The sequence below is a fragment of the Miscanthus floridulus genome, chromosome 6 (genome assembly GCF_019320115.1).
Source record: "Miscanthus floridulus cultivar M001 chromosome 6, ASM1932011v1, whole genome shotgun sequence".
Classification (NCBI taxonomy): Eukaryota; Viridiplantae; Streptophyta; class Magnoliopsida; order Poales; family Poaceae; genus Miscanthus; species Miscanthus floridulus.
This window is the reverse complement of record NC_089585.1, coordinates 102975505-103046122: the sequence shown is the minus strand read 5'-3', so window position 1 is coordinate 103046122 and position 70618 is coordinate 102975505. Positions and strand designations below refer to the sequence as shown.

The window sequence follows — 70618 nt, the reverse complement described above, 5'->3', positions numbered from 1 at the left end:
TTTATGATGTTTAATGAAAAGGTTAACGTAGTTAGGTCCATATCTCCTCTTCCATGTAATTACTTGCCTTCCCTTCAGTTCATCCAAGAACTTAGCTTGATTATCATAACATTCCCACCTGCATTTCCTAGTGCTCTGTTCAAACGAAAAATTATATCATATATGTCTTAGCAAAAGAAACAAAATACGATTTCATGGTTACCACAAAAATAACCAACCTCATCATAGTCAATCATATGGCTGCAATAATGGCCTATTCCAAGCTCCGAAAAGACTAGCCCATAGTTGGATTTAACACAACATTCGCACTTGACTGGCGGTGCTCTATAAATTAACCTTTCTTTCTTCTTTTGCTTTGTCTTTGGCGGTTCTTCAGGCTATTTGTTCTTAGGACCATAGAACCACTCTTTGAAATGACACTTTGTCATTGAATACACCTAAATAATGTGACATTAGTACATGAACACATATAGCTCAATATTTCAACACATACACTTTGTACTTACTTAATGCTTGTTTAGACACACAAACTCCAACGTATTATCAGGATTTATCACAACTCGGTCTCTGCAATCATATAGAGGAGGTTCCTTGAGTCGTCTAACTGCGGCTAAGTGCTTCTCCTTAGCCGTCATTGGAGGGGGTTAGGGGGAGGTGGAACCCACCGCTCGAAGTGCTCTCGTGGATGTCGCCCTCTCCACCAATCGTCGAAAAGGAGGTACCTAGGGTCAAACTTGTCTGCACTGTCGATCCACTGAAAGAAAAAACACCTCTCATGGGCCTACACAATAAAAATTCAACAAAATATTATTAACCTAATAATACAAATGAAGAAAAACATACGAAAACAATTACTTACATTAAAACGACTGCACGTGTAGAAGCAACGAACCGCTGTATCCGGATGTCTCGATTGAAACACGTCGGTCGGATGTCCATAGTCATAGTTAGGGATATAGAATTCAGGAGGAACGGGGCATCTTTGCTAGACTTGTCGGTGTACAATTCTTTAGGACGACCCCGTTTTCGCCATAACGGCTCCCGAAACATGTCTTCCATCTAATAAAACGGTTCAAATTAAACATCAATCAAAACAACGCAAATTAATATAAAATATAATCATTTGCATTGCAACTAAAATACTGTAACCAACACTTATAGCAACAAAAATATACATGGTAAACATACTTCTAACTAAATAATTAACCTTAACATTGACAAAATCAAACAAATATCTTCCTTCAAATCGTACCCATAGTTCCCAAACATAATTTTCCTCCTAACCTTAACTCTCATTCATAAAATCCTATCCACCATTCAAACGAAAATAAAATGTGCGTCATTACCTTAAACGAGGACGAGAAGGGAGGGAGGCGGCCGGGGAATTGAAGGAAATGGAGGGAGGCGGCAACGGAGGGCCGGGCGGGGGGCGGGCGCGGCGGCCAGGCGCGTGCAGGCGGGGTTTGCTGCTCGGGCAGGCGGAACTGGTCGCGGGGGTTATATTTGGCTCTGCCGCGCCACAAATCAGGGCGCGGCACTGCCGCGCCAAGATCGGTGGCGCGGCAGGCCCCGCCATGTCAGCAGTCAGCAAATCCGATCGTCGCCACGTCAGCCTACTGCCGTGCCACTATGCATGGCGCAGCACAAGCATTTGACCGTGTCAGGGCAATAAGCGCGGCCAAAAGTGTTAGTTTAAAAAAACCAACATTGTTAGATTTAAAATTAGTTTTCAAAATATGTTAAAATTAAAAAAAAATCCATGACTGCGAGGTGGTCGAGGAGGTAGCTGGTGCACTCACCAGCAGGTTCCGGCTGTGATAGCACGAAGGGATCCAGTCCTCGTTGATGGGTCTCACGGTCACGAGGCAGTTCAGGCAGCGCTCCGCGTCGGAGTCGGCATAGCACATGGCGAGGCCAGACGCCTGATCGGCCCTGTGCCGACGGTGAGAAAGAGAGTGAGAGAGATAAAAAAATTTATATGTTTTTTTTTACTAAAACACATATGGTTATATAACATTTATGTTATAAATAGCCCCGCACTACAGCCAGTAGAGCCCCCTCTCTCTTCTCCTCCCTCCCTCCTGCTCCTGGTCCTAGGTCCTGGCCCCCCTCCCCTCCAAGCTTCAAGGAAACACCCAAGCGCTTCCTTCTTCCTAGTGAGGAGACTAAACGCGATTAGGAGCAGCGAATCATATACTAGTAGCCAGCCTAGTAAGAGTTGGATCTGAGCAATGAGGGAGGAGCAGGCGGCGCCAAAGCCGGAGGCCGCGGCCACGGCGCTGGAGCTGACGGGGTTCGTCATGAGCGCAGAGGAGGCCGAGCGCAAGGCGGCGGCCGCCGGCGTGGCGACCGTGCAGGACCTGCTGCCGCTTCTGGTCCCGTCCGCGAGGAAGCGCGCGCGCGTCCCGATCTCGCACTTCCAAGTGGGCGCCGTGGGGCTGGGCGCCAGTGGCCGCGTCTACGCCGGCGTCAACCTCGAGTTCCGCGGCCTCCCGCTGTGCCACTCCGTCCACGCGGAGCAGTTCCTCGTGGCCAACGCCGCCGCCGCGGGGGAGTCCGCGCTGCGCGCCGTCGCCGTCTCCCACATGCCCTGCGGCCACTGCCGCCAGTTCCTCCAGGAGATCCGCGGCGCGGCGGGCATCCAGATCCTCGTGACCAGCGACGCCGAGCAGGGCTGCGCGCCCGAGTGGCGCACGGTGGCGTCCCTCCTCCTCCGCCCCTTCGGGCCCCACGATCTCCTCGACGAGAATGTGCCCCTCGTCCTCGAGGCGCACGACAACGCCCTGGGCGATCCCGTCGTCACCTCGGTCGCCAATGGCTTCGCCCCCGGCGACCTGGACGCGCGCCTGAAGGAGGCCGCGGAGGCGGCCGCGCGGGCGGCGCACGCGCCGTACAGCCAGTGTCCCGTCGGGCTTCGCGGTGGCGGACGGCGACGGCAGGATCTACGCCGGTGGCTGCCTGGAGTCCGCCGCCTACAACCCGACGCTGGGCCCCGTCCAGGCGGCCATCATTGCCATGGTGGCGGCCGGAGGCGGCCCCGCCGGGGACGTGGTCGCGGCGGCGCTCGTGGAGAAGGAGCAGGCGGCGGTGGCCCAGGAGGCGACGACCAGGATCTTCCTCGACGCCGTGGCCCCACATGCCAGCTTCCACGTCTACAAGTACAGGCCGTCCGATGCTTGATGAGCTTCTGTGGCGGTGGGATGGGCAGGAACGATAATGTTCATAAAAAAATAATTTAAGAATAAAATCTTGTGCAGTTGCTAGCAGGACTGTGATGTGGGGCCTACTTACTCAGCGTGATTATCGTTCTTCTATTGCCACTTGTGTTCACTCTACTGTGCTTATTCAGATTGTTATCTGATTTAATGGTTGGCCTGAGCCAGATTAGTTTTTCTTTGCCGCATTTGACAGAGAGTAACATCTATATTACCGGCTGCTACCACTTGCCAGCGTGTGTTCTATTCTTAGTTTCTCTAATCTGCTCCAAATTTCCTTCTTCCCGAAAGACCATAAAATAGTCATGTATGCTAAGTTATTTGGACTTGAGGCCTTTCACTGATGGATGTAGGCAAGGTTCCACAACTTGTTTTTTTTTTCTTTCTTTCATATGATTCATCCGACTTAGGTTTCTGTAGGTTGTTCTCTGCTCAGTTTCTGAAGTCTGAACCTGCCACAGTGCCTGTGTAGAATGAGCTTATGTGCATTGCCACACTCTACGCCTGAAAAATCAAGTGAGGTTCTTGCGCTCCCTTCCTTATCTCTGTTAAGTTAGCATTTCATTATTAATAGGTAACCGACATATAAGACAATTTTGTTGTCTATGTAATCCCACAGGATATGGAATTTAACGGGTTGATACTAAAATAACTTTTCTTCATGTGATTCTAGTATGCTTAGCTAAGGCGTGTCCTGCGTGGGTATATATGGATTTTAATAATTTAATTCAATTCACTATGACAGTTCCTCTGTTAGCCGTTCTGAACTGATGCCTTCCTTTTGTAAAACAGTTACCCTGTAAACTCTAAACAATTGATCTTTTGGACATAAATTCCTTTCATTTACTGTTGGCACTGTCCGTATGGCCGTATCTGATGCTTTACTTATAAAACAATTCCATAATTTACCAGCCATTTGCAAAGGATTTACATCTTAATGACGTGATGAAATGTCAAGAAATCATGTGGAAGAATGATGTACCTAGTTCGACTAACTGTACAACTGAAACGTGAGACATGTGCCATATACATCCAACTAGAACTAATCCTTCGGGTGGCCGATCTGAAATTTTACTCTAATTTGCACCTTTCAGTTCTCCAAAGCCCTTTTTTGAACGGTACGCTTGATTGCTAGGTCTGCGGACTGGCCCAAGCAACTTGCCTGTAGCAAATGTCACACGTGGCTCTGTCTCCATTGCGCATCGCTCTTCCCTCATAGCCTCATAGTCACAAGCTTCCAACCTCCCGTGTGCGGACCCACACTCAGAGGCCTCCCTCGCGGTCTTGCCTCCGGCAACAATGCCCGTTGCCACGCGCCAGCGTCCGCCCACCTCCTCCTACTTGTCCCACTTCCTTCTCCTCCCCGCACTGTGCTATCCGCCCACCGCGGTAGCTCCACTGAGCCGGCAAGCCTCCACCACGGATGCTCCAACAAGCAGGCGAGGGGAGGAGCTTCGAGTGATGCCGCCCCGCCGGCGAGTTGCCTACCTGTTGTCGCACCGGCGAGCTCCATGCGCCGTTGCCAACCTTCGCTCCGAGCCGCCGACGTTGAACTCCGCACCGATGAGCCTCTATTCCTCCAAGCACCAAGGTGATATTGCGCTGAAAGTGCATGTTGCAAGCGTATGTTTCAAGTGTTTTAGATGTATGTTGCAAGTGTTTTATATTGATGTTGCAAAAGTAGATCGAGATGTTGCATATGTTTCAAGTATATGTTCTAAATATTTTATCTATTTCAGACGTATGTTGCAAAATTAGATCGGGATGTTGCATATATATGCAAGTGTTTCAGGTGCTTTATACGTAGGTTGCAAGTATTTCATCTTGATGTTAACATATTTTTGCAATGGCTGCACACGTGTTTGAAGTTTTTTCTAATATTTTTGTAATTGTTTCAGACGTATGTTGCAAGTGTTTTATCTGGATGTTGTGAAAGGAGATCGAGTGTTACACATGCTGCAATGCGCGTGAGAAGCGGAGGGGCGTAAGCGGTCCCCACGCATGAGCCCCATCTGGACACGCGAAACGCAAGCGCAGGTGGGGTGTGCTGGCACGAGCGCGGGAAAACAGAGTGCAGTCGAGTATCCGGACACAGGCGTTCGGACATCTAAGCGCTAGCAGTGCCGTTTTTGGAACCCTAGCCCTACAGTCTTGTCAAACAACAAAAACACTCCTAGTCCTGTGTTCCAAAATTAGCTGCTATTGCTTTGCTTGGAAGAAATTTAAAAACTGAGGCTGTGTTTAGTTGGGGGGAAATTTGGGAATTTGGTTACTGTAGCACTTTCGTTTTTATTTGGTAATTAGTATTCAATCATGGACTAACTAGGCTCAAAACGTTCGTCTCGCGATTTCCAACTAAACTGTGCAATTAGTTTTTTTCGTCTATATTTAATGCTCCATACACATATCACAAGATTCGATGTGATGGCTACTGTAAAATTTTTTGGAAAAACTTTTTAGAACTAAACAAGGCCTGATTTGAAATTCACCTCATAAACTGACTTGCTGACGACTGACGTACCCAGCAGAGGGAGCTTTCTCGTACCGTCACTGCAATCTTGGACCCATGACAGAGAAATAGGGGCAACGTACCAAACTACCAACGAACCCAATCCCAATGCGAGATATGTCTGCGCTCCTGCGACGCGCGTGGCGCCACGACACCCCGTGGCCTTGGGCGGCGCTCGCACATGAGTACATGGCGCTCGGTGGCCTCGCGTCGCGCTACTCACTCACCGACCCACCGCCGCGTCGTCTCCACTGGAGTCTATGGCCACCCTCGCGCCACGGTCGCATCTCCTCCTCGGCCTGACAAGGCCGCCGCCGCAGCAGCCTACAGCGCTTCGTGCCTGCGCCGCCTTCTCCCGCTCTCGCCACGCGCCACTCTCACCGCGGGCCGCGCAGCCGCGGCGCGTCTTCCTCGGCCTCGGCGCCACCTTCATCGACCAGGTCACTCGCATGGCCTCCGGCGGCACCTCGTCCCGCTCTTTCGTTGCCGGAGCGAGGCCGAGGCAAGGGGTTTCCCCAGTCGAGCAGGTTTTTAGGCGCTACCTTTTTCGAAAATATTGCTACAAAGCTGTACTGGTTTTTGTACTCGGACCTGGTTAATGTAGATCTATTGTAGATTCTGAAGAATGTGGAGTGGCCTGATGAGTTCCCTTTCAAGCCTGAGGACTTCAGCCGCTTCGACGAGTAAGTAGCTTCTTCAGCCAATCAGCCAGCAGGCCTTGCTGCTGCCACTAGTAGTCACTATGTCTGACATAGTAACCTATGGAATAATTCAGCACTGGCAGATTGATTTTAGCGTACTTAACAACAATCTTGACATAATTTGAGCAGACGGGGTTTACATTTTGATTACTTGCAGATCATCAGATACTCTGTTCTACTCAGTTCCACGTTTTGTCACTCACATTGACGACGAAGCAATCCGAGCTCTCACAGATTACTACTCTGAAGTTCTTCCTCCAAGTAATACTCCTGGGGTGGCCATTCTGGACATGTGCAGCAGCTGGGTAGGATTTTTGCTAGTCACCACTTCTGTTCTTTTTTTTTTTTTTGGAAAGAAATCACCACTTCCGTTCTTATGTGTCACTACTATGAAGTTTCTTATGTACCGTATCCACATTATGCAGGTGAGCCACTATCCTCCCAGTTACAAACAGGAGAAGATCGTAGGGATGGGTATGAATGAAGATGAACTAAAAAGGAACTCGGTATTATCTATTACGTACTGACTAAATTAGCACACTTTTGTAAACGTGATGCATTCATAGCTTCCCATTATAGAAGTATTCATCAACATTCCCATTTCAAAAGGGCGCCTAGTCCTAACGGTTAGGTGGCCCAGCGGCACTCCTCAGGTCCTGAGTTTGACTTCCCGCGGGAGCGGATTTTAGGCTGAGGTTAAAAAAATCCCCTCGCCCGTCCCCATGTGCCAAAGCGCAGTGGTAGGCTCCGGTCCGGTTCTCACAGGGTTACGGCACCTCCTGCGTTAGGATGTGGGACGGGAGTTCGGGGGTTTTCTTGATCTATGTGAGAAGATCTTCTTTTTAAAGGGAAACCCAGGGGCCGTCATAACCCCGCAGATCGAGTTTTTTAGTTTGGTGTCGTGCTCGATTTATTCCACTTAAAATTTTCAGGATTGCTTCAGGAGAGCAGCCACATAATTTTTGGAGAGTAAGAGATGGTAGATTGGTAATTGATTATTTAATTATTTCAGCAAGTTAGGGCCTCATTTGGCGCAGCTCTAGCTCCGACATGGTGAATCTATAGTTTGTAATGTAAATTAAAGTAGTTTAAATATCTATATTTAATCTAAATTAAAAACGAAATGAGTCATGCAAATGCACTCAACATGCCTACAGCTCCAGATCAAAGATTTTGTAGAGCTACAAATACCCAGGTCTAAGAAATCCACAAATCTCCTGGATGCCAAACAGGGACTTAATCCTTATTAGTTGCTCCTGATAAGGAGAGCAAAAACCTGCTAACAGATCAGTCTTCCTATGACTACATGTGAGAGTAGGACTATCAACAAGTGCAATTTGCTCAGTTACTTTTCCTTTGATGATAGTTTTGGCTTACAAACGTTTATGTTAACCTGAGCTCTAGGATCTTTTTTTATTTTACAAACTGCAAACACGTATCTTATATGCAGTAATGTTGGAGTTTAGTCAGTAACTTTACATTGAGATCAGTTTAAATCATTACAGATAAGCGATATGACGCACCTTAACTAATATGAGTCAGCAAGTGGTACTTCCTTTGAGCTGCTTTGCTAAACCTATATGTTGACATAGCTTTTTGTTGTTTTTTTACGATAATAGGTATTCACTGAGTATGTTGTGCAAGACCTCAATGTGAACCCAAAGCTTCCTTTCGAAGATAACAGTTTCGATGTTATCACCAATGTGGTACTGTGTCCTCTATATTGTATTCTTGTTAAAAGAAGAGATTATACGTTGTAGTGCAAAGTGTTACTCCCTCCATTCCAAATTATAAGTTATATGATGTTTTGGCTTTTCTAGATGCATAGATTTTGCTATGCACTTAGATATAGGCCATGTCTACATACATATAGCAAAAATAATGTATCTAGAAAAGTCAAAACATCTTATAATTTGTAATGGAGGAAGTATTACTTTAATAGCATTGTGAATTGGAGCGCAAAGATTGTTTACATTATCTGATAGTAGCACTTATTTGCTAGTAGGTTAGTGTAGATTACCTGACAAAACCAATAGATGTTTTTAAGGAGATGCGACGAATACTCAAGCCAAGCGGCCTTGCCATAATGAGGTAACATCCTGTCCAGAATGACACGTGCCATTGACCAGAACTACTTTTGGATATCGTAGCATGCATTACCATATTTTGGTGGTAAGGATCTCAAATTCTAGCTCTAACTTTGGATATAGCTTTTCAAATCGGTGCTTTTGGACAAAAGCTATATCTATATGGACATCAAGTGGTGATGCCGATCATGCTTGGATAGTTGGAGCTTACTTCCATTATGCTGGAGGTTTTGAACCTCCCCAGGTATGTACTGTTGAATAGTTGGTGCATTCCCTAAAAAAGATAAAGAAGAACTAGGGCTTCCAAGGTTTTTAATTGCAAGCTAATAAGGCCTCCACTGGAAGCTATAAAAAACTACTACGGATATAATGACAGTTATTTCATTTAGCAGTTTTAACAAAAAAAAGATGAAATTTTCTATTAGGTATGCACAAAAACATGGAAAGGAAAATTCATGAACGCAAAGACTCAAACATATATTCAGGGCTCTAAGAAAACATGTCTCCTGGTCCATTACTTAACAATCATTCAATCAATCAACATACTCATAGCTATAATCAGTATTCATATTCATTCAACATTAAACAATCTAACAACTCAACAATTATACAATCGTTCAATTATTAATTAAAGCAAATATTAAATATTTGTCTCGGTCAAATATTAGCGACGGTAAAAAAAGTCGCAACTAAGCAAATATTGGTGTTCAGCAATTGACAATATCATATATATAACTTTAGGCCTCCTAAAAGGCTATAGCTTTGCTATTGCAGTGCTATTTAGAACCTTGGTGAATTCTAAAAATGATACTTTTGTCTATTTTCTCCTTTGTTTGCGTGAACATGTTTCTACCTATCAAGTTAATAGCCTTCTAGACATTTGTAGTGCGTTGGAATCAAAATCCAGCTACCCCTGTATATATTTATAGTGCTCTTTAATTAGTGTGTTCAAATCAATCCCATGATCAAATGTTTTTTCTTTAATTTCTGCAGGCAGTTGATATATCTCCTAATCCAGGACGAACTGACCCAATGTATGTTGTATGCTCAAGAAAGAAAATAGGGTAAACTAAATAATGTATTTTGCAAGGTTTGTCCCTCCTTCCTCTCTGTTGATTCTAGTGTTTGATGAGATTTCATTCAACAATCTCTCTAGTGTGCATGTATATTTGTAGTGCTATCAAGAAACAAATAAAGGGAAAAACAAGAAGAAGCAAGTTGCTTGGCCCTGATCGCCTGGACTTAGATGATTGGTGAGCTGATGCAGGTAGCGCGCGTGCATCATGTTTCCGTGAGCAATGCTACGATAGGAAAAGGAAGCAACACTACTGCACAGACTATTTATAGATGCGGTCAGATTCACTTTGTAGATTGTAGCAACCGTCTTTACTAAAGCTCTCTAGAAATGTTTTTTTTAAATAATAGTATTTTATAAAATAATTGCAGATATGGATGCTAGTTTCACGAAATTGCAAATCTAACACAAAACTGCAAACCTAGCGTCTAGTTAACAGTTCAGTGGCCGATAGGTACCTATCGTCAACTGGAGGGTTGATAGGCCTATATGGAATGTGATTGTGACTCGATCCTAGAGGCCCGAGACAACAAATAGGGTCCAACTTGGTTATTCTCGGCTTAGGGAGTCCTCAACAGCGATCCTAAATTGCCAGGTGATGTGGCAGTGAGAGACTAAAAAATTAAAGTTAAGAGTAATTCACGCATCATGAGGTGAAGCCAAGACACAGTGTTCATTGATATATAGCGAGACTATCACTTCGCACCTCGCCAATCTACTCCTTTTCTCATTCTCTCTCTTCCTCATTGGACAAAATCTGACACATGATAGTGACTTCGACCACCGTTGAGGCCACCCTTATGGATGGTCGATTAGGCTTGTCAGCCACTGGATTGTCGACTATCCAGTTGCCAGCAAGCCCTCTCTCTCTCTCTCTCTCTCTCTCTCTCTTGACTTTTTTTAACAATATAATATGTAATTTGAATTTCTGTTGTTGTACATTATAACAATTCCAAAAGATTGAACTGAGAGAACTGGCTTTGTGAATATGGAAAAACAGAGAAAACTAATTCATGTTATGGGGTTTTGGCAGCAATGTATTCACATAGGTGTAAAACTAAATATGTGGGATTGGATAGAGTGTGTTGCCTCAATTTCTAATCTCCACAAACCAAAGTGGTTTTATGAATTGAGTAATGAAATACCTCAACAAACCATAACTTAATGTTTATCTAGCGCATCTATATGAAATTAAGCATAACTTTGCAATGGTATGTGCCAAGCTCTACATTACTAGGATAAAGAACCCCACAGCTAAACCTAAGACACATTAGGAAATTTTAATTGTTGGGTCTATTACATTTCATTCTAATAGTTGAAACGGCGTATTTGTCCTTTTTGTCCCAACTTGAAGATGGCTCTGCAACATCCTTCTTCCAGCACATGAATGCCACCTCACGAGCCTTCTAATGCTTGATTGCTGCCTCGTATGCACCCAATTTCTCCCGCCTCCCCTTTGTAGTTTATCTTCCTTCCCCTTTAGGCGGATCTGTTCAGCTAGAACATGGCGCTCTTGCCATTAGCCGCTCTACTTTGCGTTGCTAATTCATGTTAACATAGTATTGGGCTTTGTTTTCCACGTCATGTGGAAATCCTGACCAATTTGGGGTCAACGTAACAACCCATTCAAAGAGACTGCTACCCTATGTTTAGAAAAGAGAGGTCACAATAGGATAGTTATGGAAAAATTATGTTCTTGCCCCCTGTTCAGGAGTACAATTGTGATGCAGTACCCGAGCTGGTACCAGCCGCTCCGTCCGGTTCTAGCTGGTTATAACTGCTACAGTACTCGAACTACAGTGCCGCATGAATTTCTAAAACTCAGAACACTAGGACACTAGCATCGTGTTGTTTCTGCTCATTCTGAGGAATAGTTCAAACAGCCAAAGACCGTTGAAAAGTGAACCAGACCACCAGATGAAAGGAACTGTTCGTAGTTCTGGGTCAGCACTAACAACAGGCCCAGTTTTTCAAGGCCCGTGGACGAGGCCGATCAGCTGAAGGCTTTACTGATACTCTGGTAGTAACTCTCTACCTGATGTTCGTCATTGTGACCTCGTCGGTGATGAGTACCTCAACCACTCACAACCACAGCTCAAGAATCGCTCTATTCTGCAGCACTACTTCAGCAGTACTTTTTAGCGAACGAACAGTATTTTTTCCTCACAACAAATCAGCATAAGCATCAATACTGAATTTGGAGACGGTCTCACTCTGTGTGTATCAGCACACACACTTTCTCTATTAATTTTATCTCATTCTTACAAAAGAGTTCTCCTAACATCAACTATTTACACCAACACTCCCCCTCAAGATGGGCTAAAGATATCTAACATACCCATTTTGTTACAACTCAACTCATTCTCACTAGGTCCTAGACCCTTTATGAAACAATCCGCTAGTTGACTACATGATTTTACATACTCTAGTCTTAGGATTCCACTAACAAGCTTCTCCTTGATGAAGAATCTATCAATTTCCACATGCTTAGTGCGGTCAAACTGAACCGGATTGTTTGCAATATTGATTGCAGCTATGTTGTCACAATGAAGCATCATGGTCTCATTTCTTAACAGCCGCAGCTTTTTCAATAAGCCTTTTAGCCACAACATCTCACACAGGCTCAATGCTATTGCCCTATATTTGGCCTATGTAGTAGACCGAGCCACGATCGCTTGCTTCCTGCTTCTCCATGAGACAAGATTGCCTCCCACAAACACACAATAACCAGAGGTAGACCTCCTATCATCCCTGCTACTTGCCCAATCCGCATCACAACATCCCTCCAAATTCAGGTGCTCATTCTTCTTGAACCATAACCCTCTCCCAGGGGTTCCTTTTAGGTACCTTAAAATTCTATAGACCACCTCCATATGCCTTGTTCTAGGGTCATGCATGTACCTGCTTACCACACTTACTGCATAGGAGATATCAGGCCTTGTATGACACAAGATATATCAATCTCCCGACCAATCTTTGATATTTTTCTCTATTAACTGGATCTCCGGATTGAGCAATGGTTTGATAATTTTTGTCAATAGGAGTACTACATGGTCGACATCCAAGCATTCTAGTTTCTGTCAATAGATCAAGGACATATTTCCTTTGAGAGAGAATAATCCCCTTAGGCAACCTAGCAATCTCAATTCCAAGGAAATACAGAAGTGGTCCTAGATCTTTTACCTCAAAAGCTCTTCCTAGATTCTCTTTCAAACATTTGATTTCCTCCACATCATCTCCAGTAATCACTATGTCATCCACATATACTGCCATAATAGTGATAAATGTCCCTCTATGTTTATAGAAGACTGTATGATCACCATTGCATTGAGTGTATCCCATATTACAAACTGCTCTCCTGAATCTGTCAAACCACGCCCGGGGTGACTGCTTTAGCCCATGTAGTGACTTCTTAAATCTACACACCTTTCCCATAATCTGACTATTTGCAAACCCCGGTGGGATTTCCATATAGACCTCCTGTAGGTCACCATGAAGAAATGCATTCTTCACATCCATCTGATGAAGAGGCCAACCAAAATTAACTGCACAAGAGATCAAGGTCCTAACAGTACCCATTTTCGCCATAGGAGCAAAGGTCTCATCATAATCAATCCCATATGTTTGACTATACCCTTTTGCAACCAATCTTGCTTTGTATCTATCCACCTCTCCTTTTGGGTTCTGCTTCACAGTAAAGACCCACTTACAACCCACTGCCTTCTTCCCTTTTGGAAGTTGGACCAATTCCTATGTCTTGTTTTTCTGAAGAGCATACATCTCTTCTTTCATTGCTGGATTCCACTTAGGATCCTGTTTTGCACACTTCTAGTCCTTTGGAATAGGCACTGTTTGTAAAGATGCAACAAATGCTCTATATGCAGGTGAAAGACGAGAATATGAAAGGAAATTGGCAATACCATGATCTGTACTAGGATGCTCAAAGCCATAACGAATAGGAGGTTTTCCAAAATTGGGTCTAGTATCTCTACGTTGTGCAAGAGGTAACTCTACATGTTTAGAGGAAGGAAAAACATTACCACTTGACCCAGATTGGGTCGAGGAGCTCGATGGAGAGAGATCCGAGGAGAGATTTGGGACTGGTGAATTAGGCTGCTATGGCTGTGGTGAACTGACTTGCTCCCCCTGACTTCTAAATCGCCTCCTTTGATACACTATTGGCTCTTTGGCAACGGTCTCCCCATTCTTTGTCCCCATTTCATTTGTAGAACACGGGTTTGTCCCACCAGTCACATCTTTACTCCTTTCACCAATCGTCTCCTCATTCCCATCAACAATCACCTCTGCATCCCATCGACATCACTCCTCATATCCCCAATAGTATCATGATCCACCACCTCCTGAGCCGCAGGCACATCCAAGGGCAAGGGATAGTCCCAACAATCACTTCTTCTTGAGTCCCCCCTTCATTCTGCACATAACCATTCTCCCCCTCTCTACTGTCACTCTCAGTGACTGAAGAGAATTCCTCAAAAAATGGATCAAGATCCCATGGTTTTGTATAACATGCTTCAAACTCACGAAACATCACATCCATACTCACAAACAATTTCTTTCCAATAGGGTCCCAACACTTGTATCCTTTTGTGTAGAAGAATATCCAACAAAGACACATTTCACCGCCTGAGGATCCAATTTTTCTACTAAAGGTCAATGGTCCCTAACAAAGCAAACACAACCAAATACCTTCGGAGGTACTTTAAACTCTCGTTGTCCCAATAAAAGCTCAGCAGGTGACTTCATACCAAGAATCCTGGACGGCATGCGATTGATTAAATATGCTGCTGTCAGCACAGCCTCACTCCAAAGATATTTAGGCACATTCATTTGAAACATAAGTGACCTTGCTACTTCCAACAAGTGTCGATTCTTCCTCTCAGCTACACCATTATGTGGTGGGGTATTAGGACAAGTAGTTTGATGTATAATTCCATGATTTGAAAGGTATGCCACAAAGTCATTGTTCACATACTCCTTCCCATTATCAGTGTGGATAATTCGAATCTTGGCATTAAATTGATTCGCAACCAACTTATGAAAATCTTGGAAGCATCGAAGAACTTCATGCTTACCCCTAAGCATATAAATCCATGTCATACGGGTATAGCAGTGAATAAAGGTGACAAAACCACTTAAATCCACTCAAAGATGTAACTGAGCAGGGACCCCAAACATCGGAGTGTATTAACATAAAAGGTTCACAACTACGAAGACCAATACTAGGATAAGTTGATCTTGTATGCTTCCCAAGTTCACAGGCATTACACACAAGTTTGGTTCTATCCACATCCTTAAAAACATCATGATACAATTTATTCAAGCTTTCAAAACGCACATGTCCTAACCGGCAATGAAGCAAGAAGACCTCCCTTTCCTATGCTCCAACAGCTGCTGCCAATGCTGACTCTGTCTGGTTGATGAACCACAACCCATTATGCCTGACTCTAGTCCCAATCACTCTCCCCGTCCTCTTCTCCTGAAAGATACAAAGATTTTCATCAAATGTAACAATGCATTTGAACTAATCAATAAGTGAACTAACAGAGAGGAGATTGACTGAGAAGGAAGGAACATGCAAAATAGGCGATAAGCAAAGGGATGGAGTACACTCTATAGATCCTACACCATGAATGGGTTGGGAGGTGCCATCAGCAGTTTGAATAGTTTTAGAGTAGGAATATGGAGTGTATGTTTTAAAGGAACTAGATATGCCGGTGACATGCTTGGAAGCTCCTGAATCAATGACCCATTCTATGTTATGCCTATATGTAGATGCAAGTGTATGTGCCTGAGTACCTTTGCCCAAGTGGGCATAGTTGGCAAAGTTACCAAAGTGACTGGTGGTGGCAATCACAGGACCAGCTGGATTAGTTTTGGAGATCTCAGATGATTTGATCTTCTGCCATTGCTCCCATTGCTTGACCTGCTCCCCAGTCAAGGTGAGAGATGGAACCTCCTCTGTGGTAGCAGCATTGACTTGAGGACCACTCCATGGTAGCAACATTGGCTTGAGAACCACCATGGCCTCTGCCATGACCTCCTGCACGACCTCCTCCACGGCCACCACAGCCACCTCCTTGATCACCACAAGCACCACCACGACCTCCACGAGTTCCACTCCTACCACCATAGTTTTTAGGTAGAGGACAATTGTAGCTCAAGTGTCCCTTCTCTCCATAGTTGAAGCACTCCCTCTCCGCCACTGTGCTATAGGCTGACTTTACAGGATTGTTACTACTCATCATCCGAAGTCTACTCTCCTCAATGACCATGGCCGACATAGCCTCCTCCATGGTAGGTAGACTATCCTGGTGACAAAAAGCAGCCCTCCTGCTCTCAAACTCAGGATCCAAGTTCCTCAGAAAGTGAGTCACACTCCTGTCCTCTACCCACTTCTGAACATCTTGGGCATCCTGTGGATCTCTTATATGAAGTGAAGCATAGTGGTCCAGCTCTCCCAACTCACTAGCATATTGCTCCACTGGTTGCCCTGCTTGTTTCACTGCATCAGCCTTGTTTTGAATTTCCATCATCACCATCACATTCCCTCGCTTGGAATACATGTTACTCAGGGCTTTCCATATTTGTGTTGCAGTGTGCATAGCTTCCACCATTTTACTGACAGACGATGACATGGATGCCAATAACCACGCCACTATGGTAGAGTTTGTCGTACGCCAAGCTCTCCACTCAGGGCTAAGCTTGTTAGCCGGCTCAACACAATCCTCCGCCAGATAGTGCTCTACCCCTTTTCCTCCTAGAAGCACCTGTACTCTTCTAGCCCAACTCAAATAATTTTGACTTCCCTCTAGCTTCACATCGTTTGGCATTAGTTCTAGCTTCAGCTCAGGTGTTTGGCATTAGTTCCAGCTTCAGCTCAGGTGACCTAGAACCAATCATGCCCATCTCCAGGAGCTCCAAAATCATAGACCTCATCTCACTTTTCATCTCACTCTTAGTAATTAATGGATCGCCTCCGCCATCACTACCACTGTTATGTTCACCTGATCCCTTCGTTGCCTCCTCTGCCGCTTTCCTCTTTGCTTGCTCCTCTAGATCCATCTCCTCTTTGGATCAGGCCTCTCCCCAAGCACCGAACAACACTAGCAACCAAATCCCCGCAGCGCACTCACAAGCAGCAAGACTTTCACCTTCACCAAATCGCCAAATCCTAGCTACACCTCAACAGCGGCACCAAGCAGCACTACTACAGAAATGAACTTGCGCAGCGTTGCATAATTGGCCTCCATGGCGGGCACTGTTTTTGCCCGCCACGGTAATTCGGTGGTCGGCCGGCCACTGAGACGCCCGCTGCGGTAAATGATTTGCCCGCTGCGGTAAATCCCCATTTACCGCAGCGGACATCTTAACGCGTCCGCCACGGTAAATCGATTTACCGTGGCGGGCACACTAAAAGGCCCACCACAGAAAAAGGCAAGGCCCAAATGGCCCAGCGCTGGCCCGATAGTTGTCTTCATATATAAGCCAGCACTTAGGGTTCCCTTTCACTCCTCTCACCCCCTCGCCCTCCCTCTCACTCTTCTCAGACGCGGCCGCCCTCCCTTCCCACGCGTTGCCCATCTCCCTCGACCCCCACCCCTACACCCCCATCCTCTATCTCTCCCGGCGGCGGCGGCGCTCTTCTCGGCCGTGGTGGCGCGGCTCGCGCGGGCGGAGGGCGGCGTGGTGACGCTGCTCACGCGGGCAAAGGGCGGTGCCGTGGCGCGGCTCGCGCGAAGGGAGGGCGGTGCAGTGGCGCTGCTCGCGCGGGTGGAGGGAGGCGCCGTGGCGTGGCTCGCGCGGAGGGAGGACGGCGCGTTGAGGCGGCTCGCGCGGGCGGAGGTTGTCGCCGCGGCCCGTCCTCCACCAGGCTATAGCGGCACGACGTCGTCTCGATCTGCCTCTAGCGACGGCCACGGCGGCGGATCTGCCCCGGCGAGGGCGTATCCAGCCCCGGCGAGGGTGGATCCGGACCCGACGGCTCCACGGCGTCGATCCGGCCACCAGCAGCTCCACGACGTCGATCCGGCCACCGGTGGCTCCACGGCGTGAATCCACATCTGGCGCCCCTCTCCCGACGGCTGGTGGGCCTGTCGACGGCGGATCCGGCGAGGTGGAGGTCAAGGCGAGCTCGCATCGGATCCCGACGGCGCTATGGTTTCGGACTATTGGGTTGGAAACAGGCTCGCCGGTGGGCTGAGAATGGGCTCGCTGGCGGGCTCCTGGGTTTTTTTTTGTTTTTTAAAAACATTAATCGTGGCGGGCAAAGCCGTCCGCCGCGGCTAAGCCACGATTTACCGTGGCCTCTAGGCCGCGGCGGACGGCTTTGCCCGCCGCGGGAAACAAAAAAACGTCCGCCTCCAGTAAAGTTTGTGTAGTAGTGCAGCAGCACTAACCACCTCAACGGCACCACCTCACTAGCAGCTCAACACAGACTTCTCACTCCCTTTCTCCTCTTCTTCCTTCTTCCTTTCCCTTTCTCTCTCTTCTCTTCTTCGTGGACGTCACCACGGCAGCACCACAGCTACTCCAGCACCAGCCAGCCCTCCTCCACGCGAGCTGGCGCTCGCATGCCTCCCGCGCGTGTCACCCCGCCGCGAGCCGCGCCGCCCGCGCTCGCGCGTGCCGGCCACCCGCGCGCCGCCCTGCACACGCTCTCGCCTCGCCGCCCGTGCTCGCGCCGTCCATGCCGCGCCGCCGTAACCCTAACCAAGGCCCTCGATACCATATTGACTTTGGGGAAAGTGTCACTGTGTGTATCTAGCACACACTCTCTCTCTATTTATTCACCTCATTCTTACAAAAGAGTCCTACAATCTACTATTTACACCAATAATTAAGATAAGCTAAATTTCAGCAAAACGAACAGGTAAGACTAAAATGTGGCTCGGAATTCAGAAAGAAGCGAGGGTGAGCTAAATATGTGCTTCGATCTGACATACTACTACAATGAGCAAAGACTGTGACCAAGTTTTTTTTTTCTATTTCGTACCTTTGTTGTTACAACGCGAGGTCAAGCAATTGCAGAAACAAGATTGTGAGGCCAATCAAGGCCGCCTCTAGCATGTCATGAACTAAATTGGCCTTGTTCGCTTGAACTACTTTAGCAGTTTTAGCGAACGAACAGTGTTTTCCTCTCACAACAAATCAGCATAAGCTAACTTTCAGCGAAACGAACAGGGCCAATTTATCTCGAGACCGCCTCTATAAGTCAAAATAAATAGAAAAACTTACACAGGTTTCTGAATCACTGAGGCTGAGGACATCAGTTATTTAATTGAATCTAGCACGGCGATTACATCCATAATTTGTAGACTGCAATGCATTAATGAGTGCTTTCAGTAATTCTTTTCCGGTCAACATATCAAACCCTTAACGCAGTATACTGTAAAAACAAACCACCCAATCAAAAGAACAGAGAATGCTGCCATCCCTACTAGGAAAGACCAGCCAGCCATAAAAATACCGATGCATGTCACAGTTAGGAAAGGTAAGAAAGACCGAACGAAAGACATTTTGTCCACCCATTGGCCATGAAACCAAACAAGGGCAGCCACATTCAAAACATTCCACTCCACAGAGCCATTGTAGGCAAGTCGGTTCAGGCAGTTTGCCACGAAGGAGTGGCAATTGCAGGTGAACAGATTGTAGTACTTGTGCTGGAAGCGTCTCATGCCCGATTGCATAGCATCATCCCATGATATCGCTGCTCCAACTTCTGAATGATTGTAGGACTGCTTGCATACATGTGCTGCAAGATTAATAGGAAGGCAGCACTGGACACGAAAGGAAAAAAGAGTTATTCAAGAGGAAATCAACAAGTTGAAAAGAACTACAGGAAAAGGTCTGCCCAGTGACAACAGGTTAAAAAAAAAAAACAAACCAAACAAGATTATGAAACTTCAGAATTAAACTTTAAAGTGTCATATATATTAAAACAGGAACACCTCTACTGAAATATGAAACCTACAAGTTCCCAAGAACAAAAATATATGGAATACAGGCTACTAAGAAAACAAAAGACAAAATTTGATCAAGACTTCCCAATATTGGTGAACCAATCTGTTTGGCTCTGTTCTGGTCCTGCTTTTCCTGTGATAGCTAGCTATTAGCTAGAACAATCACAGGACCAATTTCTAGATCATATATTAAATGAAACATCACATTTCTGGGCTCAACTTTTTACAAGTACCAGTTATGAAATACTTTACTGCTGAAAAGATACTAAAATAAGGGATAATATTGGAAAATAACAACTGTTTACTGATCATGTATGGAAATTAAATAATAACAAAGGTTCGTTGATTTCATGCAGCCCAGAAATAAATTCAGAAATTGATGACAATGGAAGCTGGAACTACCAGATAAAACAAAATACTATGATTGTGATATGTTGGCAGGCAAGCATGCTACTCAGGATTATAGGATTATTAGGCTTTCTACACTTGGAAAGTAAAATCCAGATTTATTTTTAGTTCCATAGACCCTAAACCTGTTGACATCTTAGTGATGATTTAGATAAAATAAAGTACAAGATGAGCATCTATGTTGAATTGCATAGTCCAGAAAATGGAATTATTTTGAATCATCCTAACCTTCTTTCTGTCAAGCTGGAGGTGTCTGGCAACTGAACCATAAGCAAAATTATCCACGCTCACCAAATTTGAACCAGCAAAATCCAAGATAGCCCCATCCTCCTGACAGATTCCAACATGCCCTATGTAAGGAGCAAGCCATGAAACTACAGGAAGAGGAGTCCAGACAATGCAGCACGGGAACCTTGCTCCCTTTGGATCTATCTCATCAAGTGACCACAGATCCTGTAATCCATTATTTGAACTGACATCTTCATCAGCAAAATCAGCTTCAAGCTCCATTGAGGAAAGCACTTTAGGTGATATTAATGTTCTTTGTACTTGAAGAAACTAAAACAGCGTCTAGCTTCTATCTCACAGTTTATCAACCTTTACTGAAAAGAAGGAGCTATCGGGTTAGGTTCTCAAACTTCATGATTAAAACAACTGGTGAAGAATTAAAAAGGTGCCCCTAGTTTAGTACACTACCTTTACAATTTCATATGGCAATATCACTATGTAATACATCGAATGTGGACATAAAAGTACAAGCAATGGGTCCTGAACCATATGAATATATTTACCACTAATACAATTTGTTCTCAAGTATAGTTCCTGCTCACTTCTCCCAACACAAGCCACCCAAAAAAATAGCATGTCCCCCATTTGTATTTTGGGCACAGTTGGACCAGGCGTTAATTTTGCTATATCCAAGGAGGCACCCATGCACAAATTGGAAAGCTATCATTACGTTCTTGTCAGCACCATATATTGGTAAAAGATTTACATAATTTGGACATTTGTTAATGTAGTTTTTTTTGTCTAACATATCAAGGGATCTCTTGAATACAATAGGTTCAGAAGATAGTTACGAATTGGTAAGGAATGGCAACTGAACATATTCCTATGTTTGAAACATACACACATTTGCACATCCAGGAGCTGCTGCTTCTCCCCGCCCCAATGGCCCAATCCAAACCTAGTGTACACCAGCGCGTCTTCCCGCATTTCAACGAAATGGTGAAATGGAATGCCGAGATCCGTTAAAAAAAGGGAAAATTGGTTGTGTAGCATCGAAAGATCACGATCTCCGTAAAATACCATCGAAAGTTTGTGTCCTTGTAAAATACCACCAAAATATTGAGCCGTGAACTGAAAATAGCATTCCGTTAAAATAAAGCGACAGAAGTGACGGAACTGAAAGTAGCCTCCGTCACGCCGTCATGCCCTTACGGGTAGTTCTCGTGCATGCTCGCCGTGAACAGGAACAGCTTCTGCGGCACCACGTGCCGCAGCGCCCGTTCTTGTGCACGTCCTTGCCGTCCCGGCTCTCGCGCCGCCCGGTCCTGCCCCGCGCCGACGCCTCTCCCCGATCCCAATCTGTGTGCTTGTAACCTGCGTGGGATGGAGGAGGAGGGCCCCTACAGCGGGACGTCCTCAACCGCATCAGCGACATCAAGGCGCTCGGTAGCTGCGCCCTTGTCTCTCGCCGCTTCCACGCGCTCGTGCTGCTCATCGACTCCGTCTTTGTCCGCGTTGACTGCGTCATCCCTGAAAGCATCTAGGCCCCTAGTTGGGTTTCGGTGATTAATGACAATATGTGATTACTGTGACTAACGTGTGTTTTACAGAGGCAATTAAGTTAGGTCACGGTAATGGAGATCGATTGGGCTATCATGGTGGTCATGCCCCTACGATGGAAATCGTTTCGGTTTAAAAAAAAAAGAAGACAAGGTTTATGATGGACTAGTTCTAAGTGTCGTTTGGTGTTGAGGAGACACTTAGAGTAGTTTAGGGCTTTGTTTTTCCTTTGGCCATACTATTAAGGGGGATATGGACGGGTACCTTGACATAGGTGAGTCTAGTGAGTTAGGTGTGGTGCACACTTGCTAAATCTAACACTAGGTAGCTCCTAAAAAGCCCTTAGATCCATTGGAGCAAACTTCATTCATGTATGATCGAGAGTTGGAAATGAATGGAGGGTGAAATGCTGACCGAAGGCTGGTTCTGGAGTGATTGGACGCTGGCGCAAAGTCCGGTCAGTTCATTTGATCAAGGTGATATCGTCTGGACGCGACCGGACGCTGAGAGGTGAGTGACCGGACGCTGGGTGCCAGTGTCCGATCGACTCCAGTAAGGTTCCAGAGAGGAAAAATCGTGACCGGACGCGTCCGGTCACAACTTAAACACTGGAGATCGGGGAGAACTGACCGGAGCGTTCGGTCAACATGACCGGAGCGTCCGATCACCCCGCAGAGGTACATAACGGTTCGTTTTTCAACCAAACTTATAAATACTTCCTCCATTCGTGTGAAGGGGTACTTTTACTCATTCCAACAGCTGAGAAACACATTCGAAAGTGCCAAGAAGAGCAAGGTCCTAGTGAGGTGATTGAGATATGAGAATCCCAAAGAGAGCCCTTATTAGTGAGATCAAGAGTAGCAAAATGTGCATCCACCCTTCTCATTAGGCTTGTCGTGGTCAAGTGAGAGTTCGTGCTTGTTACTCTTGGTGACCGCCATCACCTAGACGGCTTGGTGGTGATTGGGAGCTTGGTGATCATCCGGCGGAGCTTGTGGATGACCCATCTCAAGTTGTGAGCGGTTGTGGATGATTCACCGCGACGGAGTGTCGAAGAATCAACCTGTAGAGAGCATTTGATCTTTGTGTGGATCAAGGGGGAGCTATACCCTTGCGCGGGTGCTCCAACGAGGACTAGTGGGGAGTGACGACTCTCTGATACCTCGGCAAAACATCGCTACGTTACTTTTTCTCTCTTTACTTTGAGCATTTACTTTGAGCAATTCAATTCTTGTCATTTACATTCATACAATTGCCATGTTAGAGTAGGATTGGAACATAGGTTGCTAAACTTTTGTGCGGTAGACAATAGAAACACTTTCTAGGCATAAGGGGTTAATTGAGCTAACCGTAGGACTTAATTGTTGTAAAGAAATTTAGAATTAGCCCAATTCACCTCCCTTTTGGGTATCTTGATCCTTTCAATTGGTATCGGAGCCTCGTGCTCACGTATTTAGGCTTAACCACCTAGTGAAAGATGTCTCACGGGGATGGATCTCCTCCTATCTTTGATGGGATAAGTCTCTGTGTTGGCTGGTCTTTGTGGGGCTGCAGCATATGGTCCTTGTGGCTGCATGGTGGTCTTGCTGCCCATCAAGGATAGCATCCTTGACTGGCTAGGACAGCATCTTAGCATCTAGGACAGCATCTGTTTTAGGACAGCATATTAGCATCTTGGCATATGCTTGGCTGGTTAGCAGCCTATAAATATGTATCCCCAACCTCTCAGGTTGGCATGGCATTTGTGTGAGAAATAAACCAGAAAATTGCCCCAACTCCTAGTGTCATCCTCTCTCGATGAGAGTAAGAATTCTGCTACTACCAAGAGTAAAAATTCAGCGACTAACAAGTGGTATCAGAGCCGTACTATCCTATAGCCTGAGCATCTCCTGCCCATCTCCCTTCCCAGCCTCGCAACAGCCCTAGCTGGGAGCAGCAGCAGCTCCGGCCGCTCCTCCTCACTCCTCTCCCTCTGCGCAGAGTCTGAAGCAGCCCTCTCCCCACGCAACAGCCTCCCGGTAGCACGTCATGTCCGCAGGACAGTCTTAGCGCTCGGTTGCCTCGAGCATGCGGCGTCGGCCGGAGGCCGAACTTGCCGCGGTAGAGGAACGCGAGCGAGCGGCGGCAGAGACCGTTGCGGCGGCGACAAGGGCGTGCAGCAGCCAGAGCGAAGGCGGAAGCGGCGGCGACGGCGGATGTAGCGCGTGCGGCGGCAGCAGAGGTCGAGGTTATGCGCGGCAGCATCAGCAGCTCCATTTCTGTTGACGATAGCGCCGACACGGATCTCGAGCTGCTGGGGAGGGAGGCAGCGCGAGCACGGGTAGCGCGGTGGGCAGCCGCGCACGCCCACGAGCGCGGCGGCAGCCCAGACAGGCGCGGACGCACCGATGGCGCTCCTGGAGGAGGCGCACACGGCAGTGGCGCTCTTGGAGGAGGCGCGCACGGCAACGGTGGTGGACGGGTCGATGGAGAGTGCGGCCTTCACAGGCAGCGTGGCTCTCTCCCCCCGGATCGGTACCGTGGTTACCACGGGCTCCAGGCTGTTGTCAGGGATGTTGGCCCCGGTGGTGGGTGGCCTACCCTCACTAAGACCGACTACATCGAGTGGGCTACGGTGATGAGGGTAAAGCTCTAGGTGCGGCACATGTGGGAGGCAGTCTGGTATGGCGACGTCGACTACGACCAGGATCGACGGACGCTGAATGCCCTCATCGCTGCAGTCCCGTCCGAGATGCAGTTCTCGGTTACCAACAAGCGGACTGACAAGGAGGCTTGGGACGCCATTGCTGCGGCACGCATCGGCAGCGACCGCGCCCGCAAGTCCACACTGCAGGCACTTCGCAAGGAGCGGGAGAACCTGGCCTTCAAGCCAGGTGAGGATGTTGATGACTTTGCTCTCCATCTCAACACTCTGTTGCAGAAGATGGTGCAGTTCGGCGATGACACCTACAACGAGGAGAGAACTGTCGAAAAGCTCTTCCGCTGCGTCCCCGAGAAGTACAAGCAGATGGCTCGCTCGATCGAATCTCTGCTGGATCTCTCCACGATGTCGATCGAGGAGGCGATAGGTCGCCTCAAGGTCATCGACAGCAATGAGCCATAGTCTCTCTCGGGGCCCATCACCACTGGCGGGAAGCTCCTTCTCACTCGGAAGCAGTGGGTTGCCTGCCAAGTTAACCGGAAGAAGGGGGAGCCTTCTTCCGCGATAGGCGGCCGCAAGCGTGGCAAGGCGCGCAAGGCGTGCAGAGACGCCTAGGCCGGGGCGCGAGGACGTGTCGAGGGTGATGCCCGCGGAGGCGCCTAGGGCGGCGCCGTTGGTAAGCACAAGCTGGCACGAGACGACACCTGCCGCAACTGCGGCTAGCTTGGCCATTGGGCCAAGGACTGTTGACAGCCACGACACGGCCAGGCCCATGTCGCACAGGCGGAGGAAGAGGAGCCGACTCTGTTCATGGCACATGCAAGCATCGAGCTACCTCCAGCGGCTCTCCTCCACCTTGACGAGCCAAAAGCACACACCCCCCTCGGCGACGGCTCCGGCAACGACAAGACTGACGGGTGGTGCCTAGACACCGGTGCCACCCATCACATGACCGGTTGACGAGAGTTCTTCACCGAGCTTGACTCCAGCGTCCGAGGCTTCGTCAAGTTTGGGGATGCCTCCAGCGTGGAGATCAAGGGCGTCGGCTCCGTCACCTTCACCGTTGTGTCTGGTGAGCACAGGCTGCTCACCGGAGTCTATTACATCCCCACGTTGAGAAACTCTATCATCAGCTTGGGACAGCTGGATGAGAACGGTTCACGCATGGTGGTTGAGGATGGAGTCATGAGGATTTGGGATCGCCGTCGTCGCCTTCTTGCCAAGGTAACCAGAAGCGCAAATCGACTCTACGTCCTTAAAGTGCAGGTGGCACGACCCCTCTGTCTCGCTGCCCGTCGGGACGACGAGGCGTGGCAGTGGCACGAGCGCTTCGGGCATCTTCACTTTGAGGCCCTGAAGCGGCTCAGTGCCATGGAGATGGTGTGAGGCCTATCATGCCTCGATCATGTGGAGCAGCTCTGCGACGTCTGCGTGTTGACGAAGCAGAGGCGACTCCTCTTTCCCCAGCAGGCGAGCTTTCGAGCCAACGAGAGGCTCGAGCTTGTGCACGGGGACTTGTGTGGCCTGGTGACACCGGCCACGCCGGGAGGACGACGCTACTTCCTGCTGCTCGTCGTCAACCTTTCCTGCTACATGTGGGTGATGGTCCTCGGCAGCAAGAGAGAGGCTGCGGACACCATCAGGCGCGTGTAGGCTGCTGCGGAGGCGGAGTGCGGCTGCAAGCTACGCGCGTTGCGCACCGACAACGGCTGAATTCGGGTCGTACTGCGCTGATAAGGGCATTCAGCGCCACTTCTCCACGTCGTACAGCCCACAGCAGAACGGCGTCGTCGAGCGACGCAACCAGACGGTTGTGGGGATGGCTCGGGCCCTTCTCAAGCAGAGGGGGATGCCGGCAGTCTTCTAGGGAGAGGCGGTGGTGTCGGCCGTCTACATCCTCAACCGCTCGCCTCCCAAGGCGCTCGACGGCAGAACACCGTACGAGGCTTGGCATGGGCGCAAGTCGGCGGTCTCCCACTTGTGGGTCTTCGGCTGCGTCGCGTTCACCAAGGAGTTTGGCCACATCAGCAAGCTCGATGACAGGAGCACTCCGGGAGTGTTCAATGGCTACGCGGAGGGCTCGAAGGCCTACCGCATCCTCGACCCAAAGACATAGCGTATGCGCACGGCGTGCGACGTTGTGTTCAACGAAGGGCGAGGATGGTCGTGGGACAAGGCGGTGGACGACGGCTCGGCTCCGACGTACGACGACTTCACTATCGAGTACATTCACTTCGAGGGAGTGAAAGCTCTAGTTTGGTTTTGGATAATTGATGAAACCGTAAGTGCTAACCTAGTTTATCAAAGTGATCATAAGATAGGTAGCACTACTCCAAGTGATGAAGCAATGACGAAGATCATGACAATGATGATGGCATGGTTATGATAAAAGGCTTAAACTTGGAAAAGAAGAAAAACAAAAACAAAAGGCTCAAGGCAAAGGTATAAAATGTAGGAGCCATTTTGTTTTAGTAATCAAGACACTTAATGAGTGTGATCACATTTAGGATAGATAGCCGTACTATTAAGAGGAATAAAACTCGTATCGAAATGCGGTTATCAAAGTGCCACTAGGTGCTCTAATTCATTGCATATGCATTTAGGATCTAGTGGAGTGCTAACACCCTTGTAAGTATTTGTGAAAATATGCTAACACATGTGTAGAAGGTGATACACTTGGTGGTTGACACATTTGAGCAAGGGTGAAAGAAATAGAAAGAATAGAGGGTCAGTCTTGCTGTTTTACAACTGACCAGATGCTGGTCTCAGGGGGACCGGCGCGTCCGGTCAGGCGTGGCAGTGATACCTAGCGTCGGTCATGTGACCGGACGCTGGGCCTCTGACTGACCGAACACTGGAAGGATGCGTCCGGTCAAAGCTGACATAGCTGCACTAAAGCAGGGTGACTGACCGAACGCTGGATGTGTCCGGTCAAGTGCCACCGGACGAGTCCGGTCGAAGAAAACCGGTTTCGGAACCTTACTGTCAGCGACCGGACGCTGTTGGCAGAGCGTCCGGTCACGGTTGGCAGAGCGTCCGGTCATGTCATAACCGTTGAGATCAGACGACTCCTGTTGAACGCAGGATGACACGTGGCTGCCATCGGACGACTGGACTCTGAGCCCTGCGTCCGGTCAGTAGAACCAGAGCGTTCGGTCACCCCAATCAGTACCTAGTGAAGGGGTACAACGGTTCTATTTCATAGGGGCTTCTATTTAAGCCCCATGGCCGGCTCAAGCTCACTCTCACTCATCTCCTTGTGAGCTTAGCCAAAGCACTCCCACTCATCTCCATCATTGATTCATTATCTTTGTAAGATTAGGAGAGAATCCAAGTGCATTGCTTGAGTGATTGCATCTAGAGGCACTTCGTATTCGTGTTGCGCTGCGGATATCGCTTGTTACTCTTGGTGGTTGCCACCACCTAGATGGCTTGGTGCAGCGGTGGAGGATTGGCATGAATTGGTGATTGTTCGTGGCCATCTCCGGTGATTGTGAGGGGAGTTGTACCTTTCCCGGCGGAGTGCCGAAAGGTAACTCTAGTAAATTGCTCGTGTCATTGAGTTACCTCACTTGTGGGGAGGTTCTTGCGGTGTCCAATAGTGTAGACGAGGTTTGTGAAACACCTCTTAGCCGCCGAAACACCAAGTGTTGATCGACACAACGAGGACGTAGCGTGTTGGCAAGCACATGAACCTTGGGAGAAAATTGGTTGTCTCGTGTCATTTGTATTCTCCTAGTGATTGGCATAATCTTCATCTTGTGATTGGTTCATTCCTCTACACGGCGGTATAATCATCCTACTCACTCATTTACATTCTTCCAAATTAGTTGTAGCAAGCTTTTTAATGTAATTAGATTTGAGAGCTTGCTTTGTTATTTTGAGTTCACCTAGTGGAGCCCTTTAGAGTAGCAAGTTTTAGAGCTCTTAGTGAGTAGTAACTTTGCAAGTTGTGTGCCTAGTAATCATTGTAACTAGAATTATTGGATAGGTGGCTTGCAACCTTTGTAGAGCTAGAGCAAGTTTGCATTTCGCTATTTATCATACTAATTAAATTGCTCTAGTTGATTTGTAGATTTTTAAATAGGCTATTCACCCCCTCTAGCCATATTAGGACCTTTCAGGGAGCTGGGGGAGTAGGCAGCTCTTCTTCGACGAGCGCGTCTACCCCAGTCCTTAAGCCTCCACCGACCCCGGTGCCTGCTACTGCGACAGCACCACGTTCTCCAGCCAGGACCTCGGCTACGATGAGTTCTTCGCCGGCTCCACCACAGCTGGCACCGCCACGCATTCTAGCACCGACAAGCACCTCTCCAAGCATGTCTACTCCAACACCAGCTCGTGTCGAGCACAACCCGGTTGAGCTCGCTACTCCGCTCTCTCACGACGAGCAGCGCATCGATGCGTACCACGACGGCGAGCCGTTGCGGTACCGTATGATGGAGAACCTTCTTGGCGACCAGCCGGTGCCGGGACTGGTGCCTCACGATCTGGAGGCATAGTTGCACCTTGCGTGTGACGATGGCGAGCCTCGGTCGTTTGCTGAGGCCGAGAGACACGCGGCATGGCACGCCGCGATGCATTTGGAGATGGATGTGATTGAGAAGAACCGCACCTGGGAGCTTGCTAACCTTCCTCGGGGCCACAGCGCGATCACCCTTAAGTGGGTGTACAAGCTGAAGAGGGATGAAGCCGGCGCCATCGTCAAGCACAAGCCTTGCTTGGTGGCACGAGGTTTCGTGCAGTAGGAGGGGGTCGACTTCGACGACGCCTTTGCTCCCATGGCACAGATGGAGTTCGTACGACTCCTTGCGCTAGCTGCCCAGAAGGGCTGGCGTGTTCATCACATGGACTTCAAGTCGGCGTTCCTTAACGGCGACTTGAAGGAGGTCTACGTGCATCAGCCGCTGGGATTTGCGATCCCCGGCAAGAAGGGCAAGGTGCTCCGCCTACGCAACGCCCTCTATGGCTTGCGGTAGGCACCGAGGGTGTGGAATGGCAAGTTGGATTCCACGCTAAAGGGGATAGACTTCGAGCAAAGCCTACACGAGGTGGCCATCTACCAACGAGGCAGTGGAGGAAATGCTCTGCTGGTGGGTGTCTACGTCGACGACTTGGTGATCACCGGCACCAAGGATGTGGAGGTGGCGGCATTCAAGGAAGAGATGAAGGCCACCTTCCAAATTAGTGACCTGGGGCTTCTCTACTTCTACCTAGGAATCGAGGTGCACCAGGATGACTCCGGGATCACGCTTCGATAGACCGCCTACGCCAAGCGCGTCGTTGAGCTAGCCGGGCTCACCGACTGCAACCCAGCTCTCACTCCGATGGAGAAGAGGCTGAAGCTGAGCCACGACACCACGACGGAGGAGGTGGACGCTACACAGTACCGACGTCTTGTGGGAAGCCTCCGTCGGCTACGTTAGTCGGTTCATGCAGCGACCAACGATGGAGCACCAGCAGGCTGTGAAGAGGATCATCCGCTACGCTTCGGGGACTCGACCATGGCCTCTACTACCCTAGGTGCCCTGGGGCGGCACACTTCGTCGGGTACAGCGACAGCGACCACGTCGACCCCAGCAAGAGCACGAGCGGGATCCTCTTCCTCCTCGACAAGTGCCTCGTTAGCTGGCAGTCGGTCAAGCAGCAGGTGGTGGCCCTGTCCAGCTGCGAGGCCGAGTACGTAGTGGCCTCCACCGCTTCGACTCAGGCGCTCTGGCTCGCTCGACTGCTTGGTGATCTTCTCGACAGAGACACTAGAGTGGTGGAGCTCAGGATGGACAGCAAGTCCTCTCTGGCCCTGGCAAAGAACCCCGTTTTTCATGAACAGAGTAAGCACATCCGGGTAAGGTACCACTTCATCCGAGGCTGTTTGGAGGAAGGGAGCATCAATGCAAGCTACATCAACACCAAGGACCAGCTTACGGACCTACTTATCAAGCCTCTTGGGAGGATCAAGTTCCTTGAGCTCTGCTCCAGGACCGTGATGGTTCAACTTTTCCACAAGACGACGCACAAGACTTAGGGGGGGAATGATAGGATAAGTCTCTGTGTTGGTTGGTCTTTGTGGGGCTGCAACATATGGTCCTTGTGGCTGCATGGTGGTCTTGCTGCCCATCAAGGACAGTATACTTGACTGGCTAGGACAGCAACTTAGCATCTAGGACATCATCTTAGCATGTAGGACAGCATCTGTTTTAGGACAGCATATTAGCATCTAGCATCTTTGCATATGCTTGGCATATGCTTGGATAGCTAGCAACCTATAAATATGTATCCCCAATCCCTCAGGTTGGCATGGCATTTATATGAGAAATAAACCAGAAAATTGCCCAAACTCCTAGTGTCATCCTCTCTCGATGAGAGTAAGAATTCTACTACTACCAAGAGTAAGAATTCAGCGACTAACAATCTTTGAGGGGGATGATTTTCCTTATTGAAAAATCCGCATGGAGGCGTATTTAGAAGCTTTAGACGTTGGAATACTTAGAACCACATCACAAGGCTTTCCAAACCCTCGGGATGCTACACACATACAAGGCGATGAGGTGAATTACAAGAAATAAAATGTAAAGGCTCGAAACACCATCTTTAGAGGTCTTTGCAAAGATGAGTTTAACCGGGTGAGGAACGATAAGGACGCCTAAACACTATGGTCGGACGTTTGTGCGCTTCATGAGGGAACAAAGAGTGAGCGTGAGGAACGCTATCATCTTGTCATGACAAAGCTTAACTCTTTTGAGATGCTTCCTAAGGAACGTTGAAAGGTCCTAATATGGCTAGAAGAGGGGTGAATAGCCTATTTGAAAATCTACAAATCAACTAGAGCAATTTGATTAGTATGACAAATAGCGAAATGCAAACGTGCTCTAGCTCTACAAGAGTTGCAAGCCACCTATCCAACAATTCTAATTGCAATGATAGCCAGACACACAATTTGTTATGATACTACTCACTAAGAGCTCTCAATCTTTCTACTCTAAAGAGCTCCACGAAGCAAACTTAAATAGCAAAATAAGCTCTCAATTCTAATTACACTAAAAAGCTTGCCACAACTAGTTTGCAAGAATATAAATAAGTGAGTAGGTTGATTATACCACCGTGTAGAGGAGTGAACCAATCACAAGATGAAGATTATGCCAATCACCGGAAGAATACAAATGACAAGAGAACCGATTTTCTCCCGAGGTTCACGTGCATGCCAACACGCTACGTCTCCGTTGTGTCGACCAACACTTGGTGGTTCGGCGGCTAAGAGGTGTTTCACAAACCTTGTCCACATGATTGGACACCGTAAGAATCTACCCACAAGTGAGGTAACTCAATGACACGAGCAATTTACTAGAGTTACCTTTCGGCACTCCATCGGGGAAGGTACGACTCCCTTCACAATCACCGGAGATGGCCACGAACAATCACCAACTCGTGCCAATCCTCCACCGCTGCACCAAGCCATCTAGCTGGTGGCAACCACCAAGAGTAACAAGCGAAATCCGCAGCGCAACACGAATACGAAGTGCCTCTAGATGCAATCACTCAAGCAATGCACTTAGATTTTCTCCCAATCTTGCAAAGATGGTGGATCAATGATGGAGATGAGTGGGAGTGCTTTGACTAAGCTCACAAGGAGATGAGTGAGAGTGAGCTTGAGCCGGCCATTGGGCTTAAATAAAAGCCCCCACGAAATAGAGCGTTGTACCCCTTCACTGGGTACTGATCGGGGTGACCGGATGCTCCGGTTCTACTGATCGGACGCAGGGCTCAGAGTCTGGTCGCCCGATGGCGGCCACGTGTCATCCTACGTTCAACAGGAGTCGTCTGATCTCAACGGTTATGACATGACTGGACGCTCTGCCAACAGTGACCGGACGCTGAACCCCTAGCGTCCGGTCGTTTACAGTAAGGTTCCAAAACCGCTTTTCTTCGACTGGACTCGTCCGGTGGCACTTGACCGGACACATCCAGCGTCCGGTCAGTCACCCTGCTTCAGTGCAGCTACGTCAGCTTTGACCGGACGCATCCTTCTAGTGTCCGGTCAGTCAGAGGCCCAGCGTCCAGTCATTTTCAGTAAGCTCCCAAAGACGGAAAAACTTGATCGGACACATCCGGTGGTACTTGACCAGACACAACCAGCGTCCGGTCAGTCACCCTGATTTCCATGCAGCTACGTCAGCTCTGACCAGACACTACCTTCCAGCGTCCGGTCAGTCAGAGGCCCAGCGTCCGGTCACATGATCGATGCCAGGGTATCACTGCTACGCCTGACCAGACGCACCGGTCTCTCTGAGACCAGCGTCCGGTCAGTTGTAAAACAGCAAGACTGACCCTCTATCATCTCTATCTCCTTCATCCTTGCTCAAATGTACCAACCACCAAGTGTATCACCTTGTGCACATGTGTTAGCATATTTTCACAAATATTTTCAAGGGTGTTAGCACTCCAATAGATCCTAAATGCATGTGCAATGAATTAGAACATCTAGTGACACTTTAATAAATCGTAATTCGATACGAGTTTCACTCCTCTTAATTGTATGACTACCTATCCTAAATGTGATCACACTCATTAAGTGTCTTGATCACTAAAACAAAATGGCTCCTACATTTTATACATTTACCTTGAGCCTTTTGTTTTTCTCTTTCTTTTTTTCCAAGTTCAAGCCTTTGATCATAACCATGCTATCACCATTGTCATGATCTTCGTCATTGCTTCATCACTTGGAGTAGTGCTACCTATCTCATGATCACTTAATAAACTAGGTTAACACTTAGGGTTTCATTAATTAACCAAAACCAAACTAGAGCTTTCAAACGTGCTAATGAGATGTACTCATGTTTGAATGTTCTTGTAGAGGAAGTCAATGGGTTTGTACTCACTCAAATGCAACCATCCGATGTTGTAAGAAAAATCTTGAGTGTCCTCCCCATTGATAAATATGGGCATCTTATGACCGTGCTTCATCAAGGTGATCTTTCCACCGCTACACCAACATAAATCTTGGGAAAGGTTAATGCTTATGAGATGTACATGCACATCACACCTCAAGATGGCTCATCCTCTACTAAGAAGAAAGAAAAAGACTTAGTATTCAAAGCTAGCCAAGAGAAGGGCAAAGCAAGGCTTGAGTATGAGAGCTCAAGTGATGATGAAATTGATGATGCAAGTCTTGCTCTCATGGTGAGAAGAACCGCCAAGATGCTAAAGAAGCTCAACAAGAGTGGCATTAAGTTTGATGGCAAGAAGAAGATGTTCTTCACTAGCTGTAGAAGGAAGCCAATCTCCGAGATAGATTGCTACAATTATAAAGAACTTGATCATCTAGCACACCAATACACCAAGCCCAAGGAAGATAAGTTTTAAGAATAAGTACAAAGGCAAGAAAGATAACTCAAGTAATGAAGAAGATGAGAAGAAAAAAAAACAAACCATACAAGAAGAGAGATGACAAGAAGAAGGATTTCGACAAGAAAAAAAAGTGGAAAGGCATACATCGTCGGTGATTGACTCACGGACATTGATTCATCTAGTGGCTCATCCGATGATGATAGTGACAACGAGAAGGTGGCCGCCATTGTTATTGACTCTTCATCATCTTCACCGCCATTATCCTCTACACACCTATGCCTTATGGCCAAGGGTGATCGCAGCCTTATGACCAAGGGTGATCGTAAGATATCAAATGATGATAGTAGTGGTGATGAACATGCTACCAATGATGATAGCGATAGTGATGATGATGAATATGAATCACCTTCTTATGATGATCTTGTTAAATTGCTAAATCAATACACTAAGATCATTAGAAAGAGTAGAGCTAAGAATGAAAAATTAAAAGCTAAGAATGATTCTCTTTTAACTAAATGTGATATAGCCAAAAAGACTAATGTTGAGCTTAGAGAAGCAAATGATGCTATATCATCCAAACTCAAGAAGCTCAAATCTTATAAGAAAGAGCTTAAAAATATAAATATGATAAACTTGAGAGGATCCACAATGAGCTCATCACTAGCCACAACATGCTAAAAGAAGAATATACTACTCTTAAGATTAATCATGATAATCTTGTCATTGCTCAAGAATATTTATCCAATGAGCCATATGATGCTATTAACGATGTTGTTAAGATTGATATAGCAACATCATGTGATGATTTGATCCTTGAGAGCATTGAGCAAAGTTCTAGTAACAAAGACAAGCAAGTGGTTGAGACCGAAGATTATGATAAGTTTGTCAAGCTCAAGAATGACAATGAAAAGCTCAAGAAAGATCTTGAAAAGATCAAAAGCCACAACACTATTGTCCTAAAAACTCTTGATCATGATAGTGATTTGATTCTTGAGAATGAGAAGCATAAAGAAGAGAACAACAAACTCAAGGAAGAGAAAAATAATAATGCTCTCAAGGAAGAGAACAAGAAGCTCAAGTTGGAGAAAGAGCATCTCAAGATTAGATTGAGCAAGTTCACAAGAGACAAGCATCTTCAAAGTGAGCTACTAATGAACACCGTCATAAAGATGGATAGAAGTGGCATTGGGTACATGACAAAGAAAGAGAAGAAGGCTCGAGCTCAACAAAAACAAAAGTCAAAGCCAAATAAGTGTTTTGAGTGTGGACAAGAAGGTCACTTTGCCCATGAATGCCAAACTCTACCACCATAACCCTTGTCTAAGCATGCTAGACCTTTTACTTTCAATGCTCATTACATGCTTAGAAAGGATTCTGACGGAAAGATGAAAATCATGTTCTTAGGACCTCCCAAGAAGAATAGACCTAAGAAAATTTGGGTAGCAAAGTCACTTATTAAGAAGGTGAAGGGCCCTCAACAAGTTTAGGTTCCTAAAGCTTGATCTCTTATGTATAGGTGAACTATAAGACCGATGGAAGTCATTGAGTTATTAATAGTGGTTGCACACAACATATGACTGGTGATCCTCGTATGTTCACCTCACTAGATGAAGAAGTAGATGAACAAGAAAGAATAACATTTGGAGATAATTCAAAGGGCAAAGTTAATAGATTAGGTAAAGTGGCAATATCAAATGATCATTCTATCTCAAATGTGCTATATGTTGCTTCATTGAATTCAACTTGCTATCCGTTGGACAATTGTGTGATCTTGACTTCCAATGCTTATTTACCGAGAAAAAAGTTGTTGTATCTAGAAAGGATGATCAAGTGATATTCAAAGGATTTAGATACAACAACCTATATCTAGTGGACTTCACCTCCGAAGATGCTAATTTGAAGACTTGTCTATTCACCAAAACAATACTTGGGTGGCTATGGCATACAAGACATGTCCAAATTGGGATGAGCTCACTCAAGAAGCTAATGAGGAATGATTTGGTGAGAGGGTTGAAGGATGTGAAGTTTGAGAAGGACAAGCTTTGTAGTGCATGTCAAGCCGGCAAGCAAGTTGCAAATACTTATCCAACACAAGCTTGTATGTCAACCACAAGAGTGTTAGAACTCCTTCACAAGGACTTATTTGGACCAACAACATACAAGAGTTTGGGAGAAAAACTTTATTTTCTTGTTATTTTTTAAGACTATTCAAGATACACATGGGTATTCTTCCTTTATGACATCCGAAGTTGCATCTTGCTTCAAGAAGTTTGTCAAGAGAGCACAAAATAAGTTTGAAGTAAAGCTCAAGAAAATTAGAAGTGACAACGGTAAAGAATTTAACAACACAAACATAGAAGCCTATTGTGATGAAATTGGGATCAAGCATGAGGTCTCCGCAACATATACTCCTCAACAAAATGGTGTAGTTGAGAGAAAGAACCGGACATTAATCACTCTTGCAAAAACAATGCTTGATGAGTACAGCACCCCCGAAGCTCTATGGGTGGAAGCTATCAACACCGTATGCTATGCATCCAACCGCCTATTCCTTCAAAAATTTCTTGGCAAGACACCTTATGAGTTGATCAATAGGAAAAAGCCGGGCGTCTCTTTCTTTTGGGTGTTTGGTTACAAATGCTACATCTAAAAGAAGGGGCAACACATAAGGAAGTTTTAAAGACGTTGTGATATTGGATTTCTTGTTGGTTACTCATCAAAGTCCAAAGTATATAGAGTATTTAATCTTACCATCGGCTTGGTTGAAGAAACATATGATGTGAAATTTGATGAATCTAATGGCTCCCAAAGAGCAGAGAATCTTGATGATGTAGGTGATGAACCATTGAGAGAGACTATGAAGAACATTCTGGTTAGAGACATCAAGCCTCAAAATGATAAAGATGATGTACAAGTGATCAATCTACCTTCTTCATCAAATGTGCCATAAGATGATAAAAAAGATGAGAGAGTAGAAAATAAAGGCACTCATGTCTCCTATGAGCAAATGGTGGTACAAGCACAAGATGTTGATGCTCCACAACCTCTCCCTCAAATGGTTGATAGAAGAAATTCACCTCTACTTTAAGCTCATTCACAAGATCTCATCATAGAGAGTCCATCAAAGGGAGTAATGACTCATTCTCAAAAACTTGCTTCATTAATTGAACATCACTCTTTTGTCTCTTGTTTTGAGCCTACCAAGGTAGAAGAATCTCTTAAAGATCTAGATTAGATCAATGCCATGAATGAAGAGTTGAACAACTTCACCCGCAATGAAGTTTGTACTCTTAAAGAGCGATCAAAAGGTGCAAGAGTCATTGGAATAAAGTGGATGTTTCGCAACAAGTAAGATGGGCGTTATTGTGAGAAACAAGGCAATACTAGTTGTAAAGAGGTTCTCTCAAGTTGAAGGTTTAGATTTTGGAGAGACCTTTGCACCGGTTGCAAGACTAGAAACCAATCCATATCCTCCTTGCATATGCATCACATCATAAAATGAAATTATATCAAATGGATGTGAAAAGTATATTTTAAATGGCTTTATTAATGAACTAGTCTATGTTGATCAACCTTCCGGGTTTGAAGACCCTATATATCTTAATCAAGTTTATAGGTTGTCAAAGGCGCTATATGAGCTTAATCAAGCCCCAAGAGCTTGGTATGAGCGTCTTTGGAATTTCCTCATTAAGAAGGGCTTTACCATTAGGAAGGTCAACACCACACTATTCACCAAGAAGTTTGATGGACATATCTTTATTTGCCAAGTGTATGTTGATGATATTATCTTTGGATCATCAAATGAAGATTCTTGCAAAGACTTTAGTGAATTGATGTCGAAGGAGTTCGAGATGTCAATGATTAAAGAGCTTACATTCTTTCTTTGTTTTCAAGTCAAGCAAATGAGAGAAGAGATTTTTATCTCTGAAGAGAAAGATACAAATGATCTTCTGAAGAGATTCAAAATGGATGAATGTAAGCCAATCAAGACACCAATGTCAACTAATGGACATCTCGACCTAGATAAGGAAGGTAACATAGTTGATCAAACTCTCTACCGCTCTATGATTGGTAGCTTATTATATTTAACCGCATCTAAGCTCGACATCATATTTAGTGTGTGTATGTGTGCTATATTTCAAGCTAATCCTAAGAAACTCATTTGATTGTTGTTAAAAGAATCCTTAAGTATCTTAAGCACACATCAAGCATTGGCCTTTGATATTCCAAAGGAGCTATATTTAAATTAGTTGGCTATTCCGATTCAGATTATGCCGGTTGCAAAGTGGATAGAAAAAGCACATCCAGAGGGTGCCATTTGCTTGGTAGATCACTTGTGTCTTGGTCCTCTTAGAAACAAAATAGTGTGGCTTTATACACCGCCGAAGCGGAATACATTGCCGCAGGTGCTTGTTGTGCACAAATACTTTATATGAAATAAACTTTGCTAGACTATGGAGTAGTTATAGAAAAAGTACCTCTTTTGTGCGACAATAAAAGTGCGGTAAAACTTGTAAATAATCCGGTTCAACACTCTCGCACCAAGCACATAGATATCCGCCATCACTTTCTTAGAGATCATGTTGCAAAAAATGATATTTCATTAGAAGGTGTAAGGACCGAGGATCAATTGGCGGATATCTTCACTAAACCGCTAGATGAGGTGACTTTTTATCGATTGCGGAATGAGCTCAATGTTCTTAATTTAGTAACTTCACTAAAAATTGAGCTTGTGTTGTCCCTTGTATTGCATTGTAATATACAACATGTTTACTTTATGGTAATGCACTTAGAGCTTGTCTAATATGGTTAAGATAACCGCCGTAAAACGTGTGAAGAAGCTTAACATTGGATCAAACTTGACAAGCAACTAGATTTACTTTCAAGTATTGCATTGCATATGCATGAATATTGCTTTGTCGTTTATCTTCAATTGCTCTCTTATTGCCTATTTTCTTAAAAAGAACTATAGTGTAAGGTAAAATATTTTAAAAAGTTTGAGGGTTTGAAAGAGATTACTCACATCAGTCACAATTGATGTTTATTTGGATCTTATTGAAGTTGGGACTTGATTGGGAACAGGCAGCACGAAGGACTCTGAAGATTTGCTGAAAAAAGAGTGACCGGACGCTGCACCGTACTCCGAAGTCCAGCGTTCGATCAGTTCACAGGGGGTGAACCTTGCAGTGAAGGAGTGACCGGACTCTGCTGTTCAGCGTCCAGTCAGAAGGCGTTCCTGTGTCCAGTCGATCAAAGACGAAGAAGACAGGTTGGACCGGACTCTGGCTGCGTCTGGCCAATGGTGATCGAACGCGTTCGGTCGCAATTCCAGGGGTTTTGGATCTCTCTGGAATCGACCGGACACTATGTGGCAGCGTCCGGTCATTGCCATCGGAGCGTCTGGTCAGTAGAAATCGTGCGGGATTCCAACTCTTATCTCGTTTCCGTTTCTATCACGGTTGAGGCCACCATATATTCGAGTCACCTGTTGACCAAAAGCCCCAACTGTCGCGCCGACATCGCCGAGCCCGTACCCTAGCCGCGCATCTCGCCGACGTCGCCATGCTCCAGCGCCCGTACGCCGCCGCCGCACAGCCAAGCCAGCACCGCCGCGTCGTGCCTTCCTAAGCCCGCGCGTCGCCACACGCCCCGCACGGCACCACATCCGCACCGCCGCAGCTCGTCCGTGTCGTGCCCTAGCACCGCCCGCAGCACATCAGAGCCGTCGTGCCACCTCCCTGCGCCATCACCTCACGCCAGCGCCTCCCCTGCTGCATTGCTCCACCCAACAGTGCCACATTCACCGCGCAGTGCCAACCCTAACCCTAGCTGACTCGGTAGTTCTCCGTGATCCGTTCCTTGTTCTTCGGTTCACCGGTTCGTCAGGTAGGAAGCCCTCGTTTCTGATTTTATATCTATTGCTTGCTTCTTAGGGTTTCGTATCTCTAGATATGTTGTAATTATTTATAAATCCGATCTATTCTAACGTGCAGCGAGTCGGTGTTTCTAAGGTCTTATTGGTAGTTGTCAGTCAACTCGGGGCCAAGCTTGCGAGTACGGATCGAGGCCAAGCCTTGGAAGTGACAGTTGACAGTTGATCTTTGTCTGCGGCAGTTGTTCTTTTCAGCTCCATCAGATGGCTCGTGTCAAGAATGTCGGAGGAGGTCCCGGTGATGAGGATCCAAGGCCCCCGCCTTGACAGCCTACAGATGCAAAAGGCAAGGCGACGAAGAAGCTAGCAACGAAGAAGCGTAAGTAACCTGATGCAGATACAGCGAGAGCAGCCGTAGTTACAGAGGCCGTAGAGCGCGCAGAGAGAAGAGGTACTCGGAGTGGTGTTGTTATTGCAGATCAGCTTTCTCCATCTACGAGAGCTGCACTTGAGCAGGTTGAGCGTCGTCATGGTGGTCCAGCTGGGACTGTCATGGTTGAAGGACGGCATGTGGCTATTGATGAGAGTTAGCCTCAGGGGGAGTCACAGAAGCAGCCACAGTCAGCAGAGCAGACTCAGGAGGGAGAGCAGGCCAAGAAGACAAAGCAGGCACGTCAGCCACAGCTTCGCTGCTCTGGTCGTACCTGTGCTCCAGTCACACCGAGGTTAGAGACAGCGGAGGGGTTCTCGTCCACCACCTAGACCACAAGGTACGCCTCCAGTGACTCACTTGGATTTGAGTGCCGCCACGACCAAGCAGGTGCAACAGCTCAGATTTGTGGACTTTGAGCAGTGGTTCCCGTCGAGGAGAGATGACCGAGCTTCAGAGGGTTTCTACACACCACTGCAGGAAGATTTTTATAATACATATCTTAACAGTGGAGCAGTATTCAGATCTCAGAGGGTGTGTAACATTGAGTCCATTGTAGCAGCAGCTGGAGAGCATATTCGCCCTTACCTAGCTTACCTGCCAGGGCTGACAGATTTACTTGGACGGACATGCTTATATGTTCCATCTTGGGTCCGTCAGTTCTATGCTACACTCTGGATTAACCTGCAGCACAGATTCTTTCACTTTGCTTTCAGAGACAGATTACTAGCTGATGAGCTCAAGGGTCAGAGAGATTCTCAGGCTTCAGGAGCAGCTAGTCCGGCTTCATAAGGTTTGCTATGGACAGACAGCATCTCCCAGACGCCCTCATGGTGGTATAGTGCCCCCTACAGATCTAGTCTGTCATTGCTTTACAGAGCCTTTCGGCGAGGGATCGAGCAGGACATCCAGTGATCTCACTCCTACTGCTAGAGTGCTTGATGCTATTATGAGGAGGACCCTACTTCCGAGGATGGGGTATCACAAGGGCTTGACACGCATACAACTATAGTTTCTGAACTCTCTGATGTAGCAGACTGTGTTTGACATTTGAGATCTCCTTCTATCAGAGATGGAGGATACTATTGTAGAGGGGTTTAGGGGTCACAGGCAGCTGTCATATGCTCACTAGATTATATTCTTGATCCACAGAGCAGTTACTGTGAGGCCACCTAAGATGCTGGCAGAGTATAGTAGTGCTACTATAGAGTTCCCTGCATACAACATAACTCAGATGATCCGCCATAGTGCAGTGAGGACACCCAGCCAGCCACGTCGTCGTTTAGAGGTGCCAGAGACTGCAGCCTAGTAGGATGAGACCATCAGGGGCATAGCAGCTATAGAGGAGGACCAGTTAGATGCTCAGCAGGAGAGGATGGTCGAGAGTGACCCCAGTGACAGCTCAGATGATGACTACCACGATGTCCCTCAGATGCCTCCACGATGACATGACCATGAGGCCGGTAGCTCTAGTTCAGCTCCACCTGCACCGCAGACAGACCCCGCTCTACTTGCCATACTTGAGCGGATGAGATAGGATAAGGCTCACTAGGCTCAGGAGACCGCTGCTATATTTGCACAGTTTTAGACTCGGTAGGATGAGTTCCAGCGACAGCAGCAGACGATCCAGCAGCAGCAGCAGCAGGGTATACAGCAGCAGTAGCTTCTCATGCAGCAACAACTACTTGGGTTTATGCAGCATATTGTAACAGCCATTGGGGCTCCACCGCCACATCCTTCACCCTAGCTTGGTTAGCCTGCCACCATTTCTATGACTCCAGTTGTACAGCCTAGTGGGCTTTAGAGTCAGGGACCGCCAGCGCCATAGTTTTCTTCACCTACAGAGCAGGTGTCCCAGTGGTTTGCTTCGCCAGTGCCAGCCCCGCAGTTCACTCCTCTTCATATGAGCTTTACTCCGCCTCAGAGTTCATCAGTGCTCACCCCAGTTTCCAGGAGCCTTGGTGCTTCATTTAGTGAGTTGATAGGGGAGCCGACTCCGCCAGAGCTACATGTCTCAGGTCCTTCCACAGTTGCACCTATTACCGGAACTACAGAGACGCTCCCTTCTTCAGTTGCATCATCAGAGCCGCCTGCTACAGTCATACCTGCAGAGTCTCAGGCCACACCTATCCCTGATCTGACCTAAACCGCTTCAGCATCGCTTCCAGCTATAGAGGGTCAGACTGCTCAGAGCTCAGGATCAGATGATGATGGCACACGGTTCCAGCTCGCTCCTCGCACCTCAGTGCCTGACTCATCTGCTGTAGCCCTGCCGACCGACCCTTAGGTTTTGGTGTTTGACGCCAAAGAGGGAGAGAGATCGAGTATGTTAGTCTTAGAGGGAGCGATACATTTAGGGGGAGTCTATCTATTAGCTTATAGCTTATCTATTACATTTGGAGTTTTATGTGTGATACATTTTGCATTCATGTCTACTATTATGCATTGAACTACTCAAGTGTGATAATGTGATCGTGATATTTATGTGATATGTGATATGTGTGCTCTCTACTTTGAATTATTTATATGTCATATCACTTGTGTTATGCTCATTTGTTTTGCTTTCGCATTTTAACTCCGATGCAAACGAGCTTTATCACTTGTACTCTTGCTTATTTCATATCTTGAGTACATCATGTTGGCTTGGGTCATATAAGCTTGCCCCAACACTTTTATTTTTATTATTAAAAGCTTATATGAACCAAGCATGTTAAAAAACCTCATCTCTTTCACATATTCGAGGTGGTATTGTCATCAATCACCAAAAAGAGGAAGATTGAAAGCATCTAGGCCCCTAGTTGGGTTTTGATGATTAATGACAATACGAGATTACTGTGCCTAACGTGTATTTTGCAGAGGCAATTAAGTTAGATCACGGTAATAAAGATCGATTGGGCTATCATGGTGGTCATGCCTCTACAATGAAAATCGTTTCGGTTTTTAAAGGATGAATGATAATGTTAAGAATGGACTAGTTCTAAGTGTTGTTTGGTATTGAGGAGACACTTAGAGTAGTTTAGGACTTTATTTTTCCTTTAGCCATATTATTAAGAGGGTATGGACGGGTAGCTTAACCTAGGTGAGTCTAATGAGTTAGGTGTGGTGCAGACTTGCTAAATCTAGCACTAGGTAGCTCCTAAAAAGCCTTTAGATCCATTGGAGCAAACTTCATTCATGTATGATCGAGAGTTGGAAGTGAATGGAGGGTCAAATGCTGACCAAACGCTGGTTTCGGAGTGATCGGACGCTGGCGCAGAGTCCGGTCAGTTTATTTGATCAAGGTGATATCGTCTGGACGCGACCGGACGCTGAGATGTGAGTGACCGGACGCTGGGTGTCAGCGTCCGATCGACTCCAGTAAGGTTCCAGAGAGGAAAAATCGTGACCGAACGCTTCCGGTCACAACTTAAACACTGTTGATCGGGGAGAACTGACCAGAGCGTCCGATCAACATGACTGGAGCGTCCGATCACCCCACAGAGGCACATAACGGTTCGTTTTTCAACCAAAGTTATAAATACTTTCTCTATTCGTGTGAGGGGTACTTTTGTTCATTCCAACAGCTGAGAAACACCTTCGAGAGTGCTAAGAAGAACAAGGTCCTAGTGAGGTGATTGAGATATGAGAATCCTAAATAGAGCCCTTATTGGTGAGATCAAGAGTAGCAAAGTGTGCATCCACCCTTCTCATTAGGCTTGTCGTGGTCAAGTGAGAGTTCGTGCTTGTTACTCTTGGTGATCGTCATCACCTAGACGGCTTGGTGGTGATTGAGAGCTTGGTAATCATCCGGCGAAGCTTGTAGATGGTTCAACTCAAGTTATGAGCGGTAGTGGGTGATTCATCGTGACGGAGTGTCGAAGAATCAACCCGTAGAGAGCACTTGATCCTTGTGCAGATTAAGGGGGAGCTACACCCTTGCGCGGGTGCTCCAACGAGGACTAGTGGAGAGTGGCGACTCTTCGATACCTCGGCAAAGCATCGCCGCGTTCCTCCTTCTCTCTTTACTTTGAGCATTTACTTTGAGCAATTCAATTCTTATCATTTACATTCATAGAATTGTCATACTAAAGTAGGATTGGAACATAGGTTGCTAAATTTTTATACGGTAGATCAACAGAAACACTTTCTAGGCACAAGGGGTTAATTGGGCTAATCGTAGGACTTAATTATTGCAAAGAAATGTAGAATTAGCCCAATTCCTTCCTCCTCTTAGGCATCTTGATCCTTTCAATCCCGACGACCCGCCGCTCTCCTCCGCTTCCGCTGTATCGGGCTCCTCGCTGCACCAGGCGCTAGCTGCGTGCGCGGCGCGTTCGTGCACATAACACGTGTCCTAGTCAGTGGCATCGCCACGCGCTCAGCTAGATCCTGTCCCCCGCCGCGGCGGGCGTCTCTTCGCACTCTGAGCCACTGCCCGCGCCCGTCGCGGACGTCTCCCACCAGTCCACCACTCGCGCTCCGAGGTGCTCCGCTCAGCTACGGTGCCTCCACATCGAGCTGGCACTGACGATGGCGTGCTCCTAAAGTGGAAGGCCGACTTCAGCTCCACCCTCAGCAGCTACGTCATCCTCGGCGCCTCGTCGGTCTCGTCCAAGTTACCGACAGGGCCATGGTCCGGCGGTGGCGAAGACGATGCGCCGCTTCTGACCGTCGGAACCTGCTGTTGAACGTGTGCTTCTTCAACTCGGCAAGGACGCATACTTCTGGTGGAACCTGCTAGCGCTGGTGCAGCGGTTCTACGAGCCCACGTCCTGGCGCGTGCTCCTATAGTCCTATCTGGCAAGGACGTGCGCAAGCACAACCTGCGGGCGCTGCACGTGGTGGCGGGGTGCCGCAGGAGCCGTTCCTATTCACGGCGAGCATGCGCGACAACATCGCGTACGGGCAAGACGGAGGCTTCCGTCACTCTCGTGACTTCATTTTAACAGAATGCTACTCTCAGTTCACGGTTTAATCTTTCAGTGGTATTTTATGGAGCGCCAAACTTTCGATGGTATTTTACGAATTTCGCGACTTTGGATGCTACGCAACCAATTTTCCCTTAAAAAAAAAGGTAAAGCAATGCAGAGGCGTTGCTGGGAGTGAACACTGAACAGTACAGGAAATCGATTTCTATTGAGCTGGGTGTGCTAATCGCGCTCAGTGTTACGGGCAATTTAGTATCAAGTTCAATTTGAGGCGTATGGCCAGATGATGTATCCCTGCTCTGTCTGGTTCTATGTAGGCTAATCGGAAACAATAAAGAGAGAAGTGAATCGCAACACAGCTCCCGCCATCTCCCATCTGCGCCGACCAGAACAAACCAAAAGCTCACTAACTCAAATCCCAAATCCACTTCCGAGCAGCCCGATATAACACGAGGCTGAGAACCGAAGCTCTAAAGAAACAAGCAGTAGAACTCACCGGAGGAACTGGATCGGCGCGCTGTACGACCCGCTGGCCGGTGCCGAGGCGGGGTCAACCTGGTCGGGGCGCCGCCGCTCGCCGTATTGGGCAGGAAGAAGATGACTCGAACGTGCGCCGTGCCGCTGGGCTTGCTGCGGGGAAAGGAAAGAGAGTGGGGGAGGCGCGGTTATAGAGGAGGGTGGTGATTGTGATGTGGGGAGGAGGGAAATGCGCATGCACCTGGACCGGATGGGCAGCACACGCAGGTGGCAGGTGCTTACTTCCTCGGTCGGCGTTCTTTTGTGCCTCCGTGGGCGGTGCTTACTCCGTACTTGCCACATTTGCTTTCCCCGTAGCCGTAGCCGTAGCCGTAGGCGGTGCCCGGTAGCACGCACACGGGCCCAGGGACAACCGCGGCCGGTGCCATTTGGGCATTTTGCATTTACGGTGGTGGGGAAGAGAAGGCCTCGAGGAGTGGATACGGATGGAAACTGAACGCAAACGGCACATGAAGATAATTGGTGTGAAATTGACAAAAGCAGTGTTGAAAACGCGACGACAATGATTAAACGATTCGCTCCCATTTTGTTTGAGGACCAAAGCTTTCCGCCGACCGTATGAATACAATGACCCTAAAGATCATAGCGGAACATTATTATGTCTTGAACTACAAGAGAAAATCATAAAATTGAAGATATAACATTGGAGCAACGTGCCTTACTTCCTCCGTCCTAAAGGGAATATAAATTTTGCTTCACGATGAGTCAAAGATTCTTAATTTTAACTTAATATCCATAGCTGATATGCCAGGCTGATAAGTTTAAGCAAACAGGGTGAATATTGGTGTTTATAATGCGTACTGGAGACGGCCAGACGGGGCAGGAAGGCAGGTCAGCGGAGCACCAAGCTGGTGCTATCCAACGCACCATCGCTAGGCAGCGGTCGCGGCTTCTGTTCTTGGCGGAGGCGACGCAAACACAAGGTTCTACCACCTGCAGGCCTGCCACCGGAGCCGCAAAAGTAGGATTGACTCCCTCAGGGTTCAGGGGTTCGAAGTGGTCAGCGACACTGCCGTGGTTGCTGCACTTTTCGACCACTTCAACGGTGTGCTCGGCTCCCACTTCCAGCGTTCACGGAGATTTGATCTGCACGCTTTAGGCATTCCGATGGTCGACCTAGCGGCGCTTGAACATACCTTCACCGAGGAAGAAGTTCGGGCGGTCGTTATGGACCTCCCAAATGACAAGGCGCCCGACCCCGACGGCTTCACGGGGCTCTTCTACAAAGACATGGGAAATCATCAAGGTGGATGTCATGAACGCATTCAATGCGTTCTGGTCGCAAGATTCAAGAAGTTTCAACCACCTTAATGATGCCTACATGATATTGCTAAAGAAGAAGGAGCATCCAGTTGAAATCCGTGACTACCGACCGATTAGCCTAATCCATAGCTTTGGCAAGCCGATCACTAAGTGCCTAGCCAAGCGACTGGCCACGGTGCTCGATGCGCTTGTGCTTCACAACCAAAGTGCATTCATCAGGGGTCGCCGAATACATGATAACTTCAGGAGAGTTCAGCTTGCTTGCAAAGAATTACACAACACAAAAAGACGCCAGCGATCCTTCTCAAGATTGATATAGCCAAAGCCTTTGACACGGTCTCCTGGACCTTCCTCCTCGAGGTGCTCCGTCACATGGGATTTGGGCGTCGCTGGCGGAATTGGATGTCCACAATCCTTTCCACTTCTAGCACCAAAATACTGCTCAACGGACAGCCTGGTAGGAGGATCTGCCATGCGCGCGGGCTACGCCAGGACGATCCGTTATCACCTATGCTATTCGTGCTGACCATGGAGGTACTCAACCATGCCCTGCGTTGGGTGGAGGAGCACGGGCTCCTCAGCCATTTGCGCGGCTTTGTGGGCGGCAGGGTCAGCCTTTACGCTGATGACCTTGTCCTCTTCGTCGCGCCAGAGGTGAGAGACCTGGAAGCGGTGAAGGCGGCCCTCCTAGCCTCGGGGCTCTTCTCAAACTTGGACAAGAGCGTCGCGACACCGATGAACTGCTCGGAGGAAGCTGTCGAGCGTGTTCGGGACATCCTCTCCTGTAGGATCGAGGAGTTTCCCTGCCGCTATCTTGGAGTGCCACTCTCAATCAGAAGCCTGAAGAAATCGGAGGAGCAGCCGCTCATCGACAAGGTCGCTGCCCGCATCCCAAAGTGGAAGGGCGAACTGCTGAATGTTGCCGGCCGCACTGCGTTGGCCAAGGCGACGTTGTCAGCCATCCCAGTCCACATGGCGATCGCCTTGTGCCTGTCCCCCTGGGCAATACAATCAATTGACAAGCTTCGTCGCGGGTTTATTTGGAGCGGCTCGGAGTCCGCCGCTGCTGGCCGCTGCAAGGTGCCATGGGAGACTGTCTACCATCCTAGGGATCTTGGAGGACTTGGCATCTCCGACCTACGGCGGGCGGGCGTCGCGCTGCGTGTACGGTTGAGTGGCAAGCGCGTTCAGAGGGGCATCTGGCGCTAAGATCAACTGAACGTTCGGTGGTGGCGATTTTCCAGGCGGCCACAACGTACACGCTGGGGAACGGGAGATCGACATACTTCTGGTGTGACAAATGGCTCAACGGCTCGAACCCGATGGCGATCGCGCCTGATGTCTATGCGGCTGTCAGTGTCAGGAAGAGGAAGACTACGGTGGCTGAGGCTCTGATGGGCGATGCATGGGTGCGTCACGTCACCGGTCCGCGGACAATGCAGGTGCTCCTTCAAATCAGCCAACTCTGTGATCTATTGGATGGCGTCCAGCTCTCCGAGAAGCCGGACACGTTCACCTGGAACCTGACGGCGGACCGCAACTACTCGGCGGCGTCAGCCTATGGCGCCATGTTCCTCAGTTCCTCGTCGCCCCTTGGCGCCAAGCAGATTTGGAAGACCTCGGCACCGCCACGTGTGAAGTTCTTCTTTTGGCTCGTCATGCACGGTCGCTGTTGACGGCTGACAGAAGGTTTCGCCATGGCCTTCAAGAATCCAACACTTGTGTCATCTGCGACCAGGAAGCGGAAACAATGGATCACATCCTGCTTGGATGCTCTTTTAGTCGCGAAGTCTGGGCTGCCTGGGTTCAAAGACTGCATCTTCAGAGCTTGGTGTTGCTGCAGGAACAAGGAGCGATCCAATGGTGGCTGAGCACTAGGAAACTGCTGCCGAAGATGATTCGTCGTAGTTTCGACTCACTCTTCTTCCTCATCGGCTGGTTGCTTTGGAAGGAGAGAAATGGGAGGACCTTCAACAGGGAGGCAACGTCTGCAGCGCAAATGGATGTGCTCATTCATGAAGAGATTGACGCCTGGTGCTTGGCCGGATACAAGCAGTTGCGGTCGCTGTTGGCATTACTGTGATCAGTGATGTCTTCCTCTGTTGCCAAAGCTTTACTATGTAATCACAATCGTGTGTTATTCTGCCGGTTCGGACTTTGGTAACCTTGGATTACCGTAGCCCCGCCTTTGTAAGAAAACTCCTTTCTGCTTAATGAAATACGTGCAAAGCACGATCGCCAAAAAAAAAACAGAGACCAAGAGTAGCACAAGTTTTCAGAGCTCCCGTTTCTTTCTTTGTCGACTGTTCATCTCCATCTTCTGTTGCCACTTCAGGAACCACAAAACTACTGTACAATCAACTGTTCATCACCCTAGTCTTCAACTTGTGTATTGAAAACGAAGCTGGGGAATGCCACAGTCGTGTCCCTGCGAAGGAAAAGAAGTTGAATAAGCACACGTTCGTACTATTACTGGCAGACATTCAGAAGCAGATAGCAAATTAATTGCAGACATTCACAAGGCAAATGATGAACTAGCATCTCATAGGTGATAGGCCAATAAAGAAGACAAGCTGATGAAATGAACGAATTACAACTAGTATCCATACTTCAAGTGTGGCAGTGTCATCTTCTTTATAACAGAAGGGTGCTGCAATACAAAATCTCTCCACTCCTCTCTGCTAATCCTGTTGTCCTTATCAGTATCAGCGTCCTCAAATGTCTGCAGAAGGATACAGCACGCATACCTCGATCAGAGATGCCTTCTACTTAATGCAGAAAGAGAAGAGGGGTTGAGGGGGGAACACAGTGATGATGGTACCTTGTCTATTATCGTTTCCACGAGATCGTCAGACAGCCCCAACTGTGACTCCATCAAAGTAGCAACTACCATTTGTTTTACCTGAGGAAAATAACATATATTGGTTTTATACTTCAGAATTGCGCCATGTCATGTCATAGACTTGTAATGTCTCCTGAAAAGCTCCATTACCAAGAACAAGCTTAACTATATTTCATTGTTGTCAACACTATTTCTATTCAAGACTGTAATCTATTGTAAATCAAGAGCATGTCCATATTGCTCCTTGAATTAGTAATCCCAAGCCTACTTATTTTTACATTTTTTTTATGAAGTAACTACACGAGTTGCGACTTACCAAGCTGATATTTCGCTGAAAAGATCAAAACCTTGCGATCATTACTAAAAAGGACAACAAAATAGGAACATCATGATTAAGCTTGTTCTGATGCTTGTAAGAGTTTCAACAAGAAAAACATTTTAAGATGAGGTGCGCACTGCAAATAACCAGTGCTCATCCGCAAAGGATGTCACATTGGTTCTCTCCAAACATTAAGGAACAGAGAGACTGACAGTGGCAATGCACATGCAGAAGTCTCGAATAGTTGAATACAAAATGTTGATACAGCTATACAAATCGCTGAAGAGAATTTGTTCAGATTATGCACTAACAAATCTATACACACCTCTTCACGCTCGATGAAACCAGTTTGCCTCAAGTCATACAATCTGAATGAAACTGAAGTGCGAAACAAAACTTAGTGGCAGACATAACTTAGCATGTCAAGAATTATCAATCAGGTTGATCATACTTACAATCAATTTTGTCTTCAAGAGGAGCATTTGGATGAAAGACACTTATTGCATGGATAAACTCATCAAATTCAATAACAGAATTTTTCTTTTCATCAAAAAGATCAAAAACCTACAGGAACAGGAGAAAGGAAAGACTCAAATTAGTGGACCTACTTGGAATGCAAGCAAATTTCAGAATCTAAAACTAAGGTTGCTTTCAGATGTTATGGAAGCTATCAAATCGTACAGTATTTTTTCTATTTTTTGGGATTTTGACATTATAGCATGGGAGAACCCAACAGGTAATGATGTGGTTAGTTGTGATGTCTCAACATCAGTATAACTTCACAAGTTATGCAATGTGGTTCCACCCATACTGCATGAAGCTTAGTTTTTCTTAAAGAAAAAGATGAAACTGGGAAGTAAGTCATGAATCCCAGCTCCTTTGGAAGATTCTATAGCACAGCGTTTGAGATAGATCCAGAAAAAGAACAAGTCATGTGATACTTGAGCAGCCAAAAAGGTTAAAGAATTTTTTAACCAAGAGGAGTGTGCAGACATTTTCATCTTAGTCATTTCCTTTTTCTTTATTTTTTCCATTTCTGTTTGACAACCGGGAGAGCAAGCTTTGGCACTTACTCTATCTAGAAAAATATTTTTCCCAAATGGTGTCTTGAATAATGCCAACTGCAGCTCCTCCTGAAAAACAAGGAGAACCTTTACAATCAAAGTGAGGGTCCCAATTCCACATGGATTGGCTAAACTGGATCAATATCTGTTTGGAATGCACGAACCTCACTGAATTTTGAGGAACTTCACAGCAAAGAGTTTAATTGTGAATTGTCACAGGAATATAAAAGGCTCAACCGCCTAACCGGGTCGAAGAGTTTAAACACAAGCGCATGTCTGGCCAACCGGACCAAAAAAAAAGAAGGTGTATGGGGATAAACATTTTCAAAAACCTTATGGATCAGACCGTCGTCGATGATGGAGCAGCTGATCTTCTTGTACAGCTCGTACAGCGCCTCCACCTCGTTCACCGAAACTCCCAGCAGCCACACGCGGAAAAACATCTCAGCCCACAATAGCAGACGGAAGACAACACAAAAGCCGAACAGGCAGTCGCATACTTACAGCAGCGGGACTCGTCGGCGAGCTCGGCTAGGTCACGGAAGGTGAGACGTCTGCCAGCCCGGAGGCGCGCGCATATGTCGAGCGCAGGCAGCAGCCTGCACGGGCACTTCTGGAAGCACCGCGAGGCCGCGAGCAGGACCGCGTCGACCACGGCGAGCACCGGGAACAGCGCCGCGCAGGCTAACTCCCCCAGCGTCAGGGAGCTCCTCGACGCCTGTAAATCAACACCGGATCAGGCCGAAATGAGAAATGGTGAGACCGGATCGGAGGTGGCAATAGGGGTCCGGTGCCGCGAGTGTACTAGAGAATTCGAGGAGCGGCAGGAGTCCATGGGCCCCGGAGCCGGCGGTGAACCATCGATCGACCGGGGACACAAGGCGTCGTCCTCTCCGTTCGCGGGTTGTTGGGGCGGCCAGACAGGATCGTCACGTTACGGCGGCCGTCGGACGGAGCGGTGGGGGAACTGGGGATAGGCTGCCGGTGGAATGCTGATTTGGCAGACCAGGCTACCAGGCTAGCTCGGTCGCGTTTTCTTCTCTCTGATCCAATCATTCACCGGTCCACGTCCACCGCAAGATAGTTTGATCGATACCCACGCCAATTACAATTTTTCAAGTTTGACATACGTCAATACAATTTATCTATTTGAATAATTATTTTATAATTCTATCTTTCTTCCATCCAAACCATTTTCTACACATCTCACGACATGATGCGTACAGGAATACACGTACAGGCCCACTGTACGGGAGCCGAAGTGGCTGTGCTCGCCCGCGGCGGAGCGACGGCGCTATGTCAGTATGGCCCCGTTCGGCTGCCAGAATCTTGGCTGAAACTGGCTGATTTTGTAAGAGAGAAACACTGTTTGGCTAGATGGATAAATAGTGAAATGAGTGGGGAACCAGCCGGCTGGTCTGAACTTTTCAGACCAGCGTGTCATGTATGTTTTCGCTACGGCTGCTAGTAGTAATGACTCACACGTGTACGTATTTGTCGTCACAAATTTGTTATGATTTTTTTGAATGGAATTAAACATTAAAATACCTAAATTTCTAACCTAATCTTCTTTAGAAAACAGATGGATGTTAGCAATCTTCTTCGGAAAAACAGTAGCAGCGGCGTTATGGGTTTAGTATTTTTTTTTTTGTGTGTGTTGTGTCTTGTACTTGTACTCCATCAATTCCAAATTAAAAGGCGTTTTGATTTTTCTAGATTCATAACTTTTGCTATATACTTAGATATACACTATGTTTAAATGCATAGCAAAGTAATATATGTAAAAAGTGATAAAACGTCTTATAATTTAGAATGAATGGAGTACCATCCGGCCACGTTCTCCTTTTTTATGTTATTTTTGTAGAACGGGTCGCTTTAGGAGAACTTGATGGTGCTTGTGTTTCTTTTATTCCTCTTGTCTAATAAAATTTGCAGTAAGCGGATACAGTAAACGAAAGGCAAGTGGCCGGACGCCCGACAGTACCATGTCAAGCTAACAGAGCCCATTTGCTTTGTTTAGATCTCCATAAGGTACAACACCTGTTTGATGCAAACGGCGTTTCCACGCTGTTCTAGTGCTCATCACTACCCTGATTGTAGTTGTACAATGTTTTTCTCACGACATAGGTCAACAATGCTAGATTCAACCGCGTCAAGAGCTTGAGGCAGGAGTAGACCTGGTGGTGTCCTCGGACACGCAGGGAGAGGACTCGTACGAGTGCCCCGCTTGCGACGGAGACGCGGAGTACTTGTTGCTCCGCTTGCTCGCCCTGTCCCTGATGTCCTCGATCATCTTGGCCACCACAGCCATCCTGGGCCGCTCCCTCGGGTTGTCGGCGACGCAGAGCAGCGCCACCTGCAGGAGCGCCACCATCTCGTCCTCGGCGCCCTTGGTCCGCGGCAGCTCCACGTCGAACACCTCGGACGTCCGCTCCTCCCGCACCACGGTCCGCGCCCACTGCGGCAGGTCCGCGCTGCCGTCCTCGGGCGACTGGAGCCCTGTCAGGAGCTCCAGCAGGATGACGCCGAAACCATGCACGTCCTGCTTCTGCAGGGCCTCCCCAGGCGGCGCCGGCGCGAGCAGCTGGAGGAGAGCGAAGTCGGAGACGCGCGCGTTGCCGCTGCCGTCGACGAGGATGTTCGAGGAAGTGAGGTGGCGGTGGGAGAGATTGCCGCCAGACAAACCGTGGAGGTAGGCGAGACCGTGCGCCGCGTCCTGCGCCAGCTTCAGCCTGGTCTGCCAGCCCAGAGGAACTCTTGCCGGGCCACGGTTCTCTGTCCAGAAGAGCACCAATTTTGTGCACACGTCAGAAGACATCACCTGACAGCTGACACGTCCGAATTGTATATACGTGCGACGAGAAATGAGGCGCGCTGCTCACCGTGCAAGAGGCTATGAAGGCTGCCGCTGGGCATGTAATCGAAGACGAGGAGCAGCTCCTCCGTGGACGCATAGAACGCGCGCAGGCCGACGACGTTGGCGTGCCGCCACGTGCCCATCTCCCTGGCCAGCTCCCTCCGCCGCCTCTCGTCCTCCCTCGACGCGCCGTCCCTCCTCCTCATCCTCTTCACCACCACCTCCTCTCCGAGGGCCTCCTCGACGCCGGCGTCGCCCGCGTCGACGTTGCCTCCCATGACCACACGGTACGTCGTCGCCGTTGCTCCTTTCCCCAGCATCTCTGCGGCGCCCTGCATGAGCGTGGCCACGTCGAACTCCACGCAGCACCCGTCGAAGCGCACCGTCTCCTCCCGTGCCACCGTCGAGTTGACGGACGTAGAGCCGGCGCGGGGCCGTCTCGCCGGCTTCCTGTTCTTCAGTAGAAGCACGGCGCACAGTGCCGCCGCGACCAACGACGCGACCGCGGCGACCACCGCTGACATGATCATCACGACCATCCACCGGCCATGGATCTTATTCCCCCTCCCCGTCGTCATCGATCCGTTCGATGCCTCGCCGCCGCCGTTGTTGTACACGATCTGCTGCGGTTCATTGCACCGGCGGGCCAGTGGCGCGCCACAGAGGCCCGGATTGCCGTCGAACGACGACGCGGGAAAGGCAGCCGCGAGGCGGTTCGGGATCCGCCCCTCGAGGTGGTTGCCGGAGACGTTGAGCTCCGCGAGCTTGGGCATTGCGTCCAGCGAGTCCGGCACGAACCCGACGAACGAATTCCGCTGAATGTTCAGCGTCAGGAGAGCACGGAGGCAGTGCCCGATCTCCGGCGGGATCGTGCCCGCGAGGTGGTTTCCCGAAAGGTCGAGACGGCGCAGGTGGCGAAGGCGCAGGACGGACTCGGGGAACCTGCCGGAGAAGCCGTTGCCGGAGAGGTAGAGAAGCTTGAGGTGCGGCGCTAGGCGGGAGAAGTCGACGCCGTGGAGCGCGCCCGTGAAGGTGTTGTTCTTGAGGCTAAGGGACGAGAGAACGGGGAGATCCGCGAGCAGCTCCAGCGCCGCGGCGTGCCCGCTGAGCTGGAGGCCTTCGAGGACGATGCGACGCACGCGGAGCGGGGAGGTGAGCGACGACGGCCGCTGGCAGGTGACGCCACGCCACTTGGCGGCACAGGGGTCGGAGGACTCCGTCCATGAGACGAGCGCCTCGGCGCTGTCGGAGCACACCGACTTGAATGCGAGCAGCGCGACGGCGTCGGGGCTCGGGGCAGGGGCGGAGGCGGAGACGCAGCTCGCGGCGATCGCCAGTGTCAAGAGGAGCACGCGCAAAGCAGCCATTGCAGTGCTCGAAGCCGAGGGAAGCAAGCGGCGAGTGCAGGTAACGTGGGCGCCGGGAGCGGCTCGGCTTCGGCCCTCGGCACAGGGCACGTAGGTGTATCCGTGTATGTAGCAGTAATGGCGCGGAGGGGAGGGAGTTAATGGTGCAACGGCCCGGTGCGTGAGGGATTAATGGGCGTGTGCGGGAGGAGGGCGCGGCCGCGGGGGGCGTGGCGCCCCCGCCGGAACGAGTGCGACCGGCGTGAGCCCATTTGCGCACCGTTGGAGCCACGCGGAGTAAAGGCCGACGCGACATTGGCAGCGCAGTCTGCATCCCATGAACTCTCCCTCTCAGCCGTCGTTTATACGAGGCTTCTTGCTCAGGCCTTGTTCACTTTGTAAATTTTTTTTTTAACCTGATGAATAGTACCACTTTCGTCTTATTTGATAAATATTGTTCAATCGTGGACCAACTAGGCTCAAAAGATTCATCTCGTGATTTCCAACTAAACTGTGTAATTAGTTATTTTTTTTACCTACATTTAATACTCCATGCAAGCGGCTAAAAATTGATGTGATGGAGAGAGAGTGAAAAAACTTAGAATTTGGATGGCATCTAAACAAGGCCTCACTCAGAAAGTCAGAAGTCACACACAATGGTACATCGTATTCGTTATGCTGAAGCTCACATGAAAACCAGCCATGGTGCTTTGTGTTCAGGATTCAACCGAAAAACTAGTGCTCGTCACTTGTCGCGAGTCGATCACTGATTCACTGGTGCATACAGTATGCTTTATTATGGTTTCCTGTGTGGGTCTTTCCACTTGTTTTTATGGCACAACATAACTGTCAGCTTCTCAATTGGAATGTCAGGGGACTAAATGATGGTGCTAGGAAGGATGCAGTGAGTGAGATTGTGAAAGATACTCGCTCCACTATCGTTTGCCTACAAGAAACTAAGCTGCAGCTTGTGGATCAGAATGTGGTGAGGCGCACATTAGGATCAAAATTTGCTAACTCCTATGCTACTCTGACGGCCGAGCAAACTAGAGGTGGCATCCTGCTGGCCGTCAATGAGGACTTCTTTGACATCTCAGACGTCCACCTGTCCACACATGCCATCACTGCGACAATCATAATGAGAGCAGACAGACTCCCATGGCAAATCACGGTGGTGTATGGGCCGCAAGGGGACGCAGAGAAACTACAGTTTCTCCAGGAGCTCAGAGACATCCACCCTCCCAGCCACGACAGATGGCTCGTCCTCGGGGACTTCAACTTAATATACCAAGCGGAAGACAAAAATAACTCAAATCTAAATCGCCGGCTCATGGGCTCCTTCAAGGCGGTGATTGATGACTTAGGCCTCAAAGAAATAAGTTTAAATGGTCGGGACTTCACCTGGAGCAATGAACAAGACACTCGAACTCTAACTCGAATTGACAGGTCTTCTGCACCCATGCATGGGAGCTGCTATTCCCAACTTGTTTCCTCTACTCTCTTCCTTCTCTCATGTCGGACCACACCCCTCTACTTCTGCAAGGAGAGCTTGACCATCAGCGTAACTCGTCCTTCCGCTTCGAAAACTTTTGGACCAAGATGCAGGGCTTCCAGGAGATGGTCCAGGACACCTGGAACAAAGCAGGTCAACTCGATACTGCCCCTGAAACGCCTTCATATCAAATTATCTAGAGTGTCTAAATCTATCAAGCGGTGGCGCAAAGAAAAGATCGGAGATACTAGACTGCAGCTAGCTGTAGTCAAAGAAATCCTACTACAGCTTGAGGCCGCTCAAGAATCTAGAGTGCTCACGGATCAGGAACACGAGCTACGTCGACGCCTCAAGGCCAGAAGCACCGGATTGGCTGCCATTGAAAAAAACAAGAATTCGGCAAAGATCAAGGCTTACATACATCCGATGCGGCGACGCCAACACGAAATTCTTCCACATTCAGGCGAGCTCCTGTCGGAGAAAAAATTACATTCACAGCTTGCAGACAGATGAGGGGATGATGTTCACCCATGAGGACAAGGAGAAAGTGATCGGGGATTACTTCAGAGACCATATTGACTCATCAACACCGAGACCCATAAGCCTTGATTGGCATGTCCTTGGTTATGCCCTGCGAGACCTCTCTGAATTGGAGCTCCCCTTCACACAGGAAGAGGTCAAAGACACTATTGACTCCAGTCCATGCCGCCAGACAAAGCTCCTGGGCCTGATGGTCTCACCAGAGCCTTCTTCAAATCTTGCTGGGAGATCATCAAAGATGATATCATGGCCGCCATAAATAGCCTTTTTGCAATGAACTCCCAAGGCTTTCAGCTGTTGAACTAGGCAAACATCGTCCTACTTCCAAAAAAAATGACGCCCTTAGAGTCACATATTATAGGCCCGTCAGCCTCATCCATAGCATCGCCAAGATATTTTCCAAACTTCTAGCTAACGGATTGGCGCCCTTGCTGGACTCCATGGTCTCAAACTGCCAAAGTGCCTTCATTAAAAAAAGAAGCATACATGATAATTTCCTATACGTGCAAAGCACATTGAGGAAGCTACACAAGCAGAAGATGCCGGTCGTTTTCCTAAAACTCGATATTCACAAGGCTTTTGACACGGTAAATTGGAGCTACCTTCTGGAGGTGTTGTAGGCCTTGGGATTCGAGCCTCGATGGCAGGAGTGGGTCTCCATTCTTTTTCGCACGGCCACCTCGTTGGCATTACTCAATGGCCAATGTGGATCAAGCTTCAACCATGGCAGAGGTGTCCGTCAGGGTGACCCCCTCCCCCATGCTTTTCATCCTTGCAATGGACCCTCTCAAGCGCCTGCTTGATCTAGCGACTCAGGAGGGGATTCTCTCCCCGCTGCCTCCAACAGCCGCTAAATGGAGAATCTCCATGTACGCGGATAACGCGGCCGTCTTCATTAACCCCCTAAAGGAGGATCCGGAAGCAATCAAAATAATCATGATGGCGTTCGGGAACTCCTCAAGCCTACACACATGAACCTTCAAAAAAGATCCATACACCCGATTAGATGCGAGGAGGTTGACCTGGAGCAGGTACTATCCTCCTTTGATGGTGTCAGAAGCACGTTCCCCTGCCAATATCTAGGGTTGCAGTTGCACACTAGGAAGCTCCAGAGGGTTCATGTGCAACCACTCGTTGAACACATTAGCCAGAGACTCCCCGGATGGAAAGGAAGATGGGTGAACAGGGCTGGATGATTGACGCTTGTCTCCTCTGTGCTCTCATCTATGCCAACTTATCATCTCACAGTGTTTCCACTTGCAACATGGGCTAGGAAGAAAATTGATAAAATCAGGAGATCTTTTCTTTGGAAGGGCGACAAAAATGCAAATGGTGGGTACTGTCTTGTCAACTAGCCAACGGTGACCAAGCCAAAAGACATTGGTGGATGAGGGGTGCCAGACTTGGAGAAATTTGGGAGAGTCCTTCGCCTCCGATGGCTTTGGCAAAGCTGGATCGACGACTCCAAACCTTAGGCAGGGTCCGAACTGCCTTGCAATGACACCGACCGACTCCTCTTCAAAGCCTCGGCCACGATCACGATTGGTGATGGGACCAAGGCTCGATTTTGGCATGATAGCTAGCTTGATGGCGAGGCCCCCAAGGATTTCGCCCCACATCTGTTTGAGCTAGTAAGAAGGAAAAACAGGTCGGTTCAGCAGGAACTTCATGTAACACCTTTGGTGTTACGATTCCGCTAAGCACTGAGATTATGGCCTGAGAAATAGATCTATGAGTACAGTGAGTTAGTTTAATCAAAGGCGATAATTAAAATTCTAACAAGAAAATAAGAAAAATGGTTTTAATTGTTTAGCACGAAAAGCGATTTCTATAAACAAGAATAAAACATAACTTGTATTTAGTACATAAATAAAAATTGAAGTACAAGTTTTGTAGATGGAAATGCAACATTAACGTTTGGGAAGCAAAGGTTGTTAATTAGTGTTCTTGGAAGCTCAAAAATCAAATTGGAAATTAAAAATTAGCCATTTTCGTTGAATCGGCAAAAATTTGAAGTTGTGTTGAATGTACACTTTTTGGCGATTTATAAAATGCAACATAGTTAAATAACGCCCTGACGTTTTGGTTCTATTGTTTGGTATAAAGTGTGTGCTATGCCGTGAAATGGTTGTTGGTGAAGTTTGGTAAAGTTTTGACCATTTAAAAATTCAACCAAAAGTGCTAGGGAGTGTTAGTTCTAACTGGAACTTTGAATTCCTTTTTAGTCTGAAAAGATGATAGACGATGCTACTTCAACATTTAAATATCCACAAAATTCCCTAAACACCAACTCCATGTTTTTGCATCGTCAGTTGCGACGAATTAAGCACTTGAGAATGGTGTAGGTCGAGGGGGCGATAGGTGTCACGACACTCTTGTAGAAATTACCTAACTTCGTTAGAACGCGCTGTAGTCCGCGAATTGCTGTTCGGTTTACGAACCAGCGCCTAGCTAGACGAACTCACCTTGGCACGCATGTATCTTCCTCTCGGGTGGTCCTTTTGTTGTGCGGATTGCACCGTTAGATAGCTGATAAGATCAACTGTAGAGTCGTGGAATTAGTTGAACCCCAATCGTGGTCATTAGCAGTTTTTCATTCGCTTTAAAACTCATGCGTAGCTGCTGACCTGTTGTCGACCGTAATGCCGTCCGCGCACGCGTGCAGTGAGGTGCTCTTGTCCGTTGCCGTTCAGTCACTGCAGCGCTCGCTCTCGACCGTTCATTCCACCTACCCAAGCAACTGCTGCCGCGTACTGCGTTGCCCCTGCCGGCCACGCTGTGCTAGGCCGCCCTACCCACACCGTGCTGGAGAGGTAGATGGCGAGCTCGCACACGTCTCCTCGCTCTTCTTCTTGTGCCCGTTCTTCCCTGCCTCTGACCTCTCTCTCTCTCTCTGCTTGTCGCCTACGTTGTAGGCCGCTGGTCCCAAGCCACTGCCGGGCGCACGAGTGCTAGGCCGCTGGTGCGCGTGGATAGCGCTGCCCCTCCCGAGCGCCTTCCCCGCCGCCGCTCGGCCTACCCTGCTGGTGCCGCGACCGCTCCCATCGCCAGCCACCGTGCGCGCGAGCCCGCGTTGCCCCGTGCTGCATCCTCCTCCTCGACAGCTCGCTGCCCCTATGAGTGGCCAGGCTACTCTTGGCCGCGCCCGGCCAGGCCGCTACCGCCACGCCTGCGGCCGAGATGGCCGTAGCTCCACGCCGCCGATGCTGCTACCTGCTGCTCCTTCCATGGTGACCTCCCCTGCTCCTAGCTCCTCCACGTGTAGCACCAGCACCCCTCCTCTTCCTCTCCGCGTCGCGCGCCCTCGCACCTCCTGGCTGCCGACCAGCCCGTAGCTGCGCACCACGTGGGCACTGCTGACCATGCCACCTTCCTCGCCATCGTCCACATCGGGCCGTCCCTGCTGCTGATGCCCGCCGCGGGGCTCTGCCTCCGTGTTGTTCGCCGCTGCCACGTTGCGCCCTAGCTGGCCGCCTACGCTCGTGGCTGGACCGCCTCGGGCTGCCCCTAGCCATGCCGCTAATGCCCATGGGAGCGGCAGCCACCCTTGTTGCCCCTGTGCACTGCCTCCATCGTCACCGGCCACCCACTGTGCCGAATCGGCCGCCGGCCAGTTCCCCTGCCCATGCTCTGTTTGTGAGGAGGAAGAGAAGGACCACGGGGTAAGAATGGAACTTTTCTAGGGTCCCCAATGTGAATCGCTTGACTCAAGTAAATAGTGCTGAATAGTGTCTTTGAACTGCGAGTGGAAATAGTAAGAAGTGCAGGGGCCTCGGTGTAAATTGGTGTTGCCGCCGCTGGGCTCTCCATCATGGGCCGCCCTGCTCGCGCTGGGCTACGGCCTGCCTGCCCGCCTGGGCTGCCCGCGCCCGTTACCGCCACCACTGGGCCTCACCTAGCCAGCAGGCCGCACGCGCGCCTACATGCTGAGCCAAGCCGCTCAGGCCCTTTTTTCTTTTTGTGTTGTTTTTTTGTTAATTTAGAGCTCTTCAAAAATTGAAAATAAAGTGTAGAAAAATTACAAAAATACCAAATCAATTTTGTTAATTTCTAAAATCCTAATCTATCTGATAGTGTATCTTGTCCACATAGGTTCTTTATGTTTTTAGGGTTGCTGTAATTATTTTAACATGCTTAATATTGATAAGACATAAACCTATAGGAATTTCCGTGATAAATCGGTGATAGTGTTAGCTCTAAAAATTTTACAGTAGGTTAGAAGTGTTATCAGGTGTTCTCTGTAATTTTTGTAGCTGCATAGTAAGTAAATTGCTAAGATAGCAAATGAGCCCTAGTTTGAATATATAGTAAATCAAATAAATGAAATAAATAAACACCTTAGAATTGTATAACTAAAACACTTGTTGGGAAATGACACCTTTCTCAACGATGTTGATATATAGATTAGTATGTTACTCATTAGAGCTAGCTTGTTAGTTCATAGTATGTACTCTATTTTAAGAGTTGTTTTTACCTTGTTAATTAACTGTTGCATCATCTCTGCATCGCATTGCATACCATAATAGGGATGTCGATGGATCGCGGAGTCATCGGGAGTTGCTGATGAGATGGTACTTTTGGAGATCGTGTCGCCAAGATAGAATACTAACTTTTGGTTATATGTTACCCAGGCAATCCCCGGTGTGTAACCCCTATTATTCTGCACTTTAATTTATGCTTGTGCATTAAGTTTAAGGAGTTGAATACAACCCACTTGCATATATATATCTTTATCCTATGAGTCTTACTAGTATGGCAGGATTGTGTAAATTGCTATGCTACAGGACTCCGGTAGTAGTCGAGTGATTACCTGTTACTCGTGAGAGATAGAAAATATATTATTGTTGTTACTATATTATTATCATCTGGAATATATATGAATATTAATTGGAGACCGAGCGGAATGGTACTTTGGATCTAGACTTGGTTGGGCATTCGAGCGAGGTTTAGACTGCATTTGTTCCGCCTGTGTCGGTTAAGGACCGGTCGTTGCAATGGGTTCTAGGCAGGTCACAGACTTATTATCCTGAACACATACTTGTGTATGGGCGCGGGAAGACTCATTGCTCTCTTGTCATGGGTTCTGGCTCTTTCCGGACCGATAGATTAGAGACGGGGATGGTGGAGGTCTAAACGCCGCACTGAGTCCGGAGCTCAAGAGCGGGGGCTTGGAGTCCAAGTTTGGACGTGGACCTAGACCCCGTGACAAGAGGGTGGTGGGTTGGTCCTGCTTGTGCCTAGGGTACAAGCAAGGTGTGTGTTTCAGGGTACCCAGATGGGCACATTGATTCACGAATCATCGGGTGATCCGATACGACTTGTCTACAATCTGGCACCGTAGTAAGAACTAGAAGATGAAAGATGGTAAAAATGATTCTGATTGCTTATCCCCTGCTTGAAAAGTAGCACGGGTACTTACATAGAATGGTTAGTTAATGAACTAATGCTGACTGCTAATAAAATTGAATATAAGGACGCACGCTTAGTAATCCTTCCTACAAATGCAATAAACCCACAAGCCAGATAGTCTTGCACAACCTTAGAGTCTTTTATTTTCTCCTATCGGGTAAGTCTTGCTGAGTACAATTGAGTACTTAGGGTTTTATTTCCCCCTAGTGCATGTGATAGGTGGATGCTAGAGCTGACTCTTATGTGGGGATCCCTCCTGGTGAGCTCAGAGATGATTCTTTTATGCTGCAATCATAGTTTATATATCAATGCTTCATCATGTCATGAGTAGATATTTATTTTTGCTGTAACTCTGATCACATGTTTATATTCCGCTGTAAATTAAATTGTTCATAACTCTAATGTTGCATTAAAAGTGATGTAAGAAATGGTTAAGAATGATGTTAGCTTTATTCTCTCATTTGTGATCCTGATGGAAAAATATGGATTTTCGGGTTCTCCCTTGGGGTGTGCTTGACGGAACTGCGTAATTTGGTGTCCTCCCTTGAGTACTTGTGTCTAATGGAAGACAAGTACTCCTAGGAGGCATTAGATTAGACGGTTGAAAGGTCCTAATGGCTAGAGGGGGGTGAATAGCCTATTAAAAATTTCTAAAACAACACTTAACAAATCGGTTAGACAATTATGAGGCGAAGCAAGTGTTGCGCTAGCCTACTAAAAATGCAAGCCACCTACCACAATTCTAGTTTATATAGTTTCTATCCACACAATAGCTATGTCACTACACTAAGTTAGTGTGCTCTCAAAGGCTAACTAAAGAGCCACACTAACCAAACTAACAAGCTCTCACAACTAGCTACACTAAAGAGCTTGACAACTAGTTTATGGTAATGTAAATAGAGTGAGCATTTTGTTTATACCGCCGTGTCGAGGAAGGAGCCAATTAATCATAAGAATAAATACCAATGAACACCAATCACCTCGGAATCAAATGATGAACACAATGATTTTTTACCGAGGTTCACTTGCTTGCCGGCAAGCTACTCCTCATTGTGGCGATTCACTCACTTGGAGGTTCACACGCTAATTGGCTTCACACGCCAAACCCTCAATAGGGTGCCACACAACCAACACAAGATGAGAATCACACAAGCCAGGAGCAATCCACTAGAGTACCTTTTGGCTCTCCGTCGGGGAAAGGTCAAGAACCCCTCACAATCACCACGATCGGAGCCGGAGACAATCACCAACCTCCGCTCGACGATCCTCGCTGCTCCAAGCCATCTAGGTGGCGGCAACCACCAAGAGTAACAAGCAAATCCTACAGCGAAACACGAACTCCAAGTGCCTCTAGATGCAAACACTCAAGCAATGCACTTGGATTCTCTCCCAATCTCACAAAGATGTTAAATCAATAATGTAGATGAGTGTGAGGGCTTTGGCTAAGCTCATAAGGTTGCTATGTCAATGCAAATAGCCAAGAGAGTGAGCTTGAACCAGCCATGGGGCTTAAATAGAAGCACCCATGAAATAGAGCCATTGTACCCCTTCACTGGGCACAACACGGGGTGATCGGATGCTGGACCTCAGCGTCCGGTCACACGATGCGTGCCACGTGTCCCCTCTCTTTAAATGTTGATCGCCCGATCTCAATGGTTAAGTGATGACCAGACGTGTTACTGTGAAGTGACCGGATGCTAGACCTCAGTGTCCGATCATTTCCAGTAAGCATCCAGAAACGAGAAATCACGACCGAACACGTTCGGTCATGCTCGACCGGACTCACCCAGTGTCTGGTCACTCGGCGTTTCCTCTGTGCACTGCCACGTCAATAGGACCAGACGTAGCCCTCCAGCGTCTGGTCACTAAGTGACCCAGCGTCTGGTTAGAGATCGATGCCAGTGTCTTCGCTGCTTCTACTGACTGAACGCGTCGGTCCTTCTGAGACCAGCGTCTGGTCACTTACAGTGACTTCCGTCTTTTCTGTATAGGGCACCGGTGGCACCGCCGGACTGTTCGCACTCTACAGGTGAACACTCCACTGGTGAAGTTCCTAACCCTTCTTCAAATGTGCCAACCACCAAGTGTATCACCTTGTGCACATGTGTTAGCATATTTTCACAAATATTTTCAAGGGTGTTAGCACTCCACTAGATCCTAAATGCATATGCAATGAGTTAGAGCATCTAGTGGCACTTTGATAATCGCATTTTAATATGAGTTTCACCCCTCTTCATAGTACAGCTATCGAACCTAAATGTGATCACACTCTCTAAGTGTCTCGATCACCAAAACAAAATAGCTCCTACCATTTATACCTTTGCCTTGAGCCTTTTGTTTTTCTCTTTCTTCTTTTCAAGTCTAAGCGCTTGATCATCACCATGGCATTACCATCATCATGATCTTCACAATTGCTTCATCACTTGGAGTAGTGCCACCTATCTCATAATCAATTTGATAAACTAGGTTAGCACTTAGGGTTTCATCAATTCACCAAAACTAAACTAGAGCTTTCAATCTCCCCCTTTTTGGTAATTGATGACAACCCTTTCACAAAGATATGAATTGAAATTCAATTGAATCCTTGTTGCTTGTCCAAGCATTTTAACCATGTGTAAAATAATATGGACAAGTTTCATGAACTCCAAATGGTAGCAATTGCTCCCCTTACATATGTGCTAAGAGTTTGGATAGTAGCTTGCACATATGCTTAGATAGGAAATATAGGAAACAATGTCTACCAAATGATGCTAAGGTGTAAAAGATGGACCTTTGAAGCGTGATACCAATTGGAGTGCACCAATATACCATCCATAGCACCATGGTAAGCTTGATACCACTTGGAAACACTTGGAAATAAGATCACTAGATAAACTTATACATGCTAGATTTTTATTTCATCATTCAAACCTACAACTAGCATACACCACACAAGCATGGATATTGAAATTTTAAAACCTGTGCCATGCAAGCAAACATATGAAATTCACTTTCAAATGCACCATACAAGTTCATGAGCTTGCTTCCCCTACTTGTGTGCTCAAAATTTTAATTGATCCCCTTCTTTTGTCATATCTCTCCCCCTATGTCAAATTCTACCCCTTTGTTGTCTTTTCACTATCTTTGTACGCTATTTCTCCCCCTTTGTCATCAATGACCACAAAAGGCTTAAAGTATAGATAGGTTAGGATTATCAATATCAATCCATGGGGTGAGGATCATCTTCCCAAATTTGGTTCAATCTAGAATACTTGCGAAAGACATTTAACTCAGTTTGATCCAAGGACAAGGTTCTTCACACCTCTAAATAAGGGTTATCTTGTACCATGTTGAGTTAAACACTTAGAGCTCATTTTCTAGATCAAACACTAGGTTTACAAGCCCACAAACATGTCATATGCTACCACTAGATCAAAATAAGCATAGAAGCAATAGTGGTACCATACAATCATCAAATTCATTTAATTTTCATGAATGAGCCTATTAAATATGAAAGATATCTAGATGCACTAAACAAGTCCTTAGCAAGGATGTATGCTATGCCAATCAACTTTTACCTTAGATTGCTCGAAGGAGAGGCATGTCATATGAGTGGGGGGTGCATCAACACATATTTGAGAAATCTAATATGTTCAACTCATTACTTAGCTTGCAAAACCTTTTCTCATCCAATGGCTTGGTGAAGATATCGGCAAGTTGATCTTCGGTGCCTACACTCTCAATGCAAATGTCCCCTTTTTGTTGGTGATCTCTTATGAAATGGTGGCGGACATCAATGTGCTTTGTTCTTGCATGTTGAACCGGATTGTTTGTCAACTTGATTGCACTCTCATTGTCACATAGTAATAGCACTTTCTTGAACTTGATTCCAAAGTCACTTAAAGTGGCCTTCATCCAAAGTACTTGTGCACAACAACTACCGGCGGATATGTATTTGGCTTCGACGGTTGATAATGCAACACTATTTTACTTCTTTGATGACCATAAAACAAGTGATCTTCCCAACAATTGACATGTGCCCAAGGTGCTCTCCTTTCAACGTTACATCCCGCATAATCCGAGTTGGAGTAACCAACTAGCTCAAACTTTGCTCCTTTGGGATACCACAAACCAATATTTGGTGTATGCTTCAAGTACCTCAATATCCTCTTTGTAGCCTTCAAATGACTTTCTCTTAGTGAGGCTTGAAATCTTGCACACATGCATACACTAAACATGACATCCGGCCTTGATGCGGTCACATAGAGTAGACTTCCAATCATAGACCGATACAATTTTTGATCTATCATATTGCCACTTGCATCACTATCCAAGTTGCTATTTGTTCCCATTGGTGTACTAATGGCTTTACTATCACTCATGCCAAACTTTTTGATCATGTCCTTGATATACTTGCCTTGACTTACAAAAGTACCATTCTTCAATTGTTTGATTTGAAGACCAAGGAAGTAACTTAACTCTCCAATCATGGATATCTCAAACTCATTAGCCATCATCTTTCCAAACTCATCACAAAAGTCTTGATTGGTTGATCCAAATATGATGTCATCAACATACATTTGCAACACAAATAAGTCTTTTCCAATCTTCTTAATGAAAAGAGTGGTGTCAACCTTGCCCATCATGAACCCTTTAGAGAGTAGGAAGTCCCTCAATTTCTCATACCATACTCTAGGTGCTTGCTTCAAGCCATATAATGCCTTCTTCAACTTGTATACATGGTCGGGCTTCTTGTCATCTTCAAAACCAGGTGGTTGCTCAACATATACTTCTTTATTGATATAACCATTGAGAAATGTACTCTTAACATCCATTTGATAGAGCTTGATGTTGTGGGCACAAGCATAGGCTAGCAAGATTCTAATTGCTTCCAATCTAGCAACCAGGGCATATGTTTCTCCAAAGTCAAGACCTTCAACTTGTGTATATCCTTATGCTATCAATCTTGCTTTGTTCCTTACTACTATCCCATCTTGATCTTGCTTGTTTTTAAAGACCCATTTGGTTCCAATCATATTGTGTCCCTTTGGTCTCTCTACTAATTCCCATACTTGATTTCTTATGAAATTATTCAATTCTTCATGCATAGCATTCACCCAATCAACATCCTTCAATGCTTTATCTATCTTCTTTGGCTCAATGGATGACACAAATGAGAAATGCTCACAAAATGAAGCCAATCTTGATCTAGTTTGCACACCTCTTAAAATATCACCAATGATAGTGTCCAATGGATGATCCCTTGTAATATTGGTTGGTTGGTGAATTGGAACTTGATTGCTTGCACTTGCTTGATCATTAGGTTGAGATGATGTACTAGCCACTTGATCTTGTTCATTATTATGAGAGCCACTTGTACTAGCTTAATTTGTATCATCTTGTACATTTGAGTTAGAGAGCACTTGCACTTAATCATCTTCAACATCATTCACTTGCCTAGGTCTCAATTCACCAACATACATGTTCTTTATAGCATTTGAAAGTTGAATGCCTCTAACATCTTTTAAGTTCTCATTCTCGTTCTCTTCTTGTGAACCCTTGGTTTCATCAAATTCAACATCATGAACTTCCTCAAGAGTAACACTATCCAAATTCCAAACTCTATATGCTTTGCTTGTAGTAGAATAACCAAGTAGGAAGGCATCACATTTCTTGTCAAACTTTCCCAACCTAGTGCCTTTCTTCAAGATATAGCATTTGCAACCAAAGACCCGAAAATATATAATGTTGGGCTTTCTACCATTCAAGAACTCATATGGTGTCTTCTCTATCAATGGGTGACAATAGAGGCGATTGCTACAATAACAAGCCATGTTGATAGCTTCGGCCCAAAAAGATTGACTCACATTATACTCACTAAGCATAGACCTTGCCATATCAATGAGTGTTCTATTCTTCGTCTCAACAAGGCCATTTGATTGTGGAGTGTATTTGGCCGAGAATTGATGTCTAATTCCAAATTCACCACACAACTCATCAAATCTAGTGTTCTTAAACTCACTACCATTATCACTTCTAACTCTCTTGTTGGTTGTTTCAAGCTCATTGTGAATGCCCTTGACAAATGATTTGAATGTTGCAAACACATCACTTTTGTCCACTAGAAAGAATATACCCATGTGTATCTAGTATAATCATCCACTATCACAAAGCCATATTTATTTCCACCAATGCTAGTGTATTGTGTTGGCCCAAATAAGTCTATGTGCAATAACTTAAATGCTTTACTAGTGCTCATCATACTTTTCTTAGGATGGGTGTTTCCAACTTGTTTGCCGGCTTGACAAGAGATACAAAGCTTATCCTTTTCAAACACAACATCTTTCAAACCTCTAACCAAGTCATGCTTAACCAATCTATTCAATTGTTTCATTCTAACATGACCAAGCCTTTTATGCCATAACCAACCCATGCTAGACTTAGTGAACAAGCATATAGATAATCTAGCTTCACTAGCATTGAAATCAATGAAGTAAAGATTCTCATATCTAAAGCCTTTGAAGATCAAGTTAGATCCATCTACACTTATAATCTCTACATCATCTACCCCAAATATGCATTTGAATCCAAGATCACACAATTGAGCCATGGATAGCAAATTGAAGTTCATGCTCTCTACTAGCAACATATTGGAAATGCTCATGTCATTGGATATTGCAATCTTACTAAGCCCCTTGACCTTGCCATTGCCATTATCACCAAATGTGATACTATCATAACCATTATTGCCATTGGTGTTGATTGAGTTGAACATTCTTGCATCACCTGGTCATGTGTTGAGTGCACCCACTATCAAGAACCCAATGCCTTCCTTTGGACTTTGTAATTGACCTACAAAAGAAGGTCAATTATTTTTAGGTACCCAAACTTGCTTGGGTCCTTGAAGGTTAGTCACTAAGCTCTTTGGTACCCAAATGACTTTCTTATTTGAGCTCATCCATGGTTTACCAATGAACTTAGCCTTTATACCATTTGCACCCTTTGTAAGCATATAAAAAGAATCAAGCTTAATGGAGGATACATTAGCATCTTTGCTCTTATTTTTGTATTCATGCTCTTTATGACCAATTTACTTGCAACTAGTGCAAAACCGACCATTGTTCTTCACAAAACTAGTCTTATGAGGAGCAAAGGCCGCCTTGCCTTTCTTGGGGTTAGAGCCCAATCCCTCTTTGTAGAGAGAAGCTCTTTGGCTACCCAAGCACATAAGCATGCGGTCCTCACCACCATAGGCCTTAGCCAAGGTGTGAGTGAGCTTATTGACCTCCTTCTTGATGTTCTCATTCTCAACCATTAGTGAGGCATCACAAGTGAAACCATCACTACCAGATGAGGTGGAAGTAGAAGTACTACAAGAAGGATTAGTAGGAGCAACAATGATAGGCATAGATAATGATTCATCAATTATATCACAAGTTAAGCCTACATTGCAAGTTTCAACATGCTTCTTTTTATTTTGCTCATCAAGCAAAGAGGAATGAGCCTTTTCAAGCTTTTTGTGAGCCTTGCCAAGCTTCTCATAGGCTTCCTCTAGCCTCTCATGAGATGCATTGAGCTCATTAAAGTCTTGCTTAAGGGCTTTTAGTTCCTTACGCAAGCTTTTGCATTCCCTTCTCTTAATGTCAAAGTGTTCTTTAGTATCTTCTAGCATGTCAAATAGTTCATCCTTAGTAGGTTCATCATCATCACTATCACTTTCATTTTCATTTTCATTATCATGTTCCTCATCACTTCCATCATCACAAATTTGTACCTTAGTGGCCTTAGCCATGAAGCATGATGGAGTGTCGAAGAGAGAAGGCTTCTCATTGATTGTAATGCTTGCAAGTGCCTTCTTCTTGGTGGTCTTGTCATCATCACTTAAGGAAGCATCACTATCCCAAGTGACCACATATGAACCTCCCTTCTTCTTCTTAAAGGTCATCTTGTCTGTAACAGAACCGCCCAATTTATACGAGATCAAGTACGGTTGTGATGAGGACATCACTTCT

At 47.1% G+C, this 70618-nt stretch overlaps 5 protein-coding genes and 2 pseudogenes across 6 annotated transcripts; 3 read left to right on the top strand and 4 right to left on the bottom strand.

The window, feature by feature from the left end:
• The first annotated feature begins 2062 nt into the window (after positions 1-2062).
• Positions 2063-3266, top strand: LOC136458855 (cytidine deaminase 1-like; annotated as a pseudogene).
• Positions 3267-5913: 2647 nt separating this feature from the next.
• LOC136458854 (uncharacterized) lies at positions 5914-9952 on the top strand (annotated as a pseudogene).
• A 3787-nt stretch (positions 9953-13739) lies between these two features.
• On the bottom strand, positions 13740-16046 carry LOC136458853 (uncharacterized). The gene is made up of 2 exons (XM_066458767.1): positions 15405-16046; positions 13740-15084 (listed from the first exon to the last, which is right to left on the bottom strand). The coding sequence occupies exons 1-2, from the start codon at positions 15736-15738 to the stop codon at positions 15053-15055; spliced, it is 366 nt and encodes a 121-aa protein (XP_066314864.1). The 5' UTR covers positions 15739-16046; the 3' UTR covers positions 13740-15052.
• A 2563-nt stretch (positions 16047-18609) lies between these two features.
• On the bottom strand, positions 18610-45815 carry LOC136458851 (protein REVERSION-TO-ETHYLENE SENSITIVITY1-like). The gene is made up of 3 exons (XM_066458766.1): positions 45455-45815; positions 20204-20577; positions 18610-19384 (listed from the first exon to the last, which is right to left on the bottom strand). Exons 2-3 carry the CDS (start codon positions 20483-20485, stop codon positions 18965-18967), a joined length of 702 nt encoding a protein of 233 aa, XP_066314863.1. The 5' UTR covers positions 20486-20577; positions 45455-45815; the 3' UTR covers positions 18610-18964.
• A 2265-nt stretch (positions 45816-48080) lies between these two features.
• On the top strand, positions 48081-48434 carry LOC136460941 (uncharacterized). The gene has a single exon (XM_066460457.1). It carries the CDS (start codon positions 48081-48083, stop codon positions 48432-48434), a length of 354 nt encoding a protein of 117 aa, XP_066316554.1.
• Positions 48435-48858: 424 nt separating this feature from the next.
• Positions 48859-52007, bottom strand: LOC136456447 (calcineurin B-like protein 10). 2 transcript variants are annotated; one of them, XM_066456325.1, is made up of 9 exons: positions 51789-52007; positions 51488-51701; positions 51316-51398; positions 50993-51052; positions 50375-50483; positions 50245-50297; positions 49580-49660; positions 49368-49480; positions 48859-49186 (listed from the first exon to the last, which is right to left on the bottom strand). In XM_066456325.1, exons 1-9 carry the CDS (start codon positions 51816-51818, stop codon positions 49132-49134), a joined length of 798 nt encoding a protein of 265 aa, XP_066312422.1. In that variant the 5' UTR covers positions 51819-52007; the 3' UTR covers positions 48859-49131. The 2 variants fall into 2 exon arrangements, with proteins under 2 accessions (XP_066312422.1, XP_066312423.1); XM_066456326.1 differs by lacking the exon at positions 50993-51052.
• Positions 52008-52913: 906 nt separating this feature from the next.
• Positions 52914-55253, bottom strand: LOC136456446 (probable leucine-rich repeat receptor-like protein kinase At1g68400). Its single transcript, XM_066456324.1, has 2 exons — positions 53866-55253; positions 52914-53758 (listed from the first exon to the last, which is right to left on the bottom strand). Exons 1-2 carry the CDS (start codon positions 55205-55207, stop codon positions 53136-53138), a joined length of 1965 nt encoding a protein of 654 aa, XP_066312421.1. The 5' UTR covers positions 55208-55253; the 3' UTR covers positions 52914-53135.
• Positions 55254-70618: the final 15365 nt, after the last annotated feature.

Excerpts from the sequence above, each read along its gene's own strand:
- LOC136458853 (XM_066458767.1), bottom strand. The coding sequence starts at position 15,738 with ATGGTGGTAGGAGTGGAACTCGTGGAGGTCGTGGTGGTGCTTGTGGTG. Across the intron at positions 15,085-15,404 it reads CTATGCCCACTTGGGCAAAG|GAGAAGAGGACGGGGAGAGT; the intron begins GTACTCAGGCAC and ends TGTATCTTTCAG.
- LOC136458851 (XM_066458766.1), bottom strand. The coding sequence starts at position 20,485 with ATGGAGCTTGAAGCTGATTTTGCTGATGAAGATGTCAGTTCAAATAAT. Across the intron at positions 19,385-20,203 it reads TCCAGCTTGACAGAAAGAAG|TGCTGCCTTCCTATTAATCT; the intron begins GTTAGGATGATT and ends TTTCGTGTCCAG.
- LOC136460941 (XM_066460457.1), top strand. The coding sequence starts at position 48,081 with ATGGCGATCGCGCCTGATGTCTATGCGGCTGTCAGTGTCAGGAAGAGG.
- LOC136456447 (XM_066456325.1), bottom strand. The coding sequence starts at position 51,818 with ATGGACTCCTGCCGCTCCTCGAATTCTCTA. Across the intron at positions 50,484-50,992 it reads AAAATATTTTTCTAGATAGA|GTTTTTGATCTTTTTGATGA; the intron begins GTAAGTGCCAAA and ends CTGTTCCTGTAG. Across the intron at positions 49,661-50,244 it reads GTTTCATCGAGCGTGAAGAG|GTAAAACAAATGGTAGTTGC; the intron begins GTGTGTATAGAT and ends TATTTTCCTCAG.
- LOC136456446 (XM_066456324.1), bottom strand. The coding sequence starts at position 55,207 with ATGGCTGCTTTGCGCGTGCTCCTCTTGACACTGGCGATCGCCGCGAGC. Across the intron at positions 53,759-53,865 it reads CCTTCATAGCCTCTTGCACG|AGAACCGTGGCCCGGCAAGA; the intron begins GTGAGCAGCGCG and ends TCTTCTGGACAG.